The sequence below is a fragment of the Callorhinchus milii genome, unplaced genomic scaffold (assembly GCF_018977255.1).
Source record: "Callorhinchus milii isolate IMCB2004 unplaced genomic scaffold, IMCB_Cmil_1.0 Scaffold1, whole genome shotgun sequence".
Classification (NCBI taxonomy): domain Eukaryota; kingdom Metazoa; phylum Chordata; class Chondrichthyes; order Chimaeriformes; family Callorhinchidae; genus Callorhinchus; species Callorhinchus milii.
The window spans coordinates 32,820,149-32,892,237 of record NW_024704742.1 but is presented as its reverse complement, the minus strand read 5'-3'; the positions used below and the strand labels follow the sequence as shown (position 1 = coordinate 32,892,237).

General features: G+C 39.2%; 3 protein-coding genes across 5 annotated transcripts in view; 1 reads left to right on the top strand and 2 right to left on the bottom strand.

The window, feature by feature from the left end:
- Positions 1 to 26,886, top strand: part of ugt8 (UDP glycosyltransferase 8) — a 38,011-nt gene extending 11,125 nt beyond the window's left edge. For all 3 annotated transcript variants that reach the window (XM_042342769.1, XM_042342763.1, XM_042342774.1), the window contains 5 exons: positions 5,277 to 6,100; positions 16,195 to 16,337; positions 22,155 to 22,231; positions 23,174 to 23,393; positions 24,156 to 26,886. In XM_042342769.1, coding sequence (XP_042198703.1) covers positions 5,279 to 6,100; positions 16,195 to 16,337; positions 22,155 to 22,231; positions 23,174 to 23,393; positions 24,156 to 24,510 — 1,617 coding nt within the window. In that variant the 5' untranslated portion in view covers positions 5,277 to 5,278 and the 3' untranslated portion in view covers positions 24,511 to 26,886. The remainder of the gene's footprint in view (positions 1 to 5,276; positions 6,101 to 16,194; positions 16,338 to 22,154; positions 22,232 to 23,173; positions 23,394 to 24,155) is intronic.
- Positions 26,887 to 30,768: 3,882 nt separating this feature from the next.
- Positions 30,769 to 56,588, bottom strand: LOC103188742 (EF-hand calcium-binding domain-containing protein 14). Its single transcript, XM_007908823.2, has 11 exons — positions 56,239 to 56,588; positions 53,246 to 53,424; positions 45,149 to 45,249; positions 44,526 to 44,621; positions 42,856 to 42,975; positions 39,568 to 39,741; positions 36,709 to 36,798; positions 35,410 to 35,605; positions 34,764 to 34,862; positions 32,724 to 32,900; positions 30,769 to 31,579 (listed from the first exon to the last, which is right to left on the bottom strand). Exons 1-11 carry the CDS (start codon positions 56,346 to 56,348, stop codon positions 31,575 to 31,577), a joined length of 1,347 nt encoding a protein of 448 aa, XP_007907014.2. The 5' UTR covers positions 56,349 to 56,588; the 3' UTR covers positions 30,769 to 31,574.
- Positions 56,589 to 64,560: 7,972 nt separating this feature from the next.
- adh5 (alcohol dehydrogenase 5) overlaps positions 64,561 to 72,089 on the bottom strand; it is a 10,190-nt gene continuing 2,661 nt past the window's right edge. Inside the window, exons 2-9 of the mRNA NM_001292126.1 lie at positions 71,171 to 71,272; positions 70,894 to 71,035; positions 69,822 to 69,909; positions 67,946 to 68,165; positions 66,890 to 67,150; positions 65,940 to 66,075; positions 65,044 to 65,182; positions 64,561 to 64,805 (exon numbers count right to left, since the gene is read on the bottom strand). Of these exons, the coding sequence (NP_001279055.1) occupies positions 64,781 to 64,805; positions 65,044 to 65,182; positions 65,940 to 66,075; positions 66,890 to 67,150; positions 67,946 to 68,165; positions 69,822 to 69,909; positions 70,894 to 71,035; positions 71,171 to 71,272 (1,113 nt within the window). The 3' untranslated portion in view covers positions 64,561 to 64,780. The remainder of the gene's footprint in view (positions 64,806 to 65,043; positions 65,183 to 65,939; positions 66,076 to 66,889; positions 67,151 to 67,945; positions 68,166 to 69,821; positions 69,910 to 70,893; positions 71,036 to 71,170; positions 71,273 to 72,089) is intronic.

Here is a 72,089-nt window from a genome sequence, read left to right as displayed (position 1 = left end):
GGAGCAGAGGGAAGTAGTGATGGGGTTGAGGAGAGAGAGAAGGCGGGGAGGGCGGTGGGAGAGAAGGACAGAGGGGGAGTAGCGGACAGAGGGGGGTGGGAGGAGAGACATTTGGAGCGGAAGGGGAGGCTCAGGTCGGGGCGGCAGCCAAAACGCGCACACAGAGACCGGGAGCGAGCGGTCAGCGGGACGGCATCAGCCCTCAGGCTCAGCCTCCCAGGTCAGGGCTGGGATGGCAGAGGGGTGCGAGTCGAAGAGTGGTCTCTGTTTTTAGTATTTACCCAATGGGGGACAGAGTCAAACTTTAATCATATGATGTTTGTGGGTATGGCTTTCAACCTGGAACCAATTCATAATTGGTCTTGACACCAGCCATATTTTTGTGAATTCTGTGCTGTCGCCAGCCTTCTATCAAATTCTTGTTTGCCATTCCCAGCGGATGATCCCATGATTCTTGTCAAAGGTTTGAGGGTTGCTTAGGTGACTGTAAATATTCTCCTAAGAGAGACTATCTTACTGTATTGTTTTTCCGAGTGCTCCACCATGAGTGAAAATTACTGTCATTGAGCTGCTGGGCGAAGTATCTTATAATCTTTAAATTGTAAACTTGTAAGGCCTGTGTCAAGGGGCAACAGCAATGACCGTCTATGTGGAAGACTGCATGAGCAATTTGTAACTGCACAAAGTACCCTTCTGGGACGCAATCTCCCGGGATGAATAGTTTGCTCGATTAATTGGGCAAAAGGAAAATTTAAGTTAGAGAGAACCGAGTTTATTTTTGCCAAATTGTAAACTATATTTACTGACTTCATTAAAGTTGCTGTGTTGTGGGTGAATTTGAAATATGGAAATTGTATGTGCAAACAAAGAGTGTATAGTTAATGTGCTCAAGCTTGCTGCCCACATTGTCATATTGTTGCAGTCTGCAATATACTATTAATGGCTTTTTGCTTAAGTAGTAAGATACCAATTTCCTCTGCATTTTTACAATACACATTTTTTCACTTTGTATTACAGTACTTAAATCAAATTAACAGTGCACATTGACCAAGGTCATCAGTTTGAGTTGGATGAAGTGGAAACATGGGGTATTGAAATAGCAGTCAATAGTTCCCTATCCAGTACCATTTTTTTCTCTTGCTAACGTTTGCTGCAACAATACAAATTGAAAGTTTTTTTTGTGTGGCATATTTAATGTAAACTAATTTACACAACCAGTTATTCATGACACTTTAAATTAGGAGAATTCTCCTAAACACATGGGATCTTTAGCACCCACCCGAAAAAGCACAGGTCCCACCTCAGTTTAATATATCATCTGAAAGAAAGATGACATCTTTAACAATGCAGCAATGCACTGGAGTGTCAGACTAATGCTTGGACAACAACAACAAAATTACATTTATAGAGCGCCTTTCATGTCGGGAGGACGTCCCAAGGCATTGGATTGTGAACCCACAGTCATCTGTGTCATGTGCAAGAGTTCTACCAAACTGAGCCAAACTAACACTAATGCTACTCTCTGGAACGAACACGTGTCATCGATTTTGCTTATAAAGCATAATTTCTGAAGGTAATAATTGTAGTCTTCCCATTGCTTTGTATTTTGAACTTTTCTGGTTATTGTCCTCTATAGAAATTGGCCATTGCTGTAAAACTTATATTTTGTTTAATGATTGCAGGTTTATTACGCAGACGTGTTTTTAGAAGCCACTCAACACAGTCCGCCACCCTAGGCAAAACTTGTTCCCTTAGAAGTTCTGCAGCTTTAGCTTTAATTTGAAAGTGATAATTTTACCTTAAAACGCCTGGAGGCCACCACTGACGCTAGCTGCAGCTCTGCCCATCTCTCCGGTTGAGCATTTTATTAAAAAAACACTATCGCAGAAATCTGCCGCTCTAGGCAGCTAACACGTTTGCCTATAGCTAGATCGGCCCCCGGGCATTTTACCAAGAATTCCTAGTTTCTTTGTTTCCCACCTACTCTTATTTATTTTCTACCTAGGTCGCATTTTTTAAATAATTGCAAACACCCACTTTAAATATTTTTTTTAAAAAATGGATGTTTATAGTAAAATGCTTTGTTTAACATCTCACTGGAGAAATAAACCTGATTTCCATGAGTGCAAAATTACATCTGTTGAGCTGTGCAGTGTCCATTTTAGATTGCATTACTGTATTCATTTCAGGGTACAGAAAGTAATTTCTGTGTGGGAGTTAATGCTCCATATGCATGCTTTTACTCATGCAAAGATTCTGAAGGCTTCCCCCCCACCCACCCTCCCCCCTGCAAAAAATGTAATGTTACTAATCTGATGAGTTTAAAAAGAACTGGGTCTTGTCCTTTGCAATGTCAAACTGAAGAACTGTACAATGTGATCCAATATTTATGTAGAATAAATATGCATTCACTGCATCCTATTTATCCTAGGGACCAACTCAACTTGCAATATATTGCGACAGGTATGGGTTGTGAGTGTAAAACTGTTTATTGTCAGGTCTGGTTGTTGAAAAACATCTTAATTGTATTTGAATAGTTTAGATCTTTTAGCAGCAATGTGGTCACAAAGGTCACCTTGCTTAGCGCTGTTTATGTAAGGAATGGAAATATTTCTCAATCTTTTATTCGTGATTATCCCTTGGGTGGAACAATGCAAGCAGGTGATAGAAATAGAGGATTGACTGAAGTATTGAAAACATGTTTATGTTGTGAATCAATGTCATACTGGCAAATGCATTCACAAATATTCAGGTTATACTTCTCAAATGATATGGGGTTGTATGTTTCTACTGAGTAATACTAAAATGGATGCGATGGCAATTATTACTATGCTCATGTACATTACTTTTGTTTATCATGAAACGTGCTACAATTTCTAGAATATTCTGTGTTACTTTTTTTNAACCTCAAATGACTCGAATAATTTTGACTGGTAAACAAATGCCTTCTCGGTGAATTTTAGTGTTTGGTTAAGTTTGTTACCTCACATTGATGGAAGCTTCCGTTCAGTACAACAAAATGTACAGTCAATTCACTTTACAGTATATTCTGTGAAGCGCTTTGAGACATCATGAAGCCGTGATAAAGCGCGATATCAAATGCAAGGATTATTATTTTAAGTTGTCTTTGAGTGAACCCACAACCTTCTGGCTTAGAGGCAAGGGTTTACTGGCCTGTTAATGGTTGACCAGACAATCTGGTTGATCTTAGAAGTGTAAGTATGTCTATTTAATAAATTGCATTTAGGATCTGGAGAAGAATAAAGATCTAAACAAAGTTGTTTTTCTTAATGGTTGGATATCACTTTAAAAATGCCATTTGATCATTGTGAGACTAGAATAACTAGTTTTAACTTTAAGTATTACTATATGTGGACCGGCTGCTTCGATTTGGGACCAGAAGACTTTGAGTTTGAATCTTGGTCGGATCTTCACCCCTTTGTGTCTTCTGAGAGACAGGAGAAGTAAATGGGATCTTCTGGGAGTAAAGTAGAGCAGTAAAATGGATTTTCCTGAAGCTTGACTGTCTGTCTGTAAGGAGATTTATCTAGGAAAGCCTGTCAGGCCTGTGTTAATTTAACAGGCTGTTGGTTTATGACCAGACAGTCTTGTTGCTCAGTGAGACTTAGACACATAAGCAAGTCCACAATTATATGAGATAAAACTTTAATGGATAGGCTGATCCTAGACAGTTGCCATGCTACATGATTACCATTTTTCATTTATTACCAGCAGTCGAAAGGGTGGATGAATAGTTTCAGTGTTTTTTTAAAATGAAGAAATATTGGGATTTTATGACCTCTGATATTACTTTCTTGAATTAGTCTCGTCTAACTTTACCATGCCTACATAATTATATATTGATGTAGTTTTCCACTTTTTTAATCCTATTTCCCATCCTTTGGGATGTGAAGCAATCCAATCGACTTGTAAAACAGATTCTTGTTTTTTTTCTGCTCTTTTCTGTACCTTTCTGAGAGCAAAATGCAGTAAGATTACCAATGGGTCAGTTTTATCTGGTCAGTCAGCACACTTGGGGAATTTGTTTCCCTCATTCCACCTCACTGAGCCAGTGCGAAACCTCTGTTTCTTGTTCGACTCTCAACCGTCCTTTAAACCCCACATCCGTGTCCTGCCCCATTCAACTCCCCACACCTCCGCAACATTGCCCTCCTCTGTTACTATCTCCTCCTTTGGGCGGCTGAGACCCATATCCATGCCTTCTTTGGATCCAGGCTAGACTCTGCCAAACCTCAATTCCAGTGATATCTCCGATCCAAGCCAAGCTTTCAAAAGTCTGCAGGAGATACGGGGGATTCTCTGGAGAAAATACTGTTTACATTAGGAACATTAGGTTACTTCTCGTAACGACGCCTACTGGATCACTTTTTAGACGTTGAAGTGATTTAATGCACTGCCCAGTTTTCACTCAGCCTTTTGTTTAATGTTTTTTAGTAGCAATTTTTCTGGTTTTGCCTCAGTTTAGTATTCTAGTGTCAGTAGATTAACATCAACCAGCCTTAACCTGGTGTTATGAGTTTTGACTAACATTTTAGGTAGTCTCGCATGATTTCTGCCCAACAGCAGTAACGAGCATCATCATATTTTTAAACCAAACACCATGGAATCGTGTGGCTATAAAGTTGATAAAAGCCCTAAAATAGAACTTTTGCCCAAACTTATGTTTATGAATCATTTTTGTTGAGATTGTAGTAATTTCCTTTTTGGTGGAAACACTTGCACAATTATGATTATTGCAACTGCTGGGTTAAATAAATTGTTGGCAGCTTTTAATTTTTGGTATAATCATCTTATCGATAAAGGGGAACAAATGTGATGCTAGTGGATTCAAATCTGAGAAATACTGTTGGCTTGTGGTGTATGTAACTACCAAACTTAGATGCAATAGGTTGACTCTTTTTAATTAACTTTTAGTATTAGTCACAAAGTCATTATTGCAAATTAGCTGCTGACAGAAGCAGTGCAAGTTATCATAATTTGAACGTACAGTTGTTGAATATCCTGTACCATGATACTGTTTTTTTTTAAACTGTCCTACATTTTCCATTTCATCTGTTTTTCAGGCATTAACGAAATGCCCATTGAATTTGAAAGAATTCAGTAATATGATGCCTCAGCTATTTTTGTGGTTATAATGAAAATGCTCCCCACATTTTTTAAGTGTAAGTTTAGATATTCTATAAAAGCATTAGGTGTAACGATCGCTAACATTATTTCATTGATCACTAATTTTTTTTGTGTCTGTTTATTTTCAGCCATGAAATTATACTTCCAAATCCTCACACTACTTTGGTGCTCTGTGGAAATATCAAAGGCAGCCAAAATTGTAGTTGTGCCCCCGATTATGTTTGAAAGCCATCTCTACATTTTCAAGACCTTGGCTAAGGCCTTGCATGAGCAGGGGCACGAGACTGTGTTTGCAGTATCAGAAGGCAGAGAAATACCTTCTTCAGATTACTTTAGGCTGCTGAGGTATCCTGGCTTCTTCAATAGCACAACGGCGGATGAATTTCTGCAGTCCAAGATGAGGAATATTTTCTCAGGAAGACTAACGGCACTGGAGCTTTTTGACATTTTAGAGCATTACTCCAAGAATTGCGACCTCATGGTTGGTAGCCAGGGGTTCATCACTCAACTCAAGGAGGAAAAATTTGATCTGGTCTTGGTGGATCCCAATGAGATGTGTGGTTTTGTGATAGGTCATCTTTTAGAAGTGAAATATGCCGTGTTTTCTACTGGTCTCTGGTACCCAGCAGAGGTTGGAGCTCCAACTCCTCTCGCCTACGTGCCGGAGTTTAACTCTCTCCTTACGGACAAAATGAATTTGTTTCAGCGAATTACAAATACTGCAGTGTACCTACTATCGCGCTTTGGTGTGAATTTTCTTTTCTTGCCAAAGTATGAGCGAATAATGCAGAAATACAACATTGAACCGGAACGCTCCATGTATGAATTGATACAGGGTGCTAGCCTGTGGATGCTGTGCACGGATGTAGCCCTCGAGTTTCCTCGACCTACCTTGCCCAACGTTGTGTATGTGGGAGGAATATTGACAAAGCCTGCCAGCCCTCTGCCAGAAGTAAGGTTTGCCTATATCTTTTACAACTACTAACTGGGCTCAAAACTGAGCATAATTTATTTTAATCTCAAAGGCTTTGTTGAGGTGGGACAGAGACAATAACAGCTCCATTTTTTTAATTCAAATAGTGAACCACAGAGATTTGAGGTAAAATTGCATCTGTACGTAAAATTTAAATAGTATTTTCATTGAATACAATGCTGGTAATTAATAATTAATTAATTAATATCAAATGCAAGGATTAATCAATCAATCAATTAATTAATGCTGGTATTTGGAATTTTTAAGAATAAATTGGTTTCCTTCCTAATTTGAATATGTCCTTTTGTTATGTCTTGAAGGATGAATGTTCCTTATTCTGTTAATATGTCTAGAAAAGAGAGAAATGAAGAACAAATGTACAGAACACTGCGTTCCAGTTACAAAAATTCTTGCAATTATGTTCTTTTTAGTGGCTTTAAAAGAAATGGAAAATAACAAAATATTAGTACAATATGCTTATTGCTTTATCTCTGTTATGATGATACTTAATTCAAATGCTACTCTAGATGCTATTCCATGTACACCAGTTGCTGAATCCTGTGCTGACTTGGGCAGGACTCAACCAATCCTGTGATTAAAAAGTCAACTTGCAAGCTGAACCTTTAAAGACAGTTTTAAATCTAGGTGATGGCCTGGTTATATTACAGGCAATGATTCAAATTTGGTTATGCAACAGTGGGAATTAATATTTAAAAGACAACTTTTCTGGTTTTTGAGAGCTGATTTCTGCTGATGAGCGTGACTCTTATACAGAGAGAGGCTTGTCAATTGGAATTAAGATATAAAAGTTGGCTTTTCTGGTGGGACCCTTGCAGTTGTGCGTTAATGTTTCTAAGGCTTACTGAAATGGGCACAGTGTTTGATGTAGTTTATTCTGTGGTTATTTTGTGCCAATAACTCTGAATTGACTAAATCATGAGGACAGATAATAGTAATGTTCAGTGGAAAGATGTTGCCTCAGCTGGTATCAGTAAAGCAATGATAATTTCCTGGTGCCTTGGTTTATTTTGCTCCGTAGCTCTGTAATCTTCAGTTAATAATAATAATAATAATCCTTGTATTTGATATAGCGCTTTTCACGTCGGGAGGACGTCCCAAAGCGCTTCACAGAATATACTGTAAAGTGAATTGACTGTATATTTGTGGGCGAACGCGGCAGCCAATTGCGCACAGCAATGTCCCACAAACAGTCATGGATTGAAAAATGACCAATTTTTATTATTGTTTTTGTTTTTTTGTTTTTGGAGGGATTATTATTAGGCTCTGTGTGGAGTAAGGAAACTTGCCCAAGGTTTCACCCTCTGCCTGGAATTGAACTCAGGTCTCTCGCTAACCACTGAGCTACAGGACTCCATACAGTTGTTGTTGTATGGGAATGAGTATTCTGCTATGTCCTACATTGTCACCATGCGGGATGCTTGAGCACTGATTAAAGTTACAATTTCTACTTTCTGGGACTCGATACGAGTTTTAGGTTTAGATAAACAGGACTGTTAAGATTTTTTTGGCTATATTTCGGCATTAAGGAATGGTGAATACGAAATTTGAATATGAAAACAGCGAATAATTCATCGACCAGCAGGATTAATCTTTTTTTTAAAAAAATAGATATTCTCCACTTGGCTTTAATGCTATTAACCACAGAGTTTAAGACGTGATGAAGTTTGAAGTTCCTGAATGGGTAAATGCACTATGTTAGCCAATTAGGTCAAGACAGTGTTCCGGTGAAGGGTCACATCTAAAAAGTTAATTTATCTTTGACCTTGAGAGGCAAATTGACCTGAGCTTGTTGTGGTTGGAAGATTTTTTTTGGTATACTCGGTAACTTTCAGTTACAGATATACTGTATATGCATAACCTGAAACTGGACCAAAGATTTTTTTTTTACTGAAATTCATAATGTTTTCAGAAATTGCACCACTGACAAAATGATTTCTTGGCTTTCACATTATTTGACAAATGTTTTGTGACCGTGCACCTACTGCGCAATAATAATAATCCTTGCATTTGATATAGAGCTTTTCACGTCTTCGAGACGTCTCAAAGCACTTCACAGAATACACTGTAAAGTGAATTGACTTTATATTTTGTGGATGAAACTCGGCAGCCGATTGCGCACAGCAGTGTCCCACAAACAGTCGTGGATTGAGTGACCAAATTATTATTATTTTTTTTCTTGAGGGATTATTATCAGGCGTGTGGAGTAAGGAAACTTGCCCATTATCCCTTTTCCTATTTTCCCATATTTAAATTCGATTCTCCTCCCCCATCGTTTTACTGATTTTTAGATTGGTTTGTGAAAAAAACCCACAAAGCAAACATTAAAAAAACACAACTGTTTGTGGGACATTGCTGTGTGTAATTTGCTGCTGTATTTCATTCTCAAATAGTCAATTCACTTTAAACTGTATTCTGTGCAGCACCTTGTGACGTCTCAATGATGTGATAAGGTGCTTTATCAATGCAAGGATTATTATTATTATTATTATTATTACTAGTACACACCTCTGTTGTTCATTATTTCTAGACTTGAAGTGCAGCTGCTCACTTCAAGACAATGTTTCTTTTGATTGAATTTGGTTCCCAGTGACCTGAAGCCAGCCCCAAAGAAAGGAATCTACATTTTGTCACTACCTCTCCCTTACACGTACAGTATTCCTCCAGTAAAATACAGGAGGTTTGAATGTAGGCATACTGTACTGGCACATTGGTGTCTTAATACACTAGCCTCTGTGAAGAATTATGGTGGTCAGTTTTGCTTTGGCACGCTAGCAAAGCAATGCTTTTAATTTGGGAAATAATTTGTAATGCTGTGCAATTTCACTCTGGAAATTAGACTTCATTGTTTAATGCTTCCAAAACAAATCACGCTGCGGACACTGAAATGTTACATTCACCTGGTCAGTCATACTTTCTGATTGGAGATTGCCTGGCTGGTCATCTGCCGTGCGGAAATCATGCTGTTCATCTGTGATGAACTTGAGAGTCGCACACTTATCATACATGTGTTAGCATGCATTCAGGTACATGAGGGAGAATAGGTATGTTAAGAGTGCAGTACAACGGAAGAACACAGTCATGTTTGATGTATTTTCCATGTACAACCTCTTTCCAGCAGTAGATAATGCCTTGTAACGCAAAAGGAACTATCTGACCAGCTTGCATTTTCTGGTGTATGGCCTACTCCTACTCTAGTCTCGTGTCAAGTTGTGCATGAAAACTGACGAGCCAGAAGAGTGAAGACTATATCATTCAAAGAGTGCCATTAAGCAAATGTTTATTGGCACAGTGTGCTTGAAACACACTATGTTACTTGGCTCTCCTCGTAAACCAGATTTGACCTTCAATCACTGGACAGGAAATTCAACAACTATTTTTTTCTGTGGCCTTCGCCTCAAGCTGGCTGCTGGCTGTTTGCAAAACCGTGTAGGGTAATACCAGAAAAACTATGATCGAGAAATGTTAAGCTTAGTTTCAATTTAAATCTGGCAGTGGGGGGAAGGGGAGATCGAAGGCAACGCTGCAGAAAACAATCCATAACCCTGGCGCAGGAGTAGCACTCTCACCTCTTGTTCAAGCCCCACATCGGGACTTGGACATCAGATAGTCACTCCAATATATGTAGCGTTGGGGTTGGGGGGTGTTACATTGTTGGATGTGCCGTCCTTCGGATGAGATGCTAAATCCGCTCTGCTGGCTCCAGAGCATGTCGCTCTGTCCTCTGTCCCACCAATGGTGGACACGCTTTCAGCCACTAACCCCGAAACTCTGGACCACCAATCCTCTATCCCTCCTTGCCTTGCCCCTGCAGTCCCCATCTTCAGATCGCGCCTGAAGACCTTCCTCTTCGTCCATGCTTACGGTCACCTCCCCCCGGCTCAGCATCGTACTCCGCTGTTGTCGAGCACTCTGGGATGCTATCCCTAACTTGTTTTGTTGGTCAGGCCCACACCTAGAATATTCATACAATCCTGATCACTGAACGATAAGGGGACTGCTCAGGCCCTAAAGGCAGTGTAAATGAGACCAATAAGGATCTACAAAGTAGAGATTACAACAACAACTTGCATTTATATAGTGCCCTGCAAATACAAGGATTATTATAGACAAATTAGGGCTGTCCCTCGCACCCTCCCCCCCCCCCACAATCGGAGGTGGCACTACACCCCGAAGCTCTGGAACACTCTCCCTCAATCCCTCCGTCTTTCCCCCTCTTTCCCCTTTTTCAATTCCCGCCTGAAAACCTTCCTTTTCGACCGTGCTTATGACCACCTCCCTCCCCCCCCCCCCCCCCCGCCCCCGGCTCGGTGTCAGGCTCTGCCACTGTCAAGTGCTCTGAGATGCTATCCTGCTTGGAGGGCGCGATATAAGTGCAAGTTGTTGTTGTTGTTGTTCAGTCTTGAAAGGAAAAGTCTCGGTGGGTACTTTTCAAAAGTATATAACATTTTCAATGAGATTGCTGAAGTCAATCCAGAACAATACCGAGCGCCGAGATAGCGACAACAACAACAAGATTACATTTGTATAGCGCTTTTCACGTTGGGAGGACATCCCAGCAGAACATGTGGCCATAGGTTTTAAATTGCAAAGGACAATTTTAGGACAGACACCAGAAAGGTTTTCTTTACCCTGAGGGTAATTAATGACTGGAACAGGTTTCGGGAAGGGTGGTTGAGGCCCGGATGCTGCACGCATTTTTGAAAAAAAGCTCGATGCTGTGATGGGAAGATGGTTGAGGGATATTTTTAGCAGGATAAGCTCAAGACTATCTTCATTTAAACCTCCCCTGCAGCTCTGTGAAGAGGTCAGAGTACGATTTTATCATACTTTTAACATAAATTAATGTTGTTTCATCATCCTGGCTATTGGTAGCACTCTCGTCTCTGAGTCAGGTTGTGGGTTGTATTTGGGCAACTTTTAACATTTGACTACCCTTAAGAATTTTAATTTTGTTATAGAGCCAGTCACACTTTGGGCTCTTTAATACTGTTATTTTAATACTGCAAATACCACTTGCTGAAACTCTTATACGTACGTAAAGCTCTTCGTAGCACCTGGCAAGAGCACTTCGGAATGGGAAATATTTTTCACAATTTAATAGAAGCAAAGCCACATCACTTATGTAGTATAAAAGGGTATCAGTATCAGTGTTTCTCTTGTATTGTATTTCCTCTTGTATGTCCTGGCTGACGTAACCTAAGATAAAATTGGTCATTTACTTTCATTTTTTTTGTGGAACGTTACTATGCACAAATTCACAAATTGGCTGCAGGGTTCGTCTGCAAAATATACAGTCGCTACGCTTCACGGTAAAATCTTGTGAAGCACTTTGAGACATCTCGATGACGTGATGTCAAATGCAATGATTATTATTATTCATACATGCCAAATATTTCTTCACATTAAAAGAAGATTCACAGTGCAATCTTTCACATTTGGATGTAGCTCGGATTACGGTGGTTCCAAAAGCAAAAAATTTATTTTTTAAAAAGAAAAGTGAATGGGGGTCAAATCAGTTGTCGAAAAAAAATTGTGTTGTCCTGCATTTAAAAAGGAAATGACCTGCTTATATTTTTGTAGGCTGCAGTGACACTGGTCAATAGCTTGAATCTTGTACATTTTGCTAAACAAATAGGGTTATAGAAGACTCGGATGGATTACAGAAAAGGTTTTATGTCACTATTGTTTGCATTGTGTATTGCAGATAAGACCAGGGTTTAGTCCTACCAGTTCGTGTCAGTCTGTGGCTAACTCCATAGCTACAGCTGTGTATTCATTAACAGTTCCACTGTAGTTACAACACTGACCTTTATAATCAAGGACTTGAATGACTGCTGCACACCCTGGTAGTTCCATGATATATGCTCTGAGCTAATTTTTCCAGACAATTTCTTTCTTCTATGTACATTTTGGTTTCAACTATTCTAAATATTTGTGTGGGTAAAATAGCATTTGCTTCCAATGTAGGTGCGGAAAGTTTTTTTTTTTGTGTGTGTGATCAATTTAGGAAATCTTCAATACTTGGCGATAAAGGCGTAAAGAAAAGGCCCAAACATACTGAATTCAGTTATCCAGGAGCTGCTATGTGCAGATGTTGTAAGAGTTGGCGGTATTTGTGCATTAGGGTCACTGTTCCTTATAATGTCACTAATATTTAGCAGACGTTTAAAAAAAAAAGTGGTTGCCTTACCAGCCAAGCAGCGAACCGGTTAAATTTGGAGATGCACCCAAAATATCAGCATACGCAATTTACCTTCCAAAGGATGAGGTGCATCATTATCATAATAATAATAATCATCATAAACTTTGCATTTGGTATAGGGGACTTATAACATCGGAAGGACGTTTCAAAGTGCTTCACATGGTTTACTGTGAAAGGGAGTGACTGTGGGTTTTGTCGGCAAATGCAGGAGCACGATTCACATAGCCGTGTCCCACAAACAATCATGAAACAAATGATAATTTTTTAAATATTTGGTCGGATTGTTGGCCAGGATACCGGGAGAATCTCCGTTCTCCTTTCGGACAGTTTTATGGGATCTTTAAAGTCCACCCAAACAGACAGACGTGACTTCGGTTTTATGTATCACCCGAAGGACGGTACTGCTGACAGTGCCACATCCCCCCCATCACTGCTTTGGAGTGTCATCTTACACAGTGTGAGTTCAAGTCCCGATATGGGACTTGAACGCACAACCCTCTGACTCAGTGGCAAGAATGCTACAAATAAACCAGGCTGACACCAAGATTCGTTTGAGTTCTAAAACAGCGCATTATTTATAAAAGCCAAGACCCTCATCCAAGCCTTCAGCACTTCCTGGCTTAACTATGCCATTGCTCTGCTTGCCGGGCTCCCGAGCTCTTCGCTACACAAGTTGCAGACTATCTGGAGCTTGTAGCCAAGTCCTCTTCCGTTCTAGGCTCCGTGAATCGATCGCCCCCAGCCTCGCTCCCCAACACCGAGTGGATTGAGTTCAAGGTTCTCGTTTTCACTTGTGCTCCTGCATTTCACTTTTCGTGGAGTCCTGTAGCTCAGTGGTTAGAGCACTTGCTTTGCGAGTGAGAGACCTGAGTTCAATTCCAGGCAGAGGGCGAAACCTTGGGCAAGTTTCCTTACTCCACACAGAGCCTAATAATAATCCCTCCAAAAACAATAATAATAAATTGGTCATTTTCAATCTACGACTGTTTGTGGGACATTGCTGTGCGCAATTGGCTGCCGCGTTCGCCCACAAATATACAGTCAATTCACTTTGCGGTCTGTTCTGTGAAGCGCTTTGGGACGTCCTCCCGACGTGAAAAGCGCTGTATCAAATGCAAGGATTATTATTATTATTATTATAAATCTCCATGATCTCATCAGCAGTCTACCCAAGTGGCTTCCTCCAACCCAGCAATCCGGTTGCTCACTTCGCTCAAAGAGCACTGGACTTGCTTCATATTCCCTGCCTTATACACCCCACCATTGAAGGGTTGGCTTTCAGTCATTCTGCCAAGTCACTCCGACTTCCTCCCTCCCTGCTTCCCCTCTTTCAATGCACGTCTCAAAACAGATTTCTTTGATCCTGCTTTCATTCATCTTTCCTCTCCCTCTCCCTTGGCTTCCACCCCACTTGGCTCTCACACTGTGTTCAGATGCCCATCCAGCATCGTGAAATGCTTCAAAACATCCTTCTGACGTGAAAAGTACTACATCAATGTACATTATATTGAGCCATACCATGTGGAATCAATTCGTATTTCTCTACTAGCCTACATAGCACTGATGCTACTGTTTTAAATTTATTATTTAATTAATAATTTAAATAATTTTATTATTTAATTATTATTATTTTAAAATTACTGAGGGAATTGGACACCCAGTTTGCAATACATATTTATGTTTCAATTGAGAAATATGGAGTAATTTCAATTGAGAAATATGGAGTACTTGGATATAAGTAAAATTGGGCAAAACATTTTTCTAGTTAATTTTGATGCACGTCAGCTTGAACTCATTTTTTGTTTCAATGGGGATTATATCAAACACTAGTGACCACTTTATACCTTGTATACATTTCTTAATCATCATCGGGTAATGATATGTTTTACTAAGACGCCGTGGTATAGTGCAGGTTACTGCCTGACATTGCAATGCTGGATATATTTAAACTGTAATCCGCAATTGGATATTTGATTACTTTTGCCTACGTTCTACAACTTGGGATGTTTCATAGAATGAGAAGGCATGGAAAAAGGCATTCATCCATCCCAATTAGTCTGTGCCCGTGTTTACTCTCCACATGAGTCACACCCTCCTATTACCGTCCTCCCATCCCCTCATGTGTTCATATTCATCAAGTTTTCACTTAAATATATTGATGCTTTTTACTTCAACCACAGTCTTAAAAATCGGGCACATTCCTGTCACCCTCTGTGTGTATAGCTTCCTCCTGAACTCCATATTAGATCTATGACGAGCTATTATATATTTATGCCTTCGAGTTTTGGACTCAGCAACAAGTGGAAACAGGTCATCAACAGACACCTTATTGAGCCTTTCATAATCGTAAGCACCTCTGTCAGGTCTAAACTCTAGAGAGACAACCTCCAATCTGTCCAATCTTTCTTGGTAGCTGGATCCACTTATCCCAGTTAACATCCTTATAAATCCACGGTGTATTCTCTCCAGTGCCACAATCCCTTTCCTTTAGTATAGGGACCAGAACCGTTTTATATACATTTGATATTACTTCCCTACTTTTGTATTCTATTCTCTGAACATAAATCCAAGAGCTATATTTGCATGTTTTATGGCCAATTGGAAAAGAGAAGATAATAATAATAATAATTCTTGCATTTGATATAGCGCTTTTCACGTCTTCTCGACGTCTCAAAGCCCTTCACCGAATAGACTGTAAAGTGAATTGACCGTATATATTTTGTGGACGAAATGCAGCAGCCAATTGCGCGCAGCAGTGTCCCACAAACAATCGTGGATTGAAAATGACCAATTTATTATTGTTTTGTTTTTTGGAAGGATTATTATCAGGCGTGTAGAGTAAGGAAACTTGCTCAAGGTTTCGCCCTCTGCCTGGAATTGAGGTGTCTCGCTTGCAAAGCGAATGCTCTAACCACTGAGCTACAGGACTCCAAGATGTTCCCTTCTCTTTTCCAATAGTGCCAATAGGATCTTCAACATCCATCTGAATAGGCAGTTTAACTGAGGACATCAGAAACACAGCACCTTTGATAATACAATACTCGTGCAGCACCGTATTGGAGTGTTAGCCTTCACTTTGAGTTCAAAGTCCTGACATGGGGCATAAACTCACAATCTTCTGACTCAGACAAGAGGGATACCAACTAAGCCGGGTTGGCATTTGTATAATGCCAGATAAGTGTTTCGGGGATAAATAGTTCTAAATTTCTATTTTATTCTGGCAAATAATTTGGTTAAGTGATTTTGAGAATCACAAGTACAATAAAAATGTGAATGTTACCGAGTACTGCACCTATTTCCTATCATTTTCTTGAGGGTTCAATTATATAATTGAATTCTTTGAGTTTATTCATGAATTGTGCTTGTTGAGGTTTCATTGGAAAATGCTTGATACGGTTGATGAAACCCCACATTATTAATTCAAAGAGATTTTAAAAAACTATTTGTAATTGACAGAGTATGAATGTTTGGGTTTATCTCAGTATCTGTTATTACTTTCTTAACATGTGTATTTAATTTCATCTGTAATCCCTCTCCCTAATAAGACTTTAAATTTAAAGTTAGAAGTGATTTTGCCACAGCCACAGTTGAGGGTTTGAAAAATATGGTCTCTGACTTCTGCTGCTTGACATTTCCTGCTACAATATTAATTGTCTGTATGTGTGTCCTGTAACGTTGTTCTCACTTTACACTTCTTTCAGAAAGTTTTGTTAATAGTTTGCTGAAATATTCTGGATGAAGTCAGACTTTTTAACAATTGTTTTTTTTAAAAAAGATGTACATAACATGTAATGATTTTGTTTGTATAGTTAAAAAATGACCGCTTATATGTTTCTTTTGTATGAATCAGGATTTCATGACCTGGGCAGATGATGCTGAGGAGGAAGGCTTTGTATTGGTTTCATTTGGTGCCGGTGTCAAATATCTGTCGGATGATGTTGCACACAAGCTAGCAGGAGCGTTGGCTCGACTACCTCAGAAGGTGGTGTGGAGGTATGTGCATAATTGGGGAGATGGTGGTGTTGTGGAGGTGGGGTGTAGTGAGGGTGCACAAATGAAAAGCATTTCAGAAAATTAATCGAACCTGTCACTTGAGCAATGAAATTAAGTCATTCCGTTTTTACAAATCATCATGGTGGTGTGGGCTTTGTAAATCCATACAAAAGCAACCAAACATGTATGAATAAAATTTATATAATAATTAAAATTGAATAAAATGGTAAGATATGAAATAATTTTAAGCTCTAATCTTGAAAATATCCTAGTACTTGCAATAGAACTCTGTCTGCTTATAAACATAAACTCACATAAGTATGACCTGTATAAATTGTATAAGTGCAGTAAATCTGCCCAAGTCCTGTTCAATGTCCTATTAAATCCACCTAAATTTATATTTTCTAGTCGTATTAGCCACCGCAAAACCACCGGGTAACTCATAACATGCTATTGCACTGACTTTACCAGCTTCTTTAATATGCATGGGTTAAACATGATACAGAAACTTTGCCTTAATGTCACCGGCCAGGACAGTACTTGTTTATTTGTTATGTATTAGTCATATAAAATCTGACTTATACGCTACTTTACCTAAGACATATATGACACAACTTGTGCAAGTTTACCATAACTCATACTTTGCAAAAGTCATTTTAAATATTATGGTCCAATTGAATCGACTTCAGTGCGTTTTCCTCAATTTGGGCACTGATCCTGACATTCACTTACCCCAAAAGCACTCAGCAGCTCCAAAAAAGGAATGCGCAGGTAGTGAGTTCAGTGGCAACTTCATAATCCGGAAGCCAGCCATTTTGGCTTCCCAGTGCCAGGGCAGCCTTTTAAATATCCAGTGGGAAGAGCTTTCTGCGTGCAAGCACAATTATGATGTCCAATGCCCTGTGATAGAGTTGATAGGGATTTTGTGGACCTCAACCACCAAGTTATAGCAAGGTTCTGCTGTGCAAGGTACATTGCACAAACACCAAGGCCATTATTTTTTTCTGCAGGGAATGGTTATTGTTTTGCCACATTTATAATGGAATTTTATGATTTAACATTCTTCATATTAATAGACCGTTTAGAACAATATTATGATATCCTGTTCACGTGCAAGACATTTTTTTCTATAAATGCTTCTGGATTTCTATAGTTATAATTTTGTGGGGTACGTTGCTGTTCATTTCTTGACCCTGGCTGATGCTTTCTTACACCAACACCACATTAGCAGAAGTCCCCTTAAACTCCAACTCACAGAAATAGAGACAGGCAAACAATCAAGGCCAGGTTAATGGCGTTAATTTGATGTACTTCCTTGGCACCCATGCACACAACACGCAGGAAATAATTAGTTAGCATCAGAAGTGTGTAACACATCTTGTAAACCACCGGTCCATTGTAAGTCAGCTATAGTGAATTTGTGCTGAACTGAAGAGTTTTATAACCAGGTCAGCTTGCATTTAACCCAGGCTTCCTCCCCTTCAACATTCACCATTACAGATACCTGCAACACTGAAATCACCATGTCCTTTGGAGTATTTATCTCTCAGTGGTACTTTACATCTAAACCTAAAACCTCCAATACGGTTCTTAAAACAGATTATTTTTCTGTTGGAAGTCGGCTGCAGATATCAACTACTCCGTGGTGGGGCAAAAACTACCTTCTCTAGTGTTATTCTCATATACTTAGTTTAAAAAAACCTATTGCATGTATATAAAGCTATGCTTCTCAGCATTTTAAAGAATTTAATAGTTTCGCTTTCTCTTCTCTGCCCTCTATCCTCCCTCCCCTCTCCTGGTTTAGAACTCAGTCTAATAAGTAGAAATGTCTTAGAACAGAATTGTGTTTCAAAATGTATTGGTAATTGACGTGTTTGCTTGGGTCACTGTGGCTTTAAGTATTTTGTTTCCTTTGCTAGCCCTATTCATTTATAAGTGAACAAGTCATTCTTTAATTCCCTTTATTGGAAGGGGGGCAGCAGTAGGATTAATTTATTTTTAAACGAATAAGCATTGTTTCTCCAGTTGAGTTAAGGGCAAGTAAAAATTGGTGATCTTTATACTTCTCCACACCGTCAACACACTGTAATCACCATATTATGGGATATCGTTCATTCACTTTCCTTATTTATATTTCATTTGCTTTGTAATGGATATTCAAGACGACTTTAGTTTCGAGAATAGAATTTAAACCTCCATATAGTAATTGCTTCCCTAACCAGTTGTTTCAAAACCTGAATGAGTCATACATGGAAACTATAAGATTGCTTTCTGGCTTGTTTAAGACAAAAGTTAGACTTTAACTAAATAAATGCATATTAAAGTAGTTTTAACTTTCTGTTTTTAATCATTGTCATTTTTGTTTAAAAATATATTGTTTTATTGAGGTTAGCAATTTATTGGGATTAGCAATCTTGTTTGTAATTTACATTGCATAAGATGCAAGATGTTATATATTTAGTATTCAGTCCTCTGAAATCAATGGTCATTAGAGCTGTTTGCTGTGGTGTTTGCTTATTTGCATTTTATTTGTGCTGCTCTCTTTGTGAAGTTAAAGTGGGCCCCCTACTGCTGTCATGCGATACTTACTGTAAGTGGAGTCCTGTAGCTCAGTGGTTAGAGCACTCGCCTTGCAAGCGAGACACCTGGGTTTAATTCCCGACAGAGGGCGAAACCTTGGGCGAGTTTCCTTACTCCACACAGAGCCTAATAATAATCCCTCCAAAACAAAGCGATAATAAATTGGTCATTTTCAATCCACGACTGTTTGTGGGACATTGCTGTGCACAAATGTACGGTCAATTCACTTTACAGTATATTCTGTGAAGCGCTTTGAGACGTCGAGAAGACGTGAAAAGCGCTATATCAAATGCAAGGATTATTATTATATTATTATAAGTGCACATCATATGATCAATCCATTCCAATAGGAATAGCCCAGGAAACTACTGTAATACAACAAGTTATATTTACATAGTGCCTTTCATCTCAGGAATATATCTAGTAGCACTTCACTCAGCTGACCGAGAGACTGAGCCGAGGGTGGGCGCAGTGAAGGAGAGCTATGTTGGGGAAAGGCAGAAGGTGCCCAAAAGTATGGTCTTAATAACAATGCAGGATGTTTGCCTTATATGGTTTCAATATTATTCACACATGTTTCATTAGACAGAAGCTTCAATAAACTAATGTTTAAAAATCACTAGATGGAGCAGCAATTGTAGGGATAAATTAAAATGTGTAAAAGCTTCACAAAAGATTTGCAATGCAATAGCACCATCTTCTGGTAGGTAAGTGATACAGAATCAACAAGAGCTGCCAGGCATATTGGGGGCTAGTGTACGGCCATGCCATGTGATGTAGGAACAGGAGTAAGCCATTCAGCCTAAATGTACCAAATTGTTGTGCAACATCACTCATGAAGAAGCAAATTTAAACACGTCAATGATTGAAGATGGTGTGAGTCACAATTCCTTGCCAATTAAATGAAAACATGAACTTTTCATTACTTTCAATATTTTCATTCCATTCTTAGCCAGGTTGTTTTGTAGGTGATAATTTATTAACAGCCCAGATTACTTTCTCTGTAGCAAGGTATATGCAGTTAGAATTATTTCTGGGTATTTCAATATAAGCTTGCACCAAAACATTTTTACTCATCGACTAGGTGTCAGCCTGGCTCAGTAGTTAACAAACCCTGCTCTGACCCATAGAACTACAGAAAAAGAGAAGGGAGTTTCTCCTGGCCCCCAGATGAAATTGATCATTCACTTCATAGCTGTTTGTAGGTCATTTTCTATACACAAATAAACATTTGCTATATTTACACAGTCACTATAATTACCGGTACTTTACTTTGTGAAGCACTTTGAGACGTCTCAACAAAGTGATAAGGCACTATATCAAATTAAAGAATTATTACAAGGATCATTACATCTTTCCGAAATGGCTTCAATTCCTTAGGAAAAACATTTTTGTGCTGAATGTTTTTATCAGAAACTTTGCATTCAAAATTCCAGATCTACTCTAGCTTTCCCTACACAGAGCAAAGTGATTGGACAAAAGGAAATGACTCATCCATGTTTTGCCCACAAAATATACAGACAATTCACTTTACAGTATATTCTGTGAAGTGCTTTGAGATGTCTCAAAGACGTGATAAGGCGTTATATCAAATGTAAAGATTATTATTATTATCCCAGCCATTGCACCACTTTGCATTCTTGTTGGCAGAATCTGCTGTGAATTAAAACATGACCCAGAAAGGAAAGCTTAGTCAGATGTTGCCTGGTCAGCTGCTAAGATGCTCACACTTGCAGATAGATAGAGCATACATTTTTAAAATTTTGATCTGTAAAACTTTCTGGGCCATGCTCCTTAACTAGCCCAGAGATGGGACAGACATCCCTATTCTAGGTGTAGATTTATGGTCTTTTATTTACATTGGGTAACGCCCAAGAACTGTTGGGTCTCTCCTATCATTGTGAAGTGCCTGGCATCTGTTTGCCAACATAAATGTGTTTAGAACCTCATCTGTAGAATATAATTGTAAGAACGTTATCACATCAGTAGCTTTAGCAGATGTATTTCTTCTGGATAACTACTCACTTATTCCAAAGACCATCAACCAAACTTCTTAGTTTACTCCATTCAAGAAGGAAAGCTTATGTTATTTGCATTTGTATATTAATTTCTCAGATAAAATAACGTGTGCTACATGTTAAAGCTGTTCCTAGTAGAAGTGCACTTTGATATTACTTATGTAAATACTGAAATAACTTAGTCTGTGTCCTATTTGAAAATGGTTAATGTTGAGGACAACAACAAGAAGATAACAACAAGATTACATTTGTATAGCACCTTTCACGTCGGGAGGACGTCCCAAGGCCCTGATAGTGTACAGCATTTCAGACCCGAGCTGGGGTCAGGGGGAGAAGGTAAGGGGGGTGACCAGTGCCATGGTCGAAGAGGAGGGTTTTGAGGCGGGACTTGAAGGAGGCTAAGGAGGGGGTGAGGCAGCGTGATTAGGGGATGGAGGACAGGCAGTGTGTTGCATTTTCTCATGATTGAGAAAGTAAGTTGTGTGTTGTCTTTTCAGGATCTTGAAGGGGATGAGAGTATGTTGTTTTTAGTTCATGTTTCTTTGATTCCTTCTCTGCCCAGACTTGCTTAATGCCACCCATCTGCATCATTTTAATAGTGTGTTCAGCACATTGTGCAGAGGCCTTCAGGGCTTCATTATTTCCCTTCCTGATCTCAAATGTTGAGTTGCGTATTTGGACAGGTATGTGGGACACATTCGTTTTGTCAGACAGTAAGGCTTATATGCTGGCTAAATTTATATCCAATCACGATGATTAAAATATTCATATATGGGGAAAACATTTTTTTCAAGGAGTAATAATAATCTCTTCTATCAATCAATATAATCCTTGCATTTTGAAAAGCGCTATATCAAAATGCAAGGATTATAGTCAAAGAATAGTCAAAGGATCCGAGTGCTTTCTGGGACTTAATCATACTTGAAAAATTGTTTCTTATCCAAAATAAAACAACAAACCTGAAGAGAAATTGCACTCTGATGCAAGCCCCAGTAAGTTCTGCAAAGGTTTGGGCTAGACAATACAATACAAATTTACATTTATGTAGCACCTTTCATATCAGAAGGACAACTCAAAGCCCTGGAAATTGAACATGGTAATCAACGTTAATAGATGTTGTAGTTCTTCATGTATTATTACTTTCTCATAGTTAAGTACCAATATTTTTATAGAGCAAGCGCATAGAGATGCTTATATATTCTTTTTCTTTCTGTTGCAGATATTCTGGAAAGAAGCCCAGCAATTTGGGCAATAATACAAGGCTTGTGGAATGGATGCCACAAAATGACTTACTTGGTAAAGAAATCCCTTGTGGAGAAATTACCCACGAGTTTCTATTCTTTGGCTCATTTCAGTTGAAAACAGTAAAAGTTCCTCTGAAGAACTAACAAGTGTATGGTTGCACAACTAATATATATGAGCTTTGTTATAACATGCCCATGAAAGCCAGCCAAAGATTGATCTGAAAAAAAATATTCATTATTACTGAGATCTGGTATTTATTATTATTATTATTCATCGTTCACTCGCCACATGCAACAGAATATTGTCCATCTTGTGGAGACATCTCATCTGCTCCAAAGTAAAAGAAGCTCTGATCTAGGCAGTGCTGCCAGATTTTACTTTGTTGTCAACATAATTAAAAGCTTACTAGACAGCGATATTAATGCGGTTTTAGCTGGTTAGGCTCTAGCAGTTATCCCATCGCACACTCTGGGGTCCCGAAGCCTTGGCTCTTGCTAACCTGCGCCTAATACTTTCCGGAATTGGGTAAGCAGGACGTGTCCCTCCCAAGGGAGAGAGCGCACATTCCATTCCAGCAATCTATCTCTGGGATACATGGAATTCTCAGTTTGGTGTGAATACTCTTCAGCATAGTGATGGGTTACCACATGTATCAGACACCTGGCTGACCAGAAAAAAATCTCTCTTATGAGAGGAAACGTATATTTCCACCATTTGCATTTGTTGCAATTTTTGATACAGTCAGTTTTATCTTAAGCAGCTTCTTGGTATCAAGATATATGAGTTGTGGCCCAGTAACCTTTGTTGGCATGCCTTCTCAACACCACCCCACACCTAAATCACCTCTTGTTGACTGATTTCCCTTACTAGTTGGGCGTATTTTCCGGTTTTCATTTCTCATTTCCTTCATTTGTGGGTCTTTTTGTCCGCTAAATAGATTTGGAATCAAACTATCTGCATTCTAAACTAACTATTTTGTTTATACAACTGTAGGTCACTCAAACATAAAAGGCTTTCTTAGCCACGGGGGTCTGAATGGTATCTTTGAAGCGATGTACCACGGGGTACCTGTAGTTGGAATTCCCCTGTTTGGTGATCATTACGACACTATGACTCGGGTCCATGCAAAAGGTATGGGCATTTCATTAAACTGGAAGACTATGACTGAAGATGATCTATACAACGCCATGGTAACTGTGATTAAAGATCCACGGTAAGAAAGACATTTTTGTCAAATTTAGCAAAATTATAAAGTGTGGTGGGGCACTTTGTTTTCCATCGTTAAGGATGGGACCCAAGTTTGGCTAAAAGAGAATATTTGTATAAACGTTTTATTTAAAATTTTCGATATCTGCATTTGTCCACATTTGGTTTCATATTTTTGGATTAGCACAAATGTTGATCACATTAACATAAACTGAGTTTTGGCACCATTGACTGGACCAAATCATCATCAGAAAAGCATCATCACAGCTGTGGTGGTGGAGTGACGTTCCACTATGGAAAGGTTTAAACCAGGGGTCTCCGACTAGTTGATCAACATTAGGTGTTGTATCGCACGTGCTCAATAAAATCAATATGAAGGAGTGATATTTACTGCATTTCAAATAATAGTTTATATTTGTTTTCAATTGGACTAATAACTATGCAATTCTATTACTCATTCCTCTTGTCTTTTTGATCAAGCGCGAGAGTGCACCTAGCATTGATCGACTAAGACCCCTGGTTTCAACGTATGCAACAAATTCCTGTGTACCGTAAATGCTAATTTACTTTTCTGTTTCAAATTACAATAAAAGTCTACACCCTTTCCATTTCTTGATCTGAATAACAATTGCTTAAAATCGATCATAACAATTCTGACTCGTCAGTCAGTAAGTGACTTGGTTGCATCATGTTTATCATTAGTCTGGTGTTTTGTTTAACTAAATACAAAAATGAAATGAATAATAAGTGCATTTGTTGCATTTTTTAGATACAAGCAACGGGCTGAACAGATGTCTCAAATTCACAGAGACCAGCCTGGGCATCCTGTTAGTCGAACCGTCTACTGGATAAACTACATTCTCCGTTATAGTGGAGCAGAGCATCTTCGTGCTGCTGTTTATAATATCCGGTTCTACCAATACTTCCTGCTGGATGCAGCGCTGCTTGTTTCACTGAGTGTTGTTGTAACATACAAGATAGGATTGTGGATAGTGAAGTTGATTTCCAAAAGATTTTCATCCAAAGTACTGCAGGGTAAAACTAATGGACATTGCTACAATGGTATAGCAAACGGTAAACATCGGAAGAATGGTCACGTCAAACATGAAAAAAAAGTGAAATGAACACCTATGCAGTAATATTGGGAAAGATTTAACCATTAACTATATTGTTGGTGTAATACCACCTGTAACACATTACTGACAGCATTTAGGAAAATAACTTAAAAGTTCACCATTTAACCTCATTTTGCCTAAAGTTCCACGTGCTGACAAAGGACCATTATTGATGAGCACAATTTAAAATGCAATACTGTATATCTGATTCTTCGCATTCCTGCACAAATTACTTTGGCACTGAAACTGTAAGGGCCTTAATTCTTAAAATGTTTTATTATGAATTTTTATAAATTGTTTTGTGATTTACTAAAGTGTGCTGGGTGCCCCAGTTTAAAAAAAAGAAAAACGAAGATGATTAAGGGTTTGATACTTGGATACTTTTTTTTGTTTTAGTGTTGGTAGAAAGATTGTTAGCTGAGGGCTGTAGTAAATAGTATATTACATATTATATTATAAGTTAAATATTTAATTGTGGTGTTGGTACAGTCAATTATTTGACTCAGGTGAAAAAGTTTCACCTGGCGCAATGAGTCTTTTTTAATGGAAATCCTTTTGGCTGGCTGTCCAGATTTATTCAAGGGTCTGCACGGTGTTTCCCCACCATTTTTGTGATTTTTTTTNAATGGATTGGGCACACATCCAGGTTTCCCTTACATATACAAATGCTTCACAGAATCAAAGTCAGCAACCAGTTTTATAGTTGTGAAATGCAAAGAAGTAATGTTTGGTAATTACCCAAGTGCAGTTTCATTGAAGTTGTTTTCCAAAGATAACCTTACCTGTTCAAGTGGTTCATGAGAAGGAAGACAAGTTTATTGTGTACCTTCGAAGCTGTGCATTGTTAGTCTTTGTTATAATTTGCAAATATGGGAAATTTATATTGTTTACAACAAATAGCAGCATATTTGTATAGGTACTTTTTTAACTTTAAGCAGTGTGTCCAAGAAATCAGTAAAGATACTCTGCAAATTCAATTTTAAAAATATGGCATCAGTGATTGGTAACTGATTTTTCCACATCACACTTTACTGAAGTTTAGATTTTTACTACAGTGTAAATTTTCATAGTTCACTTACATATTGATTCCAGTTGAGATGCGCACCAATAACTCGATTGTCCAACATAAGCCAATCTGTCAATGATTGAACAAATCTCATCAGAATTTTAACTTACTGCATAGATGTAAGGAATGTTGCAGGTCATCAGGCTGTTCAATGGATGGACACAATCGATATATGAAAAAGATAGAATTATTGATCCTGTTACTACTTTCCTGATTTGTTCCACTTTATTGGCCTGCTGATGGATGCACAGAGGCTGCGAACATGAGATTGGTTCATGTTTGTCTGGGCTATGATATCACTAACTCCTAAATGTTGTTGCCCATCACTTGCCAAAGTACTTGTTGCATGGCCTTTATATATTTCCATCAGAATGTGGGTGAACAGTGTCAGCTGTTACTGATGATTTGAACCCTGTCTCATCTTGGAAGTTTCTTGTTTTTGAGAATGCTTGGGGCACACAATGCACTCCGTTTTGTAGCTATTCTACTTATAGTAGCCCAGTGCTGCTTCCCTATATCTTTGTCATAGTTGGTCTACAGTGTGACATTGTGTTTACTTACAATATGTACTAGCCCTGCTGTGAGTGTAGATTTTCTTTATTTATTACAATACGATTAGAGTTCATGTAGTTGACAAATTAACTCAGAGCTTCTCATATCCAATATTACTGTGGTCTCTTGAGTTTTGACTAGGTTATGTACCCATATAAAGATTCTATCTTTATCTGTTTCTATCCCACTTGGAGCCACAGTTGGTCACCGAATGTAGGAAATTGGACGGATTTATGAACACTTTTTTAAAAAATGTAATGCTTGAACGAAGAAAGTTTAATGTAAATAAGTTTATGTTGCTTTCATTTCTGTTCAAAGTACTGTGCAATGCTGCCATGAAGTGACCATAGAGAAAGCAGTCAACTGCTTCATGAGGCAATGAGTAGTGGGGTGTTAACTGTGTGGTATTAACACATATACTATATGGAGAGATCTTTTGATTTGTTTTAATATTTGTTTTGCAGTAAAATAACAGCAGATACAATGTCTTCAAGCTGTAGCATAGTTGGGGTAAAGCTGTGAAAAAGCCAAGCAATAAGCACTGATTACACACTGGCCTGGAACTCTTCTTTTTTTAATATATATATGTAAAATGTAAATGTCTAATTCCAGCTACAGTTTTAAATACATACACTGTCATCTGTTATTGCAAAAAAAAAGTTAAATAAATGTAAAACATTCTGGTAGTTGTGTATACACTTCATAATTACTATAAATGAATGTGTACATTGTATGTTCCATTTCATGTGACAAATATATTTGTGCAAGGATCGTGTATACTATTTTATACTTCACCATTGCATTCATACTCTTCATTTGATATATCCATCTTTTGCAGTGGAGGGGGGATGTTAAATAACACTTACATTTTTGCACTCACAATCACAAATTAATGAGGTGGTGTGAAATCTGTTTTTAAGTGATTGTTGATGAATCTACAAATGCACAGCTAATAACACTTTTGGTGTGAACAAAACTTTTAACATTTAATCTGAAATTTCCTTTATTATCACACAAAAGATGTTCTTAAGAACGTGAAACATGTGTGATTGGGAGAGGTTTCCAGAATACCTGAACATATTTGAGCAAGGATCTCTCATCTCACGTGACCCTTCTGTACTTTTTCCTGTTTCTCAATCTGCACCGGTAAATCTTCCAAAGATTTACTGGTGTATGCAATATTTTTTTTAAAAAAAGCAGTTTGATGCTGTGCTGGGAGGATGGTATTCTGGAAAAATGAGAACAGGTGGACCAAACCATCTTCATCCAAACCAATCTTGTGAAACCTTTAAACCTTTTTTTGATTTGCTGGGTGTCTGACACATAGCCATGCTTAAGAATATCGAAGCCAGACTGAGATTTGCACATACAAGTATGACCTTGCACCTAGAAATTTCCCAGTGTCTGGAATGGAATACATTTGTTGTCCCTGGAGGGATGCACTCTGCTTACTTATTGTGGAGAGTATTAGCTGAAGCTTGGGGGTCCCTATAGTGTGTTGACATACTGTTGGAGGTCTGCCGATGTCTGGTCCTTCATCAGCAGAGCCTTGGAATACTGTGGACTTGCCTGGCTCAGGAATCTGACTCCTGAGACCACTCCAGAGGATTTTTTTTTTGAGAAGAAATTATTACCCCCAGAAAAGCAATCCACCAATCAACAACAACAGAATTACATGTATAGAGCGCCTTTCACGTTGGGAGGACGTCCCAAGGCGCTGGACAGTCAGGGGTCAGGACCCAAGCATGGGGGAGGGGTGGGGTAGTGGTGAGGGAAGGCAGAGAGGTGGGAGGGCGACCGAAGGCACGGTCGAAGAGAAGGGTCTTCAGACTGGCCTTGAAGGAGGCAAGGGAGGAAGCGAGGTGAAGGGACCGTGGGATGGAGTTCCAGAGGGTGGGGGCAGAGAGGCTGAAAGCCCGGCCACCGATGGTAGGGTGGGTCGGGCGGGAGACATGGAGCAGACCGGAGCCCGCTGAATGGAGGGAGCGGGCAGGCTGGTAGGGAGTCAGCAGGTCAGAAAGGTAGGAGGGGGCAAGGCCATGGATGGCCTAAAGGTGAGGACGAGAATCTTGAACTCGATCCTCTGGGGGATGGGGAGGCAGTGGAGTCGGGCGAGGGTGGGAGTGATGGGGTCACGGAGCCTGGTGCGTGAGAGTAAACGAGCCGCGGAGTTTTGGATGGTCTGCAGCTTGTGAAGGGAAGAGTTTGGAAGGCCGATGAGGAATTACCTGTGAGCTTCCTGGTGAGCAGCACAACGTAGCCAATGAAATGTGTGAGAACAATGCCACCATCTTTCTGCCCACAGCTTGGACACATATCCTTTCCCATATAATTCCCAGTAGTTCTAGGAGGTGCAGAGCCTGAGCAGCAGCTGCTTACTGTCTGGATACCAACCAAGGTGGAATCCAAGCCCCTGTGAACCTGTGTTCACAAATCCAGGCTCCAGTTAATGCCCTCTGGCAGCTGTTGAATTTTCCTTATCAGCTGTTTTACAGATATCTGCCTTCACATTGGTGGGAGGACCGACACAGGACAATTTGTAACATGCCAGCCACCTTGATGTTTTGGAATCAATATCCAATTCTGCATATCAGCTTTACACAATTTAACTACTTTTCGGTCCTCACGTGAGGGACTTTGGCAAATGCACGTACTTGCCATGAAGCTGACTACACCTAAAAGGTACCGAACAGATCAATGTGGACTAGAGCCTTCCTTCCCCCCTGCAGCCACTTCCCATTTTACCACAAATGCACCTCACCCTTTGGTCCATTTACTTTGTAAACAGATAAAAGAAACCCATCCACTGCATGCCTTGTAGCTTGGAACCACAAACGAGAACTGTTTTGGACACATGTCTTATACACCACATGCTTAACTTACATAGGAACTTTGCTATCATTGAAGAGGGACAGTGTACAAAGCAAAAGTTGGTGTCCACAACACCAAGTTACCGATATGAATCAAATTTTGGGATGATTTCCCCTTGCGTCTTCTAGTCAAATGCAAAGATTATTTTTAAGCAATACCTTCAAGGATCTCCCTCTTGAGCCATTCAAGACCATGTACTGAAATTGAGGGCAGTACCACCATGTCCCACTGAAGTGTTTAAAATAATGAGTGCAGTGTACAAGATCTCCAGGTGAGTCTATCTAGATGCAATATCATCTGCAAACAGAAGTACCCTAATCCTTTTATATATCTGGAACAGATGCACTAAGTCCTTTCTCAATGCTGTCCAATAAATTATTAATGAATACATCAAATACGATGGGTGATGGTGGACAACCTTGCCTTACTCCCTTTCGAGAAGGATACTCACCCGCACAAACCTCTACTCTTATCACACCAGTCCTTACCAGGCTCCACTGGCTTCCAATCACTGAACCGATTGACTTCAAGATTCTTTCACTCGTTTTCAAATCTCTTCATTCCCTCACACCCCCACTAACATATCAGACCTCCCACTCCACCACCCGCTGCCTCCGCTCGGCTGGCTCCAGCTTCATAATTGTCCCCCATGCACTCCGCTCCACCATCCCGCCTAAAGACCTTCCTTTTCGATCGTGCTAACTATCATCTCCCCCCTCCCCTTGGCTTGTTGTCAGACTCCACCACTGTCAAGCACTGCAGGATGCTACCTTGTGTGAAGGGCGCTATATAAATGCAAGTTGCTGTTGGATAGGCTCCATGAGTCTCCCACTAACCCTTACAAGGAATACACATACTAGATGAAATCTGAGATTTGACCACATATTCTTACAGCTTACAGCTTTTTTTTAATGGGGCATTAGGATGTGATGTATATGGATTTTCAGAAGTCTCTGATAAGGTATTACATAAGAGGCTTGTTAAAATGAGCCGTTAATCAACTTTCTATCTATGCTACCCTATTTCCATTAATACCATGCACTTTGATTGTTTTAACAAGCCTTTATAAATAATTAGCACGTCCTGCATGTTTCCTCCCCCGCCCCCCACACACATACACACGTGATTTTAATCAATATCAAAGTACAACTATTTTGAACAAAACGGTTTATTATGCTCTTCTCGTTTCATTCAATCCAATTAAATTATACTTTGTCTCTTCAAAACAATTATTAGATTACTTTTATTAATTTAACTCATCGTGATTATTTGAGAGAGATTATAGACCACAGAAAAATAACATGCACCCCTGCTAAAGATTATGTGCATTGGTACAAATTATAACCAGTCTAGAAAAAACATTTTAAATATGACTTGTTTCCAATCAGGAATATACAATATAAAGGTTGTAATCATTCACGTTTGAGTTTTCAACTAAATTAAATAAATGTTGAAATATATGCAGTTAACCAGCAGTTAACACTGCTAAATTTCTGATAGAAATTCATCAAATTAACTGACAAACAACTCATTGACATCTGTAAATTACTATGCAAACAAACTGCACTGATTAAATGAAATCCATTAAAATAAATCATTAAAGTGAAAGTTAATATATGTATTGGCATTGGACCGCAGCAAAGTACAAGTTGAATTTATATATAATAATAATCCTTGCATTTGATATAACACCTTATTACACCCTCGAGATATCTCAAAGCACTTCACAGGATGTACTGTAAAGTGGATTGACTTGTATTTTGTGGGCGAACAAGGCAGCCGGTTTGCACACAACATTGTCCCAGAAACAGCCATGGAGTGAGAATAAAGAATAAAGGAAAGATTGAGGCACGAAAATTAAATAAAATGCATCTGGCTAGCAGGTCCCGGGACCCATTATTGTATTTAACTTGTCCCCACCCCCCAACACCAGACTTAGTGGAAATGCATAAAACATATTTTTGGGGTTTGCAGTGTTCCACTCTCTTTGCAAAAATAAATTTTCATCACAAAACTTGTTTTTTTGATGAGTGAAGGCCACTATATAAATGCAAGTTGTTGTTGATTGTTTCAATTCTTTTTTAGACAACACAAAAGGCTGACAGGTCACTATGGATTACACTACCATTCATATGCGCAAGTGACATCCATGGCCAACTGATGACCAGGAAGTCAGACATTTTCTCAGTTGAACATATTGATCACAAATACAAAAAAAACTTATTTTATCGTCAATTTTTTTTTTTTTTACCAACCCTGCTTATATAGTGCCTTGTTATGTAGAATGAATGAATGTCTCCAAGTGTATTACAATGAAGAATAGGAGCAGGAAGGGAAGGAGGTGAGAGTTTATTAATGCTGGCCAAAGGCACGATCAGAATAAGAGATATTTGAGAAGGATTTGATACTAGGGAAAGAAGATCTAAAGGAAATAACAAGGTATGAGGAGGTATGAAGAGGAGAATAGGACTGCAAGAGATCTCAGAGATGAGGGTAGAGCAAGATCATGAAGGGATTTGAAAGTCACGTTGAGGATCTTGAAGTCAATCCACTGGGGTTTGCAAACAAACAGTTCTCACCAGCATTATTCTGAAAAATAAAGAATAATGCTGAATGATTTTAATTCCACATTGCTGATTCCTTTATTGCCTCAGTTCATGAATTTTCATCTCTTTACATGGTTCATCCCATTTGTATTCACATTATGTTTGGTGAGTCGAGTGACATATGAAAACCCATTACCATGCTTAAGAGTGTGCAAGCTAGAATGAGAACTGCATGCATGCCACCCACTGATGGAAAACCCCATGTTTGGAAAGGAATGCACACTCTCCTCCTGGAGGGATGCCTCCTGCTTACCTAATTCTGGAAAGTATTAGGCACATGTTGGCAAAAGTCTGTCCCTCCAAGTCCTGCTGACCAGCCAGCTTGGCTGTCATCAACAGTGCCCTGGAGTACTGCAGACCTGCCTGGCTCAGGAACCGGACTACAGAGACCACTGCAGAGGTTGACTCGATTTTGACATTCTGTTGCCAAACATGGCATGTTGGAGCGAGCTCAGCTCCAAGAAGACTCTGTTTACCTTCCCAACCTCTCCCAAGAAAGATAGTCACTTGTTGGTCATTTGACATCTGCCAAGTGCAGGGTTGAGCCCTCACCAGGTGGATGGCAGATACCAAGATCTCCTTGTGAGCTTCCTGTTGGCAACACGGCTCAGCGTGAACTGTGAGAGCATTGTTACAATCATCTTGCCTACAGCTCAGACACACATCTCCACCCAATTGAGCGATGCTTTCACCAGTTGGAGGTGCAGAGTTTGAGCAAAGCTGCTGGCCTCTCTGTAAACCAATCAAGGTGGATTCCAAGCCTTTGATATATGAGCATGTGTTCACAAACCCGGACTGCAGGTAAAACCTTCCAGCAGCTATCATCCCAAGTTTCAAAATGTCCTCATCAGCTATCTGATTTACACGCACATCTTGTGATTTCATTGTTGTAGTTAGGATTGTTTCCTTTCCTTTGTATGTGTGAAAATGATAAATATTTAGAATCAAAAAGTATACGTACGTATTCATCCTCTATTCCATAAACCGTTTTTGGTCAGTCAACAAAATAATCATAGAAATAACAAAATAGCATAGATTTATGCCATAAATCAGGAAATATTCAATCAAGAAACATTTATTTTGTTGGCCAACCAAAGAGATTGTCCACCGTTGCCAATAAACTTTACCTTGTAGTCCCAAAGCATGTTTTATTTCTAGATAGGAAAACCTGCCGTCATTATTTTCATCAAATGGTTTAATTTCTTCTTCTTGCGGTACACGTTCCCCTAGATTATTCATGAGGTCCTCATATGTTAAGTAGCCACGAGCAGCCCAATCTGCTTGATAAAAGAAGGACTGGAGTGCTGTTAGAAGACAAGAGCCATACATATTGATTGCAAAGGTATTTCTCATGTTGTGAGATTCTCAGATTAATTGATCTCGATTTATAAGAGCAGTAACATTAAAAACAAGTGAGCTCCTCCGATGGACTGGTAAAATCACTGTCTGATATGAAAAGTGAGCCATGCACGATGATACCATTCATTATGATGAGAATGACGTATTGTAAATCAAAAAATGCACAGTTAGTTGATCTCAATCGGTTCCAGTAGAGAGAACTATTATTGACTTTGGTTAACCTAGCCTAGGGAGGCGGAGAAAACAATTTCTGCTGGAAACTGTTCAAGTAAAGATTATTGGATCTTTGCTATTATAACACTGTATTGTACATCAATCACTGCTTCCATAGGTTGTCACCTTGACAGTTTCATATTTGAAGAATAGCCATTTGGCCAAGGTACCAGAGCCCTGATAGCCACTGAATTACATCCTAGCATGTGTCATCATATTCAACACACACTACACGTGACAGTTGTTACTGTAAAATGAATTCATTTGTTTTGACGTAAAACACTTTTAATTGTAACACGTTTCTGTGGGAACCAACTGAAAACCTGAAAATGCTCAGAATCTGAATTGTTTCATATAAAAATATGCTGGAAATTCACAGCTGGTGAATTGCAAGACTAATAGGTTTCAAATATCCACCTTGACCAGAAAGTGACATGGTACTTGGGGATAAGAACATAAGAACTTAAGAATTAGGAGCAGGAGTAGGCCATTTGCCCCATTCAATAATATCCTGGCTGATCTATTCTAACTCCACCTACCCGCCTTATCCCCATATCCCTTAATCCCTTTATCCACAAGAAACCTATCGATCTCAGTCTTGAATATGTTCAATGACTGAGCATCTACAGTCCTTTGGGGTAGAGAATTCCATAAATTCACTACCCTCTGAGTGAAGAAGTTTTTCCTCAATTCAATGCGAAAGGGCTTACCCCTAATTTTAAGACTGTGACCCCTGGTTATAGTTTCTCCAACCAGGGGAAAAAGTCTCCCACTATCTATTCTGTCATGCCCCTTAATAATCTTATAGGTTTCTATAAGATCACCTCTCACTCTTCCATATTCTAGAGAATATAGGCCTAAATTGCTCAACCTATCCTCATAACTCATCCCCCTCATCCCCGGTACCAGCCTAGTGAATCTATGCTGTACTCCCTCCAAGGCAAGTACATCCTTTCTTAAATAAGGAGACCAAAACTACACACAATACTCTAGGTAAGGTCTCCCCAGGGCCCTACACAGTTGCTGCAACTTCTCTACTCTTATACTCTAACCCTTTGCTAACAAATGCCAACATACCATTAGCCTTCCTAATTGCTTGCTGTACTTGCAAACTAACTTTTTGTGACTGGTGTATACAAGGACACCCAAGTCCCTCTGAATGCTAACACTATCTAGTCTCTCAGTTCCAATGAAAGGCAACACCTGAAATAACTACCTGTACTTCTCTCTCAGATGCTGATCAGCCTGTCGTGGATTTTAAGAACTGCCTGTGCTGTTTCACAAGTCATTCTACTGAAAATGAAGCCGCTGAGCAGTAACTTACTATAGCTTGGGACATGCTGCAAATGCACTGCCACAGTACCTGAAGGGTTAATTGACAACACTTACACATTTTAATAATCCCCCCCATAAAATGGTCAGTCAATCCACAACTGTCTTTGGGACACTGCTGTGCGCAATTGGCTGCTGCATTTTGCCCACAAAATATACAGTCAATTTACAGTATATTCTGTGAAGCGCTTTGAGATGACTTGAAGACATGATAAGGCGTTTATCAAATGCAAGAATTATTATTATATTAATCTAGCACTCACCTCTCAGACTCTTTATCGAGGAAATCACAACAACATTTGTGACAGATGGCTTCCTTGTGAAACTCTCTGTAGTTGCTTGTCTCATCTGGACATCTGGAACTGAAGTAACAAATTAGATTGAAAATGTTTACCCAGATCAATGTAAAGCTTAAAATATGTTATTCCTTATGTTGGATCTTTCCTACTGCGCAATGATGAGCTGGTGAACTAATAATAATAATAATTGCATTTGGTATAGTGTCTTCCATGTCAAGAAGATGTCTCAAAGCTCTTCACGGGATTTACTGTAATGTGTAGTGGCTGTATATTTTTGTAGCCAAACTTAAATATTGTTGAAAAGAAGCTTAAGACACTCAGATTAAAATGGACCTCTATCATCATAAGTTCATCATAACTTGGTTATTGTCATATTAACAATATTGCAGTGTGGTTTGGGAGTAAAGGGAAATAGAGGCTGTCCGAAAAGTCCAAGTTTGAGAGCCTGTACCAGTGTGCTAGTTCTCACTGGTAACACATTAGTGTGTAGCACAAGAATCGCTCCCCTTGGAGTGCTGTGTCGCATGTGCTGTTAATATTAAAGTAATGATTGGACCTTTGCTATTAAACACAGTTTTGTGCATCAATCACTGCTTCCATAAGTTGTTACCTTGTTGATGTTTCCTCTCATAGCCTATTGGTGATGTACTATCAGTAGTCTCAGTCTGCGGAGGTGAATATGTGGTAGTTTCAAAGTGAAATTGTGGCATGTCTGAGTCAGTTTGATTTGTACGATTCAGAGCATTGTCTTCCTGATAGAACTCATCTCTCAGCTGGGAGATTTGCTGGTAGACATTATCCAGTCTCTAAAGTAAATAGAGAGCAAATTAAACACCTAAGGACCATTCAAGATGTTTTTCAACCATAAAATAAAAAGCCATTTTCATTTTCATTGATGTCAATGAAAGAGAGAATATTGAGGACAAAAAATCAGTTCCAAAAAAAGGGCACGTTTGGTGTAAATTGGTAACAAAAAAATCTCACTCACACTGGGTTCAAAAATTACATGCGAACATGTGGTTTACAGCTGCACCGTGATGTACATGCATCCAGAAACCCCAAATGCCAAAAAAAAACACAATTGTAATGTCAGGGATAAAATCACCCTTTACCAATCGACTATTACCAAAAAATCCAGGTATTTATTGATGAAAATCAAGGAAAAAAATTGACGTTAAAAGATCCCTATAAACACAGTATATTTGAAAATACGTTGATGCAGAAGCTTAATTTACAGTATTGTGGTCAAGACTTAATCCCAAGGTGGCTGATATGTATATCTAAGTTTTGGGTCAATCCAATAGCAGTAGGAAAGATTTAATCAATGCTCAGAATGCCTGACAAAGATGTAGCATCATATAGACCTTATTCCTGTTGTCCTGAAGAAAGTTCAGATCCTATCTGAGCACGGGAACAATCGTTCCTAGTTACATTGTTAACCCATGTTTGTATATTTGTTTCTGCAGAGAAAATATGGTTCAAATGTTATCCTTGTCTCAACTTGTAAGACTATTTTGTCTTAAAATTTATGATTTATGTTTGAACCGAATTGTGTAAAATTCTTAAATTCAGCCTTAATTTGGAAGTTGGTTCTTTTTCACTAGGATGGAAATCCGGTTTCCCAAACCAAGGCTGCACTTAAGAATCATCCACGATTTTATGCAAACCTAAATTTAAAATGCAATAGACATACTTGGAGGAATTTCTGGCCTTCTGTGTGGTCACTAATCCTCACGCTCTGTGACTTTGTATTGAATTGATCCAATTGCCTAGTATGTATCCTTGAAATACTTCCAAAAAACAATGTATGTTTGGTAATAGCCACTAGAATGTATGCTTTACAATACGTATAACATTTTAATAAGGGTTGTAGACTGACACGTAGAAACAATATTAAAATAGTACTAACCTGATCCAGTTGGATTTGGAGAGTTTTCAAATCATCGGAGCCATTTTGTACTTTTCTTACTGATTCTTCAAACTGGTAGAGTTCATTGGCCTGAACAAAAAGTGAACATTTTTATTTTACATCATGGCAGAAACCTGGCTATATAGTTTGTTGAAAATCGTGCTCAGGCCAGGGAGAGGACAATCTCCATCTTTCTTCACCAGAATGTGGTTGAAAAATAATAATAAAAATAAACAAACAAAAAAATCGAAACCAGTTCTACCAATCAGAATTGAAAAAAAATCTTGTTGCTTCATTTTAAATCGCCCACAAAACGTATCGTCACTCCACTTTACTATATTACCTTGTGAAGCGCTTTGGGATGTCCTCTTGACATGAAAGGCACAATACCAAATGCAAAGATTATTTCATTTATTATTAATAATAAATCAAAATAGCATTGATCAAGCAGAAAAGAAAGGGTGGTGGTGGTGGTGGGGGGGCGTGGGGGGTGCGGGGTTGGGAGAGAAGCATTCTCCAGTATCTGGAGAGATGTTCTGTCTTAGCCAATCATTTAGGGTTAGACACAAAATGATAATTATAACAATTATCACATTGAACACTTATGAACTGCAGCTAGCTTAAACTTAACACAACAACAACAGCTTGCATTTATATAGCGCCCTTTACATGGGATAGCGTCCAGAAATGCTTGACTAAGTCCACGTGTTACAGCCTGTGGTTGTAAAGAAGTATGCATTGCATCTTTGAGCTCTACAATAGAGACATGAGACATAGCCTCCAGCAGATTAGATTGCATGTGCTTTCATAATATTAATTGCGAGGCACCAGAAAATAGCCCCAGGCTGTGGCATTCTGTGTAGCTGCTTTGAATCAGACACGAATAGACAATTGTACAATACTTTGCATAGCTGAAAAGCAGGTACAGCAAGATTCATACAAATAACATCCAAAAATAATTTTAAAGAAAAATTGGCATTGAACCAACAACTAATTATAAACCATGTTATAAGGGCGACTTAAAAATCTTTGGGTAGAAGACAAAATATCGAGGTTAAAGATTTACTGCTGGGTCTGAAGGAAGGTAACTTTGTATACCAACTTAACTTATAGTTACAACTTGTAGTCTAGAAGACGTGAAAAGCGCTATATCAAATGCAAGTATTATTATTATTATAGAACTTTTTACATGTTAATCTTCACTTTCAAGTACCTAAACAATGCAGTAATGCAATGAGGAAAGCTAATTCATTGTTGGGATAAAAAGAACAGTAGCGAATACAGTAGTTGTGCTGAAGCATTTCTGATGGACTGGTTAGACTACATCACTGGAGTTTTATTGAATTGACTGTATATTTCGCCCACTAAATACAGTCAGTTCACTTTACAGTATATTATTCGATGAAGCACTTTGAACGTCTCGAATACGTGATCAGGCGCTATATCAAATGCCAGAATTATTATTATTATGTATTATTATATTCAGTTTTGATCACCACATTACAAACAGGATATAGAGTAACAGTAAAAGTTTACCTGATTGTACAGGATGCAGAAAGTTAGCTAGATTGAAAAATTCCATTCCCCAGCTTGGAAATCCCCTAATGAGTCTAATAACATCGCTAAGATCTTCACCAACAAAGCACACAGTCACTATATTTTACAGCAAAATCCTGTGAAGTGCTTTGCTCTATTCTCCCAATGGGAAAGGCATATAACCAATGCAAGGATTATTATTGTTCATATCAATAAAACAGCATGGTCGCATTTTTCTTAGACATTTTTAATACAAAATCATAATTTTGCTTAATTATCCAAAATGTTCAAATATATATATTAGAATTTAAAGCTGCTGAATGGAATATTTCTTGTTATTCTTAATAATATTCCTTATTGCTCTTATTTGAATTGTAAAATGCTGCAGTTTAATGTACACATTCACATGCTGTTAAGGTACCTGTACTTCTCTGCACTTTAGATAACAATATGGCTATTTTGACAAAATCCGAAGACTGGATTTTGTCCAAGATTCTCACTGATAAATTGGCATAAGGTAGAATTTCAAAAGCAATTAATATACTGCATTCTACAGATATACTATATATGCATCCACATGCACAGTATCCAAATCCCAGATTTTAACAATGATGTTCTGTTCCAGCACCGTTTAGTCACTGCTAATGTTTACACCCCTGAGTAACAGGGTGTAGCTTTTAAACTCTGGTAATAAATAGTTGGTAAAAAGACTAAAGAATGACTTCCTTTCATATATTTTGGTAATTAAAGCAGGAACTCAGGCATACCAAATGGTAGGTTGCACTCACAATGGATTTCTGATTTTGAGTCAAGTATTGGCAGTGAGCTGTGTTCTGGAAGAGATCCAGAGCATATATCCATTTCCCCTTCAACTGGTAAGTGCAAACCTGATTATAAGTCCGCACTTTCTTTCAGTCTGTTCATTTGTTTCAAAAGATTAGTATTTTTTCCCTATCTTAATCTGTTCATTCCTTTGATCTTCTCTGACTGAAACTTGTGCCCCTTTCCCTCTTGCTTACAATCCACCATGACCTCATTCCATGCCTTTGAGCGCATTTCCATCACTCAATGGATCTTTTGTTGTCTTCCTGCAGTGCCCAGAAATAACTCTTACACAACTCGTGTCTCAAGTAGCCCCTGCTCCTTTAATAAGGAGTTGCCTGTGCTTACACCCTCTTAGCCCTCTGAATCCTCTAATCTTTCCGCTCCAATCTGATTATGTGCATCCCTATTGTTGGAAAGTTAAGGTGACTTAAAACCATGAATATACAAGAGTGTTATCAGCTTCATCAGGATAAACGCTTCAGAAACTTGATACTAAACCTGTGTGTTTATGAGCCTTCTAAGGGTCAGCAAACTTGTTTCCATGGTGCTGAGTTTGCGGGTGAGATCAGATATCAAGGTGTCAAATGCATGAATCTTTCCTTTTACTTGAGTGGAGCTGGAGACACTAGACTCATTCACTTTGTGGATGAATTCATACAGGCTGGAAAATTCCTGTAAAAGAAACACAGCAAAGTGGCTGGTCAAATAAGTTTTCTAATTTTTTAAAATATTATTGTAGAAGTATTCTGGATAAAAAATACTCTACTTCCTACAAAAAGCCATTATACAGGTGATAGGATTAAGACTGAGAACTGTTGTATTACTCTGAGCCTAGCAAGTATATATCAAAGTTAATATCAATAGAAATCTGATGCACACACATAAGATGTCTCAGAAGGCAGCCTCGCCTTGGAGTCAAAAGGTTCAAGCCCCACATCAGGACTTTGAATTCCCATACTCAAGGATGACACTCCAGTGTAGTGCTGGAGGTGCACTTCTTTGTTGGAGGTGCCATTCTTTGGGTAAGGTGGTAAACTGAGGTCAGGTTTGCCTATTTAGGTAGAAGTTGAAGATCCAACGGCACAATTTGAAAAGAGAAGGAAGTTTCTCCTGGTGTCTTGGCTAAAAATCCTCCAAATAAAATTGATCATTCACTACATGGCTGTTTGTGGGACTCTACTGTGCAAAAAATTGACTGCTGCATTCACCTACAAAATACTCTGCTCTTTACAGTATATCTTGTCAAGCGGTTTAAGACATTCTCTTGCCATGAAAGAAAGGTGCTATATCAAATGTAAGGATTACTATTTTTAATTAAGATACCACAGAGAGAGAGTGTCTTGCCACCTCAAGACTGCTCATAATTAAATGTCTGGGTCTACATCCCAATTGCATGATAAACAACCCCATATATTTTAATGAAACACTTTATAACAGAGAGCTACGTAATCAAATAAAGCTACATTATTCCTTTTTTAAACTAAACTAAGCCACAAAAATCACCCATGCATTTGTCTGTCAACTATTGTCTCTGGCAACTTTCCTTTAATGGCAATTCAAGCATTTCTTTTAATAACATTGATTTGTACAAAGATAGTAATAAATGACTCCTTCTTTCTAAGCACTTTTTCAGCTTTAATGTAGAAGGTGGTTGCAATGGAACAAAACTAATTTCATTTTATATTAGTTAGCATTGACTTGCTGCACGTGCCACATTTTTTTCTATATAACAAATCACCAAATCTATACGAGGGACAGCATAGATTTATTGTGTTTAATAAAACAGCAAGGAGAACTCTTTCAATTTTCGTATCAAAGTCCAGTACAACGTGTTGGTTGGATCCATAAATCTTTGCAATGAGGTCCGTGGGTTTCACTATACAAGCAGGAAGCGATGTTGACGTCAACCTTACTGATCTGGATGTCAGCACAGAGTGATCGAGCTCCACACACACGCAGATGAATGGGCTCCACAGTGCAACTGTGTTATAATTGAATTTGTGCAATAAAGAAAGCCCTTATAATGGGGTCACACTGTATCTTTATTTGGTCAAACATCAACAGGAGTACCTATCATACAGTTTAAAAATCGTATTATTGACTAAATAGGGGGCTGTTATCTTGTATAAATACATTGTGGTGGATTGATTTGATTCAAAACAGCTGCCTTATTCTACCCTTTACTTGTTGTGGTGTATTTTATTTGTTTAGATGTCAGAGATGATACAGGCTGAATTAACATGGCACCCAGGCATCAGCAACTCAATTCAATTGAACATAACCAGATTTTCCTCTCTCAATTCTACTTCTTACACAGTAGAACACCTTATACCTGCACACTAACTATCGCATGTCTACTTATCCACATTGGGCTCTGATGCGGAAATAAATGTGGAGCTGTGATACTGACAAAAACATTCAGTTGCTCGCACAAGTGTGAGGTTATTCATGTGGAATCTACTCCCACAGCTACGAAATGTGGGTTTAGCAACATCATGCACATTCTTTCCCCCCACATTATGAAGATGTTTCGCTGTGTAAAGTGGGTTAGAGGCAGAGAAAGAAACAGAGATAGAAAAAGGAATAGTCATAGACAGAGTGAGGGGCATAGAGAAAGTTATTGAGAGATAGAAATTTAGACAGACTCAGAAAGATAGCGACTCAAAGAGAAAAAGAGAGAAACATTTGGAGAGAAAGAGACAGAGAAGGATTGGCACAGTGAGGTACTATAGAGTCAACTCTTGACAAACAATTTTTTAAAGTTAACATCATAGTTAATTTGTATTTTATGTGATGTTCAATTATCCACACTGTTTGCTTATCTTTAATTTTGATGCCAATTATTGCTAATAATCCACGCTTCACAACAAAAACAACAACTTGCATTTATATAGAGCCTTCTACGCAGTGGCGCAGAATGCTTAATAGCAACGGAGCCTGACTTCGAGCTGGGTGGGTGGGGGAGGTGTGGGTGTTGGTGGCCATAAACACGGAAGAAGAGGAAGGTTTTCAGGTGGGACTTGAAAAAGGGGAGAGAGGGGGCAAGGCGGCGGGATTGAGGGGGAGTTTTCCAGAGTTTCGGAGTTTAGTGACTGAAAGCGCGACCTGCAATGATGGGGCAGAGAAAATATTTAACCTCGGGATCGTAGAAATTTGCAACAGAGAATGCTGGTGGCTGTTCTATCTACTCCAGTCCCATTCCCCTAACCTTTTCCTTCCGTCATTAAAAGTCCACCTCAAGCCCGCACTTTTAGTCATCTTTTCCCTCCCCACCTCTTTGGCTCCCACCTCTCAGGCCTGATGTCCCTAAAGCAGTGTCAAGTCTTTGAGACATTCTCCTAATGTAAAAGGCACTATATACATGTAAATTGTATTTAATAAATGGAAATATAAGTTGCATTGTATTCAAATTAATTCGGCAGAAGGAAATGAAGAGAATAGATTATTAAAGCTAATGGCTTGAAGCACCATAATGCACAATTAATTGGCCCAAATGTCAAGCACTGGTAAAAGAAGCAATTTAACCCTAAAGTCAATTTAAATGAAACAAAAGCAAAATGCTGCAGACGTGGAAAATTTCAAATAAAAACAGAATTGCATCAGAAAGAGAAAGATGGGCTGGCATTTTGGGCATAACTGTTCACCAGAGCTGATGTGCAGGAGGCCATATTGGGCAGAAGGACACAATGCAAAGACAAATCTTTTCCAGTAATTCCACTGTCCTTTCATTTCAAAGCAGCCAAATTGAGGGCCACATATAATGAAAACACACTACAAGTCTGTTACCTGGTCATCAGTCATTTTATTCATTCTCTCCACATTGTCCTTTAACTCTTCACGTTCAGCTTGCAGTAAGCCCAGCTCTCCTCTGATATGAATAATGTCATCCTCCAGAGTGCTAATTTTCTGTTATAATAAATGCATACAATTTGTGTCAATAATAACCCAAATTTTACTCAATAGATAACTTTCATCAGAACTATTGTGAAATTATAACATTTGCACACCATTCAAATGTCATTCACTACTGAAAGGCCATTCAGCTACCTAAATTCAGTCACTGGGCTCAACAGTAAATCCTGTTAAGTGATTTTGATGGCCTTCTATATGAAAGTGACTATGTCAAATACGAATTATTATTTATTATTACCATATAATTCTCTATATCATCCAATAAAGTAAACCATCATCTCACTTGTGGTTAAATCATAAACTGCACTAATCTGTATATTATTTGGAATAACACAGTTTGGAGTATGTCCCAAGACAGCAAACAATCCAATTGAGAGACCAATGATAAACCACTTGCATTTTGTTAGTGTTCAGGACATCAATTTATATAAAAAATGCTGATTTAAATCTGACAATTATGTTTTCAAATACTAGTCCCATATATCTCCTGTCAATCAACTAAACCCCCTGATAATAATAATAATAATAATAATCCTTGCATTTGATATAGCGCTTTTCACGTCGGGAGGACGTCCCAAAGCGCTTCACAGAACACACTGTAAAGTGAATTGACTGTATATTTGTGGGCGAACGCGGCAGCCAATTGCGCACAGCAATGTCCCACAAACAGTCGTAGATTGAAAATGACCAATTTAATTATTGTTTTTGGTTTTTTGGAGGGATTATTATTAGGCGTGTGGAGTAAGGAAACTTGCCCAAGGTTTCGCCCTCTGCCTGGAATTGAACTCAGGTCTCTCACTTGCAAAGCGAGTGCTCTAACCACTGAGCTACAGGACTCCACAAACTTGATAACTTGATACTACAAGGAGAAGGGCTCAGTGTATGTATGAATACATAAATAAATGTAGCTGGGATATTGACAGCATGGTGACTTAAATGATAGTGACAAGTTAAGCCAAGTTCAGGTTATCAGGAGGTTACAGTCAAATAATTGCTGAGCATTTATGAAGAAATAATTATTAAATTATTCATTTAGGGGATCCATATGGAGCTCATTGAGAGCTAGTGTCAATATAGATAGCCACCACCAACTAGATAAATTGACCAAAATAGAATAGATCCCTAACAATAATGTGAACGAGCAATATCAACGCTGTGACATAATGTCGTGAAGCAAATTGCACTGAATATGTAATTCCCAGTCCTCTATGAACTAGCACTGAGTGAGGCAATCCATAGGGCAGCCGCTTCAAAGTCTCTGCCAGACAGCTCATCAGCAAGTAGATTTGGACCTAATCGTTCACAGTCATATGGGGTTGGTGTTTTCCCCTCAGCCAGTTATCAACTGAGACATTGCCAGTAACATAAAATCTGACAATGTGATCGTTATCACTATTGTTGCATTTTCACCTGAACATTTCACCCACAAAATATACAGTCAATTCACTTACAGTATATTCTGTGAAGCACTTTGAGATGTCCCAAAAAAGCGCTATATCAAATGCAAAGATCATTATTATTATTACAGGCTTCACATACTGTACCTTGTCTATCATCGCTATATTATGTGGATGGTTCACATCTGATTCTGCATTTTGCAACTTTTTGCTTCGGGAAAGGGAAAATGTAATCTCCTCAAGCTGTAAAACAAATTATGTGAATGTGAAGAATTACAAACACAAATTATTTTCACCATTTTACAAGAAAGTCATTTTTAACAAAGGACCTTCAAGAAAAAGAAAAACAAGAAAATTAAAAAAAGAATACAAGCTACAGATGGGTAGCGTTTAAAATGCAAAAGATACAACAACAACAAATTGCATTCATAAGACTGTATTGTCTTCCCATTAGTGTATCAGATACATTTCTATGGCATGGTACAAATACGAATCTATACATGACATTTGAATGGAACATTATTTTTAAGGCAAAATTTCCTTAGGCAGCAATTAATTCTCCTGCTTAAAGTATAATATTGATCAGCAATCAGATAAATGGAATTATTTGTGCCCACAAAGGACAAACATCTCCCAGACAGATTTGTGCTCATATACCACAAGAGCTTTTCGGAAAATAATCATTGGCCCATTTTGATCTCATCCTTCCATCCCAACCACCCTCATATTCCAGTATTAAGCTGCTTGTGTATAGCTTGTTATGGGTTTACCTTCTCATATAAATCCTCCACTTTGGATTTCAGTTCCGCATTTCCTTCTCCAAGGCTCCCCTCGACAGAAGGCATCTTAACAGACTGCTGAGTGAGTTGTTCTGAGAGATGTCAACATAAAAAACAAACAAGCAATAAACGTGTCAAAAGAAGACTTTTAAAAGGAAACATTAAGTATGATATTTTCTGAAACAGAAACAGGCTATTTCAGACAGTATTCAAGATCCTGCATAAATGATCAACTAATAACCAAAATGCTGCAGATGCTGGAAATCTGAAACAAAAACAGAAGTCGCTGGGAATACTCAGAAGGTCAGGCAGCTTCTACAAAGAAAGGAAAGTGAGTCAATGTTTCAGGTCCACGATCCTTCGTCAGGTTGGGGCATATTGGGAGGGAGAGGCTTTTAAGGGCTAACAGAGAGGAAGGAGGCAGGACAAGGAAGACAAATGAGAAAATGGGGTAGAGGACAGGGGGTGATGGGTTAAAGAGGTGCTAATGATGCAAGTCAAAACAGATTGATAAAACAGGGGAATAGAGGTATTAATAATGCAGAACAAAGGTGGGTGGGGGTGGTGGGGGAAGCAACAAAACAGGTAGACCAGAGAGAGAAAAGTGTCTCTGGGACCCAGATGATGTGGTAATGGTCACAGAAGAGGGGGTGGGGGAAGGTGAGGTGTTATGGCCTGAAATTATTGAAATCAATATTGAGGCCAGAGGGCTGTAAGGTCCTAGCAGGTAGATGAGGTGCTGTTCGTCGAGCTTGCGCTGTGCTCATTGGAACAACGCAGGAGACCATGGATGGAGAGGTCAGCGTGCGAGTGGGAGGGAGAGTTGAAGTGGCAAGAAACCGAAAGTTCAGGGTTGTGCTTGTGGACAGAACAGAGGTGTTCAGCAAATCAGTCACCCAATCTACGTTTCGTCTCCCCAGTGTAGAGGAGACCACATCGTGAGCAGTGAATGGAGTAAAGTGGAGTCCTGTAGCTCAGTGGTTAGAGCACTCGCTTTGCAAGCAAGAGACCTGAGTTCAATTCCAGGCAGAGGGCGAAACCTTGGGCAAGTTTTCTTACTCCACACGCCTAATAATAATCCCTCCAAAAAAACCAAAAAAAACAATAATAAATTGGTCATTTTCAATCTACGACTGTTTGTGGGACATTGCTGTGCGCAATTGGCTGCAGCATTCGCCCACAAATATACAGTCAATTCACTTTACAGTGTGTTCTGTGAAGTGCTTTGGGACATCCTCCCGACGTGAAAAAGCGCTATATCAAATGCAAAGATTATTATTATTATTATTACATTGGTGATAGTGCACAAAAATCACTGTTTAACTTGAAAACTGTGTTTGGGGCCCTGGACAGTGGTATGGGAGGAGGTGAAAGGGCAGGTATTGCATCTCCTGCACTTGGCATGGGAAGGTGCCAGGTGGAGGAGAGCAATTGTTGGTGGTGATGGAGGAATGAACCAGGGAGTCACAGAGGGAACTGTCCCTTTGGAATGCTGAGAGGGGAGGGGAGGGAAAAATATGTTTTTTGGTTGGATCATGCTGGAGATGCCGGAAATGGCCAAGAATTATTTGTTGGATGTTGAAGCTGGTGGATTGGATGGTGAGGACTCAGAAGAGGGGGAGGGGGTGAGCAGAGTTAAGGGAAATAGAGCGGACACAGTCAAGGGCCCTGCCTACTACAATGGATGGGAATCCTCGGTCAAGGTAAAAGGAATACATTTCAGTTGTTCTGGTGTGAAAGGTGGTTTCATCAGAGCGGTAGAGGCGGAGGAACTGGGTAAAGGGAATGGAGTCTTTACAGGAGGTAGGGTGGGAGGAGGTATAGTCCAGGTAACTGTGGGAGTTGGTGGGATTGTAAAAGATATCTGTAGATATCTGTACAGATATCTTTTTCCCCCCTTTGTTTGCATCATTAATACCTCTTTAATCCATCATTCCCTGTTCTCTACCCCATTTTCTCCTTTGTCTTCTTTGTCCTGCCTCCCACCTCTCTGTTAGTCCTTAACAGCCTCTCCCTCCCAACATGCCCCAGTTCTGACTTACTTTCCTTTTTCCATAGATGCTGTCTGATAGATGCTGAGTATTCCTAGCGACTTCTGTTAATAGCTATCCATCTTGGGAGAGGAGAAGGAAAGGAAAGTATGGTCTCCTAGGAACTGAGCTAGCAATAATAATAATATAATAATAATAATCCTTGTATTTGATATAGCACTTTATCACGTCTTCAAGACATCTCAAAGAGCTTCACTGAATATACTGTAAAGTGAATTGACTGTACAGTTTGTGGGTGAAACGTGGCAGCCAATTGTGCACAGCAGTGTCCCACAAACAGTCGTGTATTGAGTGACCAATTTATTAATTTTTTTGAAGGAATTATTTCCTTGCTAGGCACACAGAGGATCAGATAAGCCTCCACCACCCATCTTCAAAAAGCATGAGATACAGAGAATAGTTCCACTGAGAACTCGAAGCACATATCCATCTCCTCCTCCTTACTCATATGATAAGCTATGAGTCTAGAAAGAGCAAGATTCAATGATCAATCATGACTGAAGATACACCCACCCACCTACTTGTTTTGGAATGGAATGTCAAAATGGAGACAACTCTGGTGGTCGCAGTTGAGTGGTTCCTGTGCCAGACTCCGCTGTAACTTCAAAGAATTACTGACGATAAACCAGTCAGTCTGGCACATCGGCAGGACTTGGAGGGGCAGTGATTCTTCCTTTTCAGCAACAATACACTAACAGGTGGAGCTAGCTGGACAAGCAGCTTGACAGACAGTGCTTCCAATGGCTGGTTAAACTCTAGCAGTACCCCTCATCCAATCTGTGGTCCCCACAGCCCGATTATTAGTGCATTTAATACTCTACTGAATTAGGTAAGCAGGGTGTCGCCATTGTGCATTCCTATCCAGACAGAGGGAAGGTTCCATGTATGATGTTCCATGCATATGTGCAACTCTCAGTTTGGTTTGGAAACTCTTGTGTAAGCCTGGTAACAGGTTTTCACACGTGCCAGAGAGATGAGAGAGAAAATAAGTACATTAATAATATTTTTTTTAAAATGAGAAAATAATCATTAAAACCTTTAATAAATAATAAAGGCGAAATGTGATGCTTCATAGAGTCATAGAATATTACAGCACAGAAGAAGACCATTCGGCCGATCGTTTATTTTAAAAATTATCACATTGAAGCTGTTGTGAAACATTTAATTATGTATCTTCAAAGAGCTCAGCGGTGAACTGTTTTAAGTCTGGGCTGTGGTTGCATTGATCTGCTGACATGAGTTATGAACCCTGCAGCAAATTTGATTTTAGATGTTGGTAACTAAGACTCAGCAAGTCACACAATGAGCTTTTAACAGGTTTTACTTTTTACTTTATGAAGAATATCATAATTAGCCTTTCAACTCCTCAAAGTATTATCAGAGCAACCTGTCTTGTCTAACAACAACAAGTCAGTAAATTAAATTCCATTGATCTAGTACAAAGGAAGAGAGCCACCCTTCTTCTAAATGCAATTCTCAACTTTTCACCTGCTCAAATCTCGCTCATCCTTGGGACACCTTGAGGACTGTGCAGCAACAAAGTGCACCTATGTTCACCTAGATCAGGTGTACTGCTTATTTATCAGGGAAGAGTGTAATAATCAGGCACAAGTAATATGAAGGTAAGGATGAAAGAAAAGACAATTATCCATCCATGTTGCCTTTTCATTAGTACCACGTACCAAACACCCACTATCAATGTTTCCTAGCACCAGAATATACCCACCTTCCTACTAAAGGATGTCATGCAACAGTGAAAGAACATCTCAGCGATGAAAAATTGTCTGACGATGTAATAAGGCTTATGTTAAACACAAGGAGTATTTATATTCAAGGATTATTATATACTGCCTCATTCGGGCAATGTTCTGCTTTCACAATTGGAGATTTATTTTGCAGCTCCAGAAAATATTATCACAATTCCAATGCTGATAGTAAAAGGACAAGTTATAAAGAAATACATTGCATTTCAAAACATTTCTTTATTCACTCTTACATTGCATGAAAAACGTTGTAAAACGGTTTATCTTCATGATGCTGCAAAGTCATTGTATGTTGAGTTGCTAATATGTACTGCAGATACATATTAGTTGGGGCTTCAGTTATGTGGAGAAACGAGCGAAGCTGGGATTGTTCTCCTCAGAGCAGAGAAGTTGGCCTGGTTGTTGGCCTTAATGAAGTTAAGGTGACATTTAATAGAGGTGTTCAAAATGATGATAGGTTTTCATAGAGTAAATATTGAGAAACTAGTTCCACTGGTGGTTGGTTCGGTTGGTAACCAGGACACAGATTTAAGATAATTGGCAAAAGAACCAGAGTTCTTTGGCAGTGAGTTAAGCTGTGAGTTGTTACGATCTGGAATGCACTGCATGAAAGAATGGTGTAAACAGATTCAATAATAACTTTCAAAATGGAATATATAATAATAATTGGATAGATACTTGAAAAGAAAAGATTGCAATGCTATGGGGGAGTAGGACTAATTGGACAGCAATTTCAAAGATCTGGCACAGGCATGTGGGCGTGAAATTCTTCTTGCTGTTAAATACTAACTTTGATGATGGGTGCTTCTAGACTTGGACTATTCTTATGGTAACCCATGGTTATGCAGGTGTTTAATTTCTGCACAGCAGATTCATGTTTTTTTTAATTAATGAAGGGTAAATATTTTTACTCAGAGTATGGTATGTCCTCTGGCTGGAGTGGAGAGATATGAAGTAGTAGGAGTCAGGTGGTTGACAAATGAATCAGTTGCAGTCAGACAGTGTTCGGACTAAGTTCACCATCTTCCCACTTTTGTGTATGTATTTTCTAAAATTATTCATTATCTCTATTCGTATCTCTATTCATCTCTAAGGGTACGGTCTGATCCTATGTTATCATGTGGTGCAACCTGCACCATAATGTTATTATTTCACATTATCTCTGGCACGCCACTTGTACAAACAAAGGCTATGAGTCATTGACATGGAATTTCCATGTTTCCTAATCTGTTCTTCGTGGTAACTGTCTCATGCAGTAAATTATGAAATGCCACAAACTTCAGCCCAATTCAACTGACCCTTGTAGGGTGCAGAAACAAAATTATTTCCTGTACTGCATCGACCCACATATTCACATCTCTTTAAAGACATCTCTAAATTATCGAGGAGCTCAGAAATTGTTGGACCTCAACACAAGGAATGGGAAAAGATCCTCTTACATGCATAACTATTAGGATATTCCACCAGTTTGAAAATGTCAGTGCAATTTCATACAAGAAAGAGGCTGCTAGCTCTTTCCTAAAATTATCTCCAATATTCAGTAAATCTTCTTCTAAAAATGCACATGAATTTTTCAAATAAATCATTACGCTTTCAAATTTTGAGTCAAATACAAGTTCTCCAATAAAGCTTTCCTCAATTGAGGGGCAAAGTAGTTATCTTTGAATTGTGTGTCTGGGAATGAGTGTGAAAGCTCATACTACTCACGACAAGACTTGCTTCTGAAGTGAGCCAGCCTAGATTAAAATTCATGGATCATTAAATGACTCATGCAAGGATGACATATTTACTGACAAGTGGCAAATAATCTCTAAATGCTACTAAACTGCTGAAATAGTTTAAAATGAGAAAAAAAAGAGACTTTTTGTCAGCTGTCATTATCATTAAAACTAAAACACTATTCAGCAATATTTCAGCATTAGATTTCACATTGGTTGCAATTCTATTGCTGCAGAAATATACTGCTGCAAAATACTGAATCAACAGTATAGAGTCCTGTAGCTTAGTGGTTAGAGAACCGCCTTGCAAGCGAGAGGACCTGGGTTAGATTCACAGGCGCGGTGAAGTTTCCTTACTAGACATGCCTCTGCTTAACTAGCAGTAAGTAGGAACTTGGTTGTTAGTCAATTGGTGGATCGCTTTTCCAGGGGGTAATAATCTCAAAAAAAGAATAATTTTGTCACTCAATCCATAACTGTTTGTGGGACACTGCTGTGAGCAATTGGCTGTCACATTTCGCCCACAAAATATACAGTCAATTGACTTTACAATATATTCTGTGAAGTGCTTTGAGACATCTAGAAGATGTGATGAGGCACTATATCAAATGCAAAGGTTATCTATCTATCTTCTACATATATTAATAAAACAACAATATCTGTCTGTGCTTCAAGAAGGTACTCAATAATCAATTGACATAGAGATATGAATTATACCTCATCGGAAAGGCCTTGCATCTGGGAATGACATGGGCATATTTGTTTTTGGGTATCTCCTATCGTTCATGAGTTATTTTCAATTTTGTGTTTTTCACTGCAGTTACACCTGGTGGCCGCCGAGTCAAAGTGACGCCGTGGCACCATGCGTTACAGAGCACCTGCGTATGTATTCACACACTGCAGTTACACCTGGTGGGAGTGCCGGCTGACTGTGGCGCTGTGGCATCCTGTGCCACAGAGCATACTCGTAGCCAAGTGGCGGGAACAAAATAAAGAACACAGATGAAGCTAAGCTAACAACAAAATTTAATTTTTAAGGCGCCAAATCCTCCCAAATGGAGTCCTCCCACAGGAGTCCTCCCACAGCAGTATAGATGAAGATGAAATGGCTCTGTGTGTCAATCTACATTCCATATTGGATCCTTTGCTTGCAAGTGCAGCTACTACAGGTACAGCTAGTGTTATTATAACAGGGGGTTGGCGGAGTTATAAAGCAGCTAGGCTGTGTTGTGCTTTGCCTAAGTGACTTGCATTGTTAAGGCATCTGCTATCCATACTGAAAGTTTATTATCAAAAACACAAAAGGTATTTTTTTTAAATGCCAGATAAAAATGCTGACACTGGATGATGAGAAAATTAAAAGCGTGAGATGAAAGTTTCGGACATATAATAAATGTGAACATTCCTTGATTTGATCTTATTGGTTGTGCTTACGCTTTGAAAGTTGAGGATAAATTAGTGGTGAATCAAAACATGTTCAGTATCATTTCTAATTATCATTTATTTTTGGTAACACATGCAAACTCGTCAACGTGCTTAAGAGACTTTAAATCAAGCTACTCAGCATTCCATATAGTCATGGTTTCCATTTGTCTGGGATGGAGTTTGTATTGTCTCCTTGCTTGGATGTTTGAGGTATGCATTGGGATAGTACTGGAGTCCAACTAAAACTGCACAGCTTGCCATTCCAAGCTTCTTTCTACTTGTCCAAATACAATCAAATTATCCTGTTAGGGGTGGAGATAAGCGGAGACTCCTTGAAGCAGAACTAGCTCCAAGGTGACATGCTTGGCAACGGACTGTCGGAATCGAGCCAGCCCCCTGTGGTGGTCTCGGTAGTCTGTTTCCTAGCCAGGCAGGTCTGCAGTATTCCAGGGCATTACTGATGGCAGCGCAACAAGTCTGACTTTCGGCAGGACCTGGAAGGGCAAATCAGTCACTGGGGGCAGGGAGTCATCCCACTCAGCTCCTGTTAACCCTGCAAGCCAAAGCCTAACGGGTAGGGTGGTCCTAGCAGGACAAACTTGTCAACCAGTCAATGGCAAGCGTTGCAGTGTTAGGTGGTTAGACACCAGCAGTTACCCCAACCCACACTCTGGGGTCCTCAAGCCTTGACTCTTACCAATCTGCACCTATTACTTTCCAGATTAGCTCAGCAGAATGTGTCCCATTCCATTCCAACAATCTATCTCTGGGATTTCCATGTGTAGGTGGGATGCATGGGATTCTCAGCTTGGTATGGATACTCTTAAGCAATGTGATGGGTTTCTGCATGTGTCAGATACCTTGCTGACCAAAAATAAATAGAACCAAACCACCCTTTAAGACTTTGGCTTGCAGGTTTAACGGGAGCTGGTTGTGAAGAATCACAGTACCAGTGTCTGTTCCTCCAATTCGCCAGACTGGCTGGTGTGTCATCAATGGTGAACTTCATTTTCACACAGAACGAGGTATGAAATGCCACTAATTTATCCCATGGTCTCTTTAGTTCAATACATTGAAGTAATTGGGTGTTCTAGTGTTCAACGTATCAATGATGATGAAATGTTTTCTTACCTTTTTGCTGTCTTGTCGTTTGTCCCACTTTTATTTTTGCTATTTCTCCATGCAGATTCAGCACGTACAAAAATAAACCCACTTGGGACAAGAGAAGCAATAAGATGAAGAAACTGTGACAAATCCATTGTGGCTGGCACCAAGCAAAGCATCTGAATCTGCTTGCTGAGTACCTTTTCCTATAACAGAAACAGAAGACAAAATAAAACAAAAGAGGTGAGCTACAAGCTTCCGCCCAGCAAGAGACACAAGTGAAATACATTTTAATGTGAAAGCACTATAAGTACACCGACAGTTACAGTTTCAAGGGGTATATCAGATCTCGACACTGAGGTACATGACTTGGATAAGATGTAAAACTGAGGTCCTATCTTGCTTGTTATGGTGGAAATTAAAGATTCTGTGCCATTATTTGAGGTTCTTCCAATGTCATGGCTATCAAAAATCTTCAGGTCTGACTAGTCATTTACCAATTAGTTTTACTGTTTGTGGTATCTTCCTGGTGAAAATCAGTTGTAATATAATAATAATAATAATCCTTGCAATTGATATAGTGCCTTATCATGTTGTTGAACTGTCTCAAAGTGCTTCACAGAATATATTATAAAGTGAATTGATGTGTAATTTTGGGTGAAAATGTGGCAGTCAATTGTACACAGCATGTCCCACAAACAATCATGGATTGAATTACCAATTTTTTTTGAGGGATTATTACCCCTGGAATGCAATCCGCCAATTGACAAACAACAGGTTCCCACTTATTGCTCGGTAAACAGAGGCATGAGGATTTGTTATAAACACATGGGGGAGAAATTCCATCTGCGTCTGAATCTGGGTCTGAAGCAGTACTGTATAATGTTACTTCCTCTACACTATGTTCTTTTCAAGTTGTAGGTTATGTGTCTGAGAACAATGCTATCACCTAATCTTTGTATAATAAATTGTATCTAGTTGGGAGGTGTAGTACTGGTAAATGATCTACTGTAAAAGAAGTAGTTTTTTTTATTGGAAAACAACATCAAAAGCTTGCATTCATAAAGCACCCTTCATCAGAGGGTAGTGTCTTGGAATGCTTAACAGCAGTTTGGTTTGACACCAATTTAATTTTGTTTCGAGCAAGATCTGTTGATATGCTCACAGCTGAGCACAGACTAATATTCTTTGCATTTGTTATAGCGTCTTTCACATCAGAAGGACTTTTCAAAAAGCTTCACAGGTTTTACTATAGAAAATAGAGGCTTGAAGGGGTATGGGGATAAGGCAGAGCAGTGATACAGTATGAACACCTTGCTCTGAGAGCCAGTGCATATTCAATGAGTCGAATACTACTAGTAGTAATAATCCTTGCTCCTTGCATTTGATATAGCACATTATCACGTCGTCAAGATGTCTCAAAGCACTTCACATATACTGTAAAGTGAATTAACTGTACATTTTGTTGGCAAAATGGCCTCTTTCTGTGCTGTAAATTCCTATGATTCTATGTTGTGACTATCATGTTCAAAACCCAGATGGCATAACCATTGGTACATAACTTTAAAACAAATTTTGACTTGGATAATACCTCTCACCCTGTTTGTTTTATGGTATCTACGCTAAAGCACTCGCTATTCTTCAAAATCTGAGCCAAGAGCTTAAGTGGTGCTATTGCTATGTTAAGTTACAAACTCAATGTCTGGAACATGTAGCAACATGTAGTTGGAATAATTTATAAATGTTACTCATTGAAATTCTGATGTGATTTATTTATTAGAAAGGTCAAAGTATTTATTGTTCCATGGTTTAGCCTGTTGTACACAGTATAAATATGTAACACAGACAACATTGCAGTGTTGTCTACCCCTTGCATTTACCTTCCCTCCCCCCATTTTAAGTAATTCCAGATAATAATAATCCTTTGATTGATATAGTGCCTTATCACATAGACAACAACAACTTGCATTTATATAGTGCCCCTCACGCATAGTAGCATCCCAGAGCAAAACTGCTTCAGAGGATGAAGAGTGTAGGGACTGTGTTTTTGTCGGCAAGGGGAGGCACCATCCATCCAGAGCCCTCCATCAGGTGCCAATCAAATCATAGAATCATAGAATTATAGCACACAGCACAGTTTTTCTATTTCGCACAGCAGTGATCCTTTCGGTCGGTATAAGTTAGAAGGATCAGTAGCACTATTGGATTGATAATTCTTCATGATGCACTTGTACAAATTAGGTCCAGTTCACAAAGAGGAGACTTTCACACAGAGTATAATGCACCTTGCTTCATGAAGGACAGTGCTCTTTGAGGACCTAACCACCATCCATACACTCTGATCAACAACAACAATTTGCATTTATATAACGCTCTTCACCCGGGTAGTGTCCCAGAGCGTTTGTATCATTATGGTTGGTGATCACAGGGTCATTATGTTACCATCCACTGTGAAGACTCTCCTGTATCTGATATGAAGATTAGCTGGAGGGAAACTCAACTGGCTGGATTTACTCATTCTAGCTTTTTTTAAACGAAAAATTCAGCTCCTTTAACAGCTAGGCGCTGGACATTTTTACCAGAACAGAAAATAAATATGTAAATCCTAAATGTATACCCAGTGTTTTGAGGCTGTTCTCAATTTCACAGGTTTGTTAGCTCGTGATTTTAAACGCTATTGATAGCTTTTCCACCATAATTTTATGTTCAACAGTTTTAAAAATGATTCTGGCTAAAGCAAAACACAATACTGCATCGAAATGGGGACATATCAGCCTGTCTGATAACATTGTTTTTCTTGTCTATTAATGCCCCAGATTTTAATTTGACTAACATAGCTTTAGCGGTGGAACGTGGGATCGTAGAAAGGGGTTACCTGGTTGGCTTTGACCGGATCAGATTTTTTGGAGGGGAAGAGGAAAAAAGTAATTTTACAATTAGCAGGCAGTAATCACAGGTAGTAACAGAGGCGATCAATGGCAATCCTAAAACCTGCGGGTGAATGACGATTTACTGCTTACCCATGCTGAGCATTCACTGAGGACAGTTTCATCTTGTTATACTCCTCGTTCTCACCGTCAGAGTCATCGCCCAGCAGGACATACTTCTCCTTAGTCTTCAACTCCGGCATTGGGGCTAGGAGATTTGCTTCTTGTAATTTGTGCTAGTTCACAGTCACACACCAGACTTCAGAGGGACTCGGCTCTATGCCACTTACAGCAATGCTCGCTAAGTTACACTGACTTTCTTTTAAAAGAAAGTGTAGCAGTTCGCAGTTGAGGGAGTGGAGAAACACCTGGATCAAGTTACCTGGAAACTCCACCTCCCGAGAACAGAACGATCAAGCAAACAAGCCAGACATCTTCCCCCACCCACCACCTTGCTCTCACACACATACATTCCTTTGTCACAGTTCAGTTCTGAAATGCTTGTGCTGCACTGTGTAGTAGTCAATCAATTATCCAAATACATACACATTGTGGGCAATTAGCCGGCTACAGATCAGTGGTATTTAAATATCCCCAAATGTCTTTATTTATTTGCAATGAACAGAATATACAGAATCACATTGAAGTTTTCCAACCCCAACTTTTTCCAGACCAGAGGCTTCCTCTGATTTGTTTTTTATCTTCTGTTTGTTTGGATTATATTCATTAAAAAAGTGTTTTGGTCAGCCGGGTGTCTGACACATGAGGCAATCCATCATCATCTTTAAGAGTATCTAAACCAACTTGAGAGTTGTTCCATGTATGCTATCTATGGATGGAAATCACCATGTCTGGAAAGAAACACTCTTTCCTCGGAGGGATGTATCCTATTTACATAATTTACATCCAGCTTAGACCACCCTACCATTGGAGCTTTGGTTAACTGAGTTAACGGAAGCTGAGTAGGAAGAGCCCCTGCGCTTGCTTAGATAATATGTATCTATAACTATATAATATTATTTAAGGGAAATGGGGAAGCCTGCCCTGTTAAGTGGGTTCTGCAAGATTCCAAGTTGCGGGAGCTGCTTGCAGCCCAGAGCTAACAAGCAGCCTGCAGAGTAAAATAACACGTGGGCGCTAGCGCGGGGAAAAAATCCTCGCAATGGCATGATACTGCGGGTGGAGCCACACACATCTATAAAGCAATGCTCGGCACTCCTCACGGTCGCTAACTAATGGTCGTTAACTGGTATGTACTGACGTGTACAGGACTTCTGTACAGTCAGAGCTAGTTTCATGTTCCTTTACTAATGTGGTATTGTGCTGCCAGTTGTTATAGTTATTTGTGATTGTTATATTTGCGCCCAATTGTTGCATATCTTCCATTGCTGTGTTCCTTATATGCAAGGTAGCCTAAGGTTGCTAGGTTTTAATAAAAAGCTGTTGTTTCCACCGAATGTTTCCTCAAGTCTCTGTAGCATTCTAGACAAGAAAAGGAGTAAGCACTTCGGAGGGTAGTTGTCAACATTTGAGGTCAACTAGTACAAACAGACTCCAATTAGACATTCCAGTTACCAGGCATTGGGGTTAACTGTCTGTGGTTAACTCTGACTTGGTTGAGTCTCCTTTGAAATAGGGGCTCACACCGACAGGGTTACGAGAGAAGCATAGGGCATTTGGTACAAAAGCGTTAACAAAATTTGCACGTACATCAAAGGGTGAGATCCGTCGCACAATGCATGACATTGTGTTCAGTTCAAGGAGAATGGAAAAAAAGCTCATGTTACCGTTAGATCCTGAGGCCTTTGTTTTGTGCTGCTGAGGCATTATAGTTAGAAGATACTGTATAAAGAATGCAGCTACGTATAAAAGAATCAATTTCTAGTGTTCATGAGCCTATTTCGCAAATTAGGCTGTCAGATAGATTCTGTGTCAGTAACTTGTCTGAAGGTCACCAAGGGCTACATTTGTGAGTAAAGTTGCTCCATTATTGAGAATTTGTTGGACAAAATTTAGACTATTTTTGAATATGCCAAAAAATCTCTTTCTACTATTGTTGTTTTCTCAGTTTTCCCTTTAAGTGTCATTTTCATTGTTTTGCCTGTAAGAATTATTGAATCATAGCAGTAATGCTATGTGCGCTTATGCCAAAGTGATATGGAATGGAAAGCTAGATTTATACTGCCTGGGGGAATGTTTGAGAGAATTGAAAGGACGTCATGGAGAAGCTCGCAGTGGCTGTACATGCTGTGTTCATACCAGGAATAATGCAGCTGTGAATTGCAATGCTCCTAAAGTCACCTCCTCCCCTCATATATACTCCTTTCTCTATTCAAATCCTACTATGGGATCTTTGATGAACACGCAGACAGGATCTCATTTAGCAAAATCATAGCAGATTCACCACCATAGTTCAAAACTAAGGCTGTGTTTAAGAATTTGTCAAAATTTGGATGGTGTATTAAACTAAAAACACCCAAAAGGAATTTCTCCTTATAGATCTTTTGGGCCATTTGAACTCACGCTTCCAGGCAGGGCGAAACCTTGGGCAAGTTTCCTTACTCCACACGCCTAATAATAATCCCTCCAAAAACCAAAAAAAACAATAATTAAATTGGTCATTTTCAATCTACGACTGTTTGTGGGACATTGCTGTGCGCAATTGGCTGCCGCGTTCGCCCACAAATATACAGTCAATTCACTTTACAGTGTGTTCTGTGAAGCGCTTTGGGACGTCCTCCTGACATGAAAAGCGCTATATCAAATGCAAGGATTATTATTATTATTATTATTATATCAACCCAACCAGTTTCCAATGACTGCAATCTAGATCTGACAACACACACAAAAAAATAATAATAATAATCCTTGCATTTGATATAGCACCTTATCACATCTTCGAGGTGTCTCAAAGTGCTTCAATCAGAAGTATAAAAAGTATTGATGCGAAAGAAGAAAGGAAGATTAGGAAGGCTAAGAGGGATTTGAAAAATCATGGCCTCTTATGGGAAGGGTAATTATAAAGTCTTTTATAAACAAATTAAATTAGAATAGTCAAAGGTGTGGGACTATTTAGAGATGAGACTGGAGGATTCCTAGAGAAGGATATTCAGCAACTACTTGGAGATAATTATGCAAAGGAAAATCTTAACAATAATATTTAATAAAGTAATTTTATAAAGTAATTGGTGATTGACCAATTGTTTTATCTGAGGATTGTTGATCAGGACATCAGGAAAAACTCCTTTTTCTTTTTGAATTTACTGTATGTGCGTCTTTCATCAGTACTTTCAATTCCCGTGTGGTGTGGTTAATTTGTGTCACTAACCCCCTACCCCCAAGTTCTTTTATGTTCTTAGGAATAAGAGTGATTGTATGAAATATTTTACATTTCTGTTGTAAAATACATACAGAAGTTACCAACTACCTATAGTTATTAGATGAAATGAACATTGGTTCCCAAATCAACAATTCTCAAAACCTAGTTCTTCAAGGTTCCTTTACTAAGTCACTTTATAATTGTTATGTACAGATATTAATTACTACACCATAACAATTGCAAGCTGGGACACCCAGCTATCTGGAAGTATCGTTGCTTACCCCTTCCTCAAAGATTCACTTGATATTGGCTTGTTTTAAAAATGGGTTCAGTAGTGGCACACAGAATATGTAGCTAGTAAAGCTAATATTCTGGGTGCTGGACCAAAGCAGATGTTTATGAAAACATAAGATTTGATGGAACCAGAACAGCCACTTGGATCAGTATATCTAATGAGTACATGTCAAATTTGGGTACCATTCTCTAGCTAACTTATGCAATCTCCAGCAGTTGCATAAGTTAGCTGGTGAATGAATTGTCCATGGAGATGAATCTCTGTAAAGTCCCTTATTGATCCTCAACGTAATTGTGCAGAACTCAAGTTTATTGATCTAAAAACTATTATCACTATTGTTCAACTTTGACCAATAGCATGCCATGGATGATATTTCAATGCCTCCACAGTGCACACAGGAATTATCACTTTTCACTGAATATTTGACCATCCATATTCATCATAATCTTCAAGCCTGTTTTGCATTGGATAGATATACAACAATGTTCAATATCTGCGCAAATGGGGATGAACTTCCCTGTGTTTGTGAAAATAATGTGGTTATCAGATAATCTCCCAAAGCCTTATACTAGAAATAGAAAGTTGGTCATTAACTTCAGTTATTTATTGAATATTGCATTATGCAATTCAGCTACCACGTTTGCCTATAAATACACAATCACTACAAAATCCTGTGATTTTGGAGAGATAATGAAAAGTTGTCAAAATAAATTCAAGGAGGATATTAAAGAGGAAATGTTCATCTGGAAAAGACAAGGATCAATATAATTGAAGGAGGCATTCACCAGTGTTTACAGATTAGATTATGAGAGGAAACTCAGAGGAATATAGCCAGCTAAAGAAAGAATTAATACAGAGGAGGGAAATAATGAAGATTAAAGAAGGAAAGGTGGCAGTTAGGGAATGGTTTTCTAGAGAGAATGAAGGAGGTTTGTCGCCGCAGGTACTTCAGTCATTGCTAATAAACAATGACTGGACTCATTCATACCTTGTGAAGCTTCTAATTATAATAATCCTTCCATTTGTTATAATAATAATCCTTGCATTTGATATAGCGCCTTATCATGTTGTTGAGACACCTCAAAGAATATACTGAAAACTGAATTTACTCTATTTTGATATAGCGCCTTATCATGTTGTTGAAACATCTCAAAGTGCTGTAAAGTGTAATGACTGTGCATGTGTACACAAATGACTGAATATATATTAACTGTTTGAATCAGCTGGTCCAGATAACTCAAGCTATAGACAGTATAACAATAATACTACATGCATTTGATATAGCCCCTTATTGCCTTGTCAAGACTCCTCAAAGAGCTTCAAAGGATATACTGTAGTGTGAAGTGTGCATTTTGTGGGGGAATGCACAGCCAATATTAAGCCCTCGGGGACGTTGCCTTGTGCGAGGGGCGCTATGTAAATTCAAGTTGTTGTACTTTATGAGAGGGAGGGGGAATTAAAAGTAGCATTTTACCAGAAGGCGTGCTCAGTCTGTGAACATGATGTTAGCAGTATTGTGAAAAATGCTTAGAAACAACTTTTACAATATTCAGAACCACACTTATACAATCATAAAAGCACAGAATTTGCAGCTTGGAAGAAAGCTATCTTTATTCAGCCCATCATATCTGTGTTGTCTCTTTGAAAGAGCAAACCAGCTAATTCCCTTTACTTGTCTATCATCTTACTCCTGCAACTTACACCTTAATATATTCATATGAGATAATAATGAATTCTTGTTACATGGCTGTTTGTGGATCTCTTAACAGATGAAGAGAAATTGTGGTTATTTTAATTGTGCCTAAAACTGACAAGAGCCAACACCACTCCTCTATCACCTGAACAGAAATATACTTGTGTACATAGATGCTGAATTACTGCTGAAACAAAGTTTTAGATTGCTATGTTAAAAACAAAATTCATAGTTATAATGCCAGGTGTCAAATTGGCTCAATTGGTAACAGAATCTTATGGGTTCAAACATTATGTTAGGACTTTGAGTTTATTGTCTGTGACACTTCAGTGCAGTGTTCTGGCTCATCAATACAAATATTTTTGAACAAATTAAGATAATAATAATAATAATAATAATAATCCTTGCATTTGATATAGCGCTTTTCACGTCGGGAGGACGTCCCAAAGCGCTTCACAGAACACACTGTAAAGTGAATTGACTGTATATTTGTGGGCAAACGCAGCAGCCAATTGCGCACAGCAATGTCCCACAAACAGTCGTAGATTGAAAATGACCAATTTATTATTGTTTTGGGTTTTTGGAGGGATTATTATTAGGCGTGTGGATCAAGTATTACGATAAATGTAACAACACAATGTAAAACCTTTTAGTGGAACAGAAAGATACCTAATGCACTGTGGCAGATACTTACTGTGAAGAGTGAATGTAGTTGTGCCATGTTGCACGGCTATGGATTTGGGGGCTTTAGCAATATCACCTGAGCAGGCTTGCATTTAATCAATCAGAATGCAATTTAGTGCAACACTGCATCATCCTGAGACTTGGACACACATTTGCTGGACAAGAAAGTTTCACTAATCACCACAGCTGTCAGACCGGTCACACTTGCTGCTATATTTATTTTGAGTCATCAGCTATATAGTACCTGGATTTGCAGACCAGAAAGGTGTCTGTAAATGATGTCAAGTTAGGGAAGCTCTGAAATCAAGACAATATATTTAATCTCTCCTCATAGTCCAGTCTCTCCATTTCCTCAATCATTCTGATTTATCCCATAATCTTTTTGTACTGAGGCAGCCAGAACTATACACAGTATTCTAAGTATGGTCTCACCAATGATTTATACAGTGGCAGGATTACCCCACTGTTTCAGCTTGCTATTGATCTTTTGATACATCCTAATATCTGGTTTGCTTTATTCACTGCCACAGAGCATTGTTGCAAGAGCTTCAAGTTATTATTAATCAGTACACCCAGGCCTTTAAGTTTTCCATACATATTATTTTCCTTCCATTCAAATAATAGCCCATTCCTAGATTTTTGTCACCATGTTAAGTCATTTATATTTTTCCACATTGAATTTCATCTGCCATCGATCTGCCCAATTCCCAAGTATGTTCAAATCCTCCTGTAACCTATCTTGTTCAGCTTTGCAATCTACCACCTTCATTACCTTGGTCTTATTAGCAAACATAACCACTGTGCTTGCGACTCCTAGTTCCAGATCATTTATAAAAATATGAAAGAGGTTCCAAAACAGACAGTTGTGGAACTCCACTGGTGACATTTTCCCAAGACATTCCCTGTACCACCACCCTCTGGGCTCTTCTGTTCAAGCAGTTATGTATCCATTGTAATATTTCCACTGATTCTCACTTTGTCTACTTTCAGTACCAGCCTCTCAAGAGGAACTGTATCAAAGGCCTTACTGAAATCCAGATATACATCCAAAGCCTTACCCTTAACAAACTCCCTTGTCACACCATCAAAGAAAACCAGAAAATTAGATTGGCAAGACTTCCCCTTCATGAACCCATATTGGTTATCATTTATAACTTTATTCTGGCCAGGTGTTCTGTGATTTTATCCATAATTCTTCCCACAATGGACGTCAAACTTACTGGTCTAGAATCCTGGGTCACTCATTACCCTTAAAAATAGGAGTAACATCTGCCTTTCTCCAGTCCCCCAGTATCTCCAGTGTTCAGTGATTTCTGAAAGACTTATGCCAGCATTTCTGCAACTTCCTCCCTTAGTTCCTTAAGGATCCTCGGATGCAATTTATCTAGCCCCTGAGATTTGTTTAAGTTTGCATAGATGTTTGGCAACCACGTTGGCAGTGATATGAATAGTGTCACAACTTTCCTCTGTGACATCTTTAGAGTTCTCTTTCCTGATCAGAAAGGTTACCTGTCCCCTCCTTAGTAAAAACTGATGCAAAAAAAAAAAAAGCTTTAGCACTATTGCAGCCTGTGCAACATTATTTGAATCCACCTTCAGTGGCCCTATTCCATTACTTGTTTTTCTTCATCTCTTACTGTAACTGAAAAACATTATTATCCTTCACATCTATTGCCATGTTCAATTCAAAGAATTTCTATGCCATTCTGATGCCTTTTTTATAGTCCTGGCATACCTTCTGGTATCAAATCTGACTTAATTCTGTGCCACTTTTCTTCACGGTCTTAAATGCCTTTATTCCCCTCGATGAATTGCTTTGTAGCCAAGTTCAACTAGGCAGGAGTGCCTTTAAGCTTTGTATCTTTGCATGGGTATACATTGTTCCTTTGCCTTCATAATCACCTCCTTGAAAGAATTCCATAGTTCCTCCACTCCCTTCAGCATATTTAAGCTGCCCAGGCCCACTTTGAGAACTCAGACTTCTTAAGTGCACAAAATCAGTCCTCTTGAAATTTGGCAGCATTGCTTTGAGTTTTTGATAACCTCACCAATCCTCGTGAGGTCAAATGCGATTGCTGTTGCTTAATGCTTCTCCCACCTTTATGTTTGAAAGACAAGTCTTACAACATTCATTTTATATTAAGAATGGTTGCATGTGATCCAATGTTTTGATACAGTTAACTAGTCATCACTTTACAAGATGAACGGTTCTAGCATTTGGCACACTGGTGTGAGGGTAGTACACATTTCACTCTTAATAGCTCTTCTGAACAATTATTAGGATATTGACAATTTCTGTTGAACTTTTGGCCCATTGTACTTGAACCTATAACTTCTGTCTCCAATCTTCAAAGCAGATGTAAATAAGGACAAGGTCACTTGCCCTGGCTTTGGAGTCAATTCATCTCTTCTGTTAGACGATTTACCATAAACCAAATAAGAAAATGCCTTTATTTTAATTTGAGACTTGTACATAACAGGTATTACAGGAATACAGCAACAGAAGTAAACACTAATTACTGTTCAAGTATGTACACTGCATGAAGTAATTAAGCCATTAATGAGCATAGTTGACTGATTTTGTAGTAAAGGATTCCATTCGACAGGTAAGGCCATGGTATTGCAAGCTCTTGGGACACCAGCCTCAAAACGAGAGGACAGTCCGGATGCTGAGAAAAGTAGAACAAGAAAATAAATTAACCACCACCTTTGGCAAAGATAAACAATGAATCTCAATGATGATGTTTAATGCTTCTGTACTATTATTGTAGACTTCTATAGAGATATATTAAAAATGTCTCAACACTGAGACAAATGTCATCCAAAAATTACTCCACTTATAAAATTCTGTTCCAAATAATTCCAACAAATTATATCACAAGCCAAGAGAGAACAAAAAAAAAATACCCCTTTCCAGCATGCATGAGCTCAAAACTTTCATTGATCTTGTCAAATGGGAGTTTGTGAGTTACAAACTCATCCACCTTTATTTTCTTAGCCATGTATTCCTGCACAAGCTTGGGCACACTTTCCACGCTTTTCCACCCTGCATAGCAAATAGAGAAACACCATCAGTCCAACTCAGTCAGTGACCATCTTCACAAGGCGTCAAAGTGCATCTTTCTTTCTTCCTCTCCTCCCTGAACATTTTCTCTGCAGATCCAGTCACTGTTGTACTGCAGAGCTTCTGATATTTATATGTACCCAATTGATAGCTAGATGAACCCAAGGCAGGCTTTTAACTGCATTAATCTTCCCACATTTCAGTTGAGGGTAAGAAGAGTATTCAAATGAAAAGAAAGAAAATGTGGTAAAATTGAGCGTTTAAAAAAATACATACGTGCACTGGACAAAGTTTCTCTGAATCCAGCAAGTCTCAAATGTTTATATAGGTACATATACTCTAGGAGTGCAGATACTGTGAGTGGACAGGATAGACTACTCACAATTATGGGAATCCTGCAATGCAACTTATTGAAGGAAACATTGAGGAGAGGAAAGAGAGACTGTGATCGCATGAGACAGTAAAGAAAGCTAGATGGAGAACAGCAATTTTTTTTATAAATATGAAAAATGTATTACCAGCCAGGCTCAGTTTAGTGGATGTTACTAATGCTCAGTAATCTGCAAAGTGAAATAGCGACTGAACAGATGTTAGTGGTGACACGCAGAATCCAAAGTAGTATCTGAACAAACCTGTAAATATAGTATATAAAGTGCAAAGTACTGCATGTCAGTATTCTAGACCTTACTGCCTGCTCTCATTCACCATTATGTGTCTTGCACACAGTTGAAGATTTTACCTCCAAACGCTGTGCCTTTCCACGTGCGGCCAGTCACCAGCTGGAAGGGTCGAGTTGCGATCTCATGTCCTGAAGGTGCAACCCCTATGATCACACTGGTTCCCCAGCCTTTATGACAGGCTTCCAATGCAGCTCGCTACCAGGTTGTTGAGGGAAGGCGAAAGAGGGGAGGGAAAGAATGAGTTTAATGAGTTTAAATAAAGTTAAGTGATCAAATTAGACAAACATTCACCAAGAAAATAAAAATAACCGAGCACATTATACAGTATTCTATCAAACGAGACAGCAAAGCATTGCATTCTCATTGAGCACTAGCTCAAACATGCAGTTGCATCCGGCTCTGAGTTACTAGACCAAAAAAATCCCTCATTTGTACAAACATGAATCAAATTGCCAGAAAATCCAAAAGGTGAGCAAGCAGACACATCAGGACCTCTTTGATACTTTAGAGAATGAGGCATCCTTTGACCCCTTAAAACTGGGATTAAAAAAATCAACCTACTCTGATGGGATAAAGGCTCCTCTCTCTACTGGTTAATAGCCTTCCCCATCTCTAATCTTCTCACTCTTCTGCTCATCCTCTGCTGTGCATCCCTCATGTCACCACTGGTGGCCAAGCCTTTAGCTACTAAATTCTGAAATTACTTCTCTCAACCCTCTGCGTCTTGACTTTAAATCCAATCTAAAAACCTCCCTTTCTCCCTTGCCTGGTCTTTGTGAAGTGCTCCCAGACATTGTCTTACACAAAGAGTGCTATATAAATGCAAGTTGTTATTGTCCTTCTGGCATGTCTCAACCCAACAGCTAGTGTATACATGTTCACTGCACAGCAGTCTACATCAGAGAAGCCACAACGATTGGTGAAGGAATAAAAATACTCAAAGCTTTCCTGAAGTTGGAGCTAAAGAAATGGTTAGGAGGTACAGAAGAACAGTATCTCAAGCACTCACCATCACATTCACATTACCGATGCACTCAAAAGAGTAGTCCACTCCGCCGTCTGTCAACTCAACCAACACCTCTTGAATTGGTTTCTCATGATCTTTGGGGTTGATGCATTCAGTTGCACCAAATTCCTTGGCAATCTTAAATTTGTCTTTATTAACGTCAATCCCAATGATACGAGAAGCACCAGCTGCTTTGCATCCCATAAGAGTCGCAAGACCCACTCCACCCAGACCAAACACAGCACAGGTAGAGCCTGACTCAACCTAGTGGAGAAATGATTGAGACAGATTAAATAGTTACAAAAAACAGCAAAAATAGTTTACAAAATCACTTCACCACCATCACGTGATTTTGTTTTGTGGGGGAGGGGGTTTAGCAAGGTATCACACACGTAGAAGCCTATCACCGTGCTTAAAAGCATCTAAATAAGAAAGCTCAACACACTTACGCACCTATACATAGAATTCCCCAGTCTCTAGAATGGAACACACCCTCTCCCACGGAGGGACACGTCTGCTTCACCCAATTCTAGACAGCATTAGGTACAGTTTGGCAAGAGCCAAACCTTGAGTGTGTTGGGTACTTCTGAAGTTTAACAATTTAAAACCACTTAACTTGACATTGAGCATACTGTTTGGCAAACTTCCTACTGCTTGTCCGGCAAGGACCACTCTACCCGTTGGAGGTTTGGGTTGTTGGGTAACAAGACCTGAGTGGGAAGAATCCTAGTGACTAAAGTATTCCCTCCAAATCCTGCCGATGAGTCAAGCTGGTTAGTCTGTCATTATCAGTGCCCTGGAGTAGAGTGGGTCCATCTGGCTCAGGAAGCAGACTACTACTACACTGAGGATTAACTCATTCTCTTGCTGAACACATTACCTGGGAGCAGCTCAGTTCCAAGGTTTACCTCCTCCCAGGAGGGTACTTTGAACCAACTGGAATCAAAGATTAACTCATTAACCTTTAGACTCCAGTATCACCTAAGTCAAAATGCAGCTGTCATGTTTTTATAAAATACAAGGACACGATGAGGAAAGGAAAGAAATAGAAGTTCATACCTTGGCAGTATTGAGGGCTGCACCATAGCCAGTAGAAATACCACAACCCAGCAAGCAGACCTTATCCAGTGGAGCAGCAGCATCAACCTTAGCGACAGAGATGTCAGCAACAACTGTGTACTGGGAGAAGGTGCTGGTCCCCATATAGTGGAAAATCTGCTTCCCTTTGCAGGTAAATCTGCTTGTCTTGTCGGGCATCAAGCCCTGGCCCTGGGTAACCCTGGCAAGAAACAAACAGTGACCATCACACCAGCCTTACACTCACCAAAGAACAGATCACAACAACATGCACACAAGTATGCCAAAGTCAAGACAAGCTTCTACAGGACACTAGATAAACTCCAAGACACTACCCCATTTGGGAAGGGTGGCTTTGGGAAGTGTGCTATATCAATGCAAGTTTCCGTTACTCTTAAGCATGGTAAAGGGTTTCCAGTCACCCAGCTAAGTAGAACAAAAGTGTACAGAAGTTTATATTAGAACTGCAGAAACATTACTGTAAGCAGATATAATGGCATTGCCAGTATCAAAAGCAAAGTCCTAAAAAAACATTTTTAATTTTTTTAAAAAAATTCAAGGATTTAAATGTTCTAGACAAGTTACAAAACCATTTTACCCACAATTACCCATCCATAATAAATAAGGAAATGTAAATCGAGAACCGGCCAAAGTTTAGAAGATTAAAAGAAGCAGCTTTAGCAAACAACCAGCAGACTGGTTAGAACCAGACAAAACCAGAGATTTGTACTCAAGGTACTGCAGCAATCGGCAATTGAATAAACATCAGAGAGAGAGAGGTGATACACTCATGTTGCCTGTCCCCGAAGCACTGCCCTCACTCTCCCTCAAGAACCCCAGTGTTTAGATGAGTGTTTCACCTGAACTTTGAACAAATCAATTTTCCTCCATATCCACATATACACACACCAGAAAAACAAACACACACGCTGACCTCTGCCATGGCTTTCCACCTAATATAGCCAAAACCCTCTCCTAGGTCTTTGACAGTTGCAGCTTTCCCATTGCCTGCTCAGTGGCCTCCCAAAGCTGCAGCCTCCCCAGCTCCAGATCATCCAAAATTTCACACACCATATTTATAATAATAATCCTTGTATTTTATATAGCTCCTAAACATTCCATTCAGACATCTCAAAGCACTTCACAGGATATACTGTAAAGTGAATTGACTGTATATTTTTGGGTGAAACACAACAGCCAATTGCACACAGCAGTGTCCCACAAACAGCTGTGGATTGAGCGACCAAATAATTAATTTTTTTTTGAAGGGATTAATGCCCCCAGAAATCGATCTGCCAATCGACTAACTGCTACTTACCGCTAGGTAAACAGAGGCGTATGGAGTAAGAAAACTTGTCTAAGGTTTTGCCCTGCCCAGGAATCGAACCCAGGTCCTCTCACTTGCGAATCAAGCGCTCTAACCATTTATTTGCTCCTCCGCCAGGCTCTGTGAGCCCATTACCCGGCTCCACTGACACTCTATCCCAGTAAATTGACTTCGTAAATTCAAATCCCTCCATGCTCTTGTTCTGGCCTTCCTCTGTGATCATCTGTGCCCCAAATCCCTTGGCATCCTATTTGCTCTGCCAACTCCAGTCTACATTATGAGCCTCTCCCCCACCCCCAACAGCTGCATTCAATCACTGCCCCTGCCCGCAGGAACTTTCTCCTTAAATCCCTCCATTTCTCTCCCTCCCTCCTTTCAAAATCCATCTAAAGACCCGTCTTTTCTTTGACCTCACCTTCAGCCACTTCCTACTTATCTCCTCCAACCTACTCCTTATCTCCTCCCTCCCCAACATAGCCAACTCACTGAGGCGGTGTCCAGATATTTTGTTCTACAAGCAAACAGATGTACCTGATCTTCTGGCAGAGGTTTGTCTTGGGATTCAGGCAAAACTTGCATTCTCCACACTGTGGGATGTAAAGTGGAATCACTCGATCCCCTGTTAAAAAAAAAATCCAGATAGTGGCAGGTGTCTCCAGGATTCAATAAATATAAAAACTGGGAGAAACAAAGAGTAAGGGATAACCTCCAGAGGAACACAGAATTTAATTCTACTTTTTATATCCACTGCCAACGTCAAGTAATTAAAGACCTTGCCAAACAATCTCACATGCAGATACACTTAATTCTTATGTATAGTCTAGTGTTTTTCATGTCAGGAGGATGTCCCGAAGTGCAGAGACTGTGTTATGTGGTCAAATGTAGAAACACTGACATGTTCAGCGCAGGAAGCCGTGCAGCCCACCTTTTAGCAGGGTGTCCAGACAGTGATCAGTAGTAGAAATCCTGATTGAGGTTTTCCCTCCCTAATGCAGTGCACTGAGGCCGATCTTAATGCCTGAATTGCTACCCAGCTTATCCTTGTCAATTCAGACCTGGAACCCTTTGGTCTATATGACTCAATATACAACCAGAAGTCACTCACCCACTAAGCCACCAGAGGAATTTTGCAACAATATCTTAGTCTAGGAATTGAAAGTACTTTACATGATTTCATAACTTTTCATATATTAAGAAAACCAACCAATCTGGTCACAGCACCTTATACATGTGGAGTCCTGTAGCTCAGTGGTTAGAGCACTCGCTTTGCAAGTGAGAGACCTGAGTTCAATTCCAGGCAGGGCGAAACCTTGGGCAAGTTTCCTTACTCCACACAGAGCCTAATAATAATCCCTCCAAAAAACCAAAAACAATAATAAATTGGTCATTTTCAATCTACGACTGTTTGTGGGACATTGCTGTGCGCAATTGGCTGCCGCGTTCGCCCACAAATATACAGTCAATTCACTTTAGTGTGTTCTGTGAAGCGCTTTGGGACGTCCTCCTGACGTGAAAAGCGCTATATCAAATGCAAGGATTATTATTATTATTCATGTTCCAACAGCACATACACTCAGAAAAAAAACATACAACCTTCCCTTACCTGCTCTGACACAAGTCACTCCCTCTCCAACACTCTCCACTATCCCACTTCCTTCATGTCCAAGAATCACCGGGAACAATCCTTCGGAATCAGAGCCACTCAGGGTGTAAGAATCGGTGTGACAAACACCAGTGGCGACAATCTGTCAGGCAACAACAGGCAAATTTAACAATATTCCTTTTTCTACCTTAAAAATTAAGGACACGATCTTTAAAAGAAAAAGGAGAATCTCATTTCTCAAATCTTTGCAAATGAAACTTTCCATTTGGTTTCGTACCTTAATGCGAACTTCATGAGCCTTTGGGGGAGCAACCTCCACCTCTTCAATAGACAGCGGTTTGCCTGCCTCCCATGCTACCGCAGCCTTACATTTGATAACCTGTGAAAGCAATGAACAGGTTACAGCTGCACGCAAACAACTTCACAGTTACTTGCCTGATATCCCATTAAGAGAAACAGAGCACCAATTGTCTTTAAACACGCTGCTATAATGCTTCAAGTTAGAATAATAATCCTCACAGCCAATATAGCATTTCTCGTTATTGAGATGTCTCAACGTGCGTCACTGGATATACTGGAAGGAGACTGTAAGAGACTGTATTTTGTATGTGAAACACAGCAGCCAGTTTTCATAGTAATGTCCCACAAACAGCCATCGAGTGAGTGATCAATTTTATTCAGGGTATTGCTGGCCGGGACACTGGGAGAGAGAAACTCCCAGAAGAGCAAATTTTCATATAATGAGTGGCTGGATAATCAAAGGAACAAAATGTGGGGAGCAAGGAGACGCAATTTTTTTAAATATAAATTTCCTGGGTCCAATTATTTTTCTCCTTGTTAGCATATCGAACCATAGAAAATTCACAACATAGAAGAATGTTGGGCCCATCTTGTCTGTACTGTTTTTTGAGAGATCTATCCATTCAGTCCCATTTAATAATAATAATAATAATCCTTCCATTTGATATAGCGCTTTTCACGTCGGGAGGACGTCCCAAAGCGCTTCACAGAACACACTGTAAAGTGAATTGACTGTATATTTGTGGGCGAACGCAGCAGCCAATTGCGCACAGCAATGTCCCACAAACAGTCGTAGATTGAAAATGACCAATTTAATTATTGTTTTTGTTTTTTTTGAGGGATTATTATTAGGCTCTGTGTGGAGTAAGGAAACTTGCCCAAGGTTTCGCCCTCTG

Excerpts from the sequence above, each read along its gene's own strand:
- LOC103188742 (XM_007908823.2), bottom strand. The coding sequence starts at position 56,348 with ATGCCGGAGTTGAAGACTAAGGAGAAGTATGTCCTGCTGGGCGATGAC. Across the intron at positions 53,425-56,238 it reads TCAGTGAATGCTCAGCATGG|GAAAAGGTACTCAGCAAGCA; the intron begins GTAAGCAGTAAA and ends TTTCTGTTATAG. Across the intron at positions 34,863-35,409 it reads TGAGAGGAAACATCAACAAG|TTCCAGATGTCCAGATGAGA; the intron begins GTAACAACTTAT and ends TTGTTACTTCAG.